Raw genomic sequence first — 72,089 nt, 5'->3', positions numbered from 1 at the left:
CATTCAGCGCCCCTAGTGGACAAAAAGTATTTATTATATCCAAGTAGGTTTTTGAAATAAATAATCATGTGACGATGGTTTCGCTACTGAAGTGTTAGCTTTGGTCTTTCAAAAACAATACAAATGAATTGAAAAACAGAACGGAAAGCATGAATGGGCATAATATTCTACTCAACATTCAAGCTTGTATTGTATTATACATATCTGAGTGACATTTACTTAACATATTATAGGTAAATCATTTGGAAAAGAATACATTTCTCAATCATATCTTTCAGTGTGTTCATACGTAATGTTGATAAATAAAGTTTAATTTTTTAATACTTTTTGTAGTTGAGAAAACCTTTATAAATTAAAAATTAACCTTTTGAAGAAATGAGGGTTTTTTTTTACTTTGTAAGCCACAAAGTATTTTTTTGAGAAAAATGAGTGAATTTTCTACTGAGGTTTCTAAATGATGATTTTTGGAAAAAATCAATAAAAATTTATAAAGGAGTAAGAATAAAAAATTAACTATCTTTTTATAAATTAAATATAACTAAAACTTTCCAAGCATCGAAATCGAATCAAGAACAAACACCTCTGGATCAAAAAAGCATAACTTATATCGATATAAATGATCTCTCAGAACAGTCTATTTCATGGAGGTAAAATTTGATGCAATCTTCTTTGTAATTAATAAAGGGAGATAAATTTATCATTTAACGGCTTCGATAACCCTTTTAATGTTTGTTTTTTTAAGCACACAATTAAATTTAGTTTTTAGCACTTTCAAATAAAGCCTATTCAAAGTCAAAGGTACTAAATATTTCATTTTTTCATCATTTCTTATGTATTTGACAAAGACTTTAAAGTTCCAATGATATTTGTAATGTAATACTTATCCATAATGATCTATGTACAAAGGTTTCTCTTTCAGTATCCCATTGTCCGGACATTTTTAAAATGTTAAGCACATTATATATTTAGCCCATATTTCTTATTGTACACGTAAAAGAAAAAAAAATGAATCATATGGGAATAGGATCAATGTTGTCTTTATTTCAGACATCTAGTGTTCCATGAATGATTAGTTGTACACGTGTTTTAAATTTAGTTTCCAATTTACCAAAATATTTAATTTGTGGGCATGAAATTGATTCTTCAGCATTTGTTAATTAAACAAATTAATCCATTAGATATTTTATTTATTTTGTCAAGAGATAGTCACCACTACCATTGAAGAAGATTTGTGACTCTTCAAGAGTATAAAATACGATATTTCAGCACTTAAATATCAACCTACATTTACTTAACCCTCTCTCTTGAAATACACATATATAGTTAAAAGACTGTGCTTCTATAAACTAATAGGATAAAAAATATATAGAATAGAAAACAAAGGTAACATTAATTAAAAAGGTGTGGCTTTCTTGAAACTCTTCTCTGTTTTTAAAGGCATTTTTTAATTGTCTTTTTTATATTAAAATAAAATAAAAGTAGTAATGTAATCTAACCCGATGTACATGAGTGTATCAGTGAACAACAGCACAATTTCACTCCTCATTGGGTGTAACTCTATTTATATTTTTACACATATGTATGTAGTAATAAAATCACTTTCATTGACAATAAAAATATAAGTTCTTACAAAAAGAAAAAATACCACACATCAGAGACATGTTGACTACTTAAGAGCTTGAGTTATGAGGAACTACTACTATTTTTTTTTTTTTTTAAATATCTACCACCTCGATTTCTTTTAGCTACCACACCTGATGATTATTTGAAGTATTTTTATTACAGACATGTACCTATATCAAGCGACTTTAGGGGGTGAAACATTGATATTTTGATCGGTTAAATAATAAATAATTCTTTTTTTATCTGTTTGAGTTTAGTATATCGTTTTATTTTGAGCTTTTTTGAAGTTGATGTTTTCATCGTTATCGAATTTTATGGTTATTTCAAACCCTATGTAATAACAATAGTCAAAATAACTAGAACCTGTTTGTTTTGCTCTTGGATTAAAATAATGCTTTTTTTTTTTTTTTCAAAATCGGAAGAAAAAGTGGAAAAAAAACACAAAAAATTGACTCTTTCTTTAACAGTCTAATATTTCCTTATTTTCGATCCCAATGACAAAAAATTTATAGTTTGTCATAAATTGAAGAAATACCACTTCATAATCATAAAAAAAGAGGACGATTAGTATTTTTAAAGTTATTTGAGGTTTGGAGCTTGAAAAAACATTTTTTTCTCTATTTATTAGCTATCAAGGCTTATCATATTAAGGGTATCAAAAGTCCCTTTTTGACGTCAGGATGAATTTCTCGGTCGCTTATACAATGTAAAGAGTAATTTTTTTACAGTTTTTCTTCAAAAAATGTTGTAGAATACATGATTAGCTGTCAGTTGCTAAAAAAAAATCATTTTACTAGTCATCACCATGAGTACACACTACGAGAAGAGGATTGAGATAGAAGCTCTCCTCTGCTAGGAGTTGTTTCAGAAGGTCATTGGGGTACAGACTGGGGCCTCAAGAAAGATGATATTCAATGTCTCCCATTCATGGAGCGTCCAGTCCAGCCACACACTACTCCCCAATGGTATTCTGAGACAATTCCGCGCGGAGAAGAGCTGCAATCTCAATCTTCTTTTCGTACTGTGTGGTTATGGTGGCAGCTAGCACAATGTTTTTCTTATAAATCGACAGCTAATTATGTGTTCTACAACATTTCTTATAGAAAAATTGTAAAAATATAACTCTTAACCTTCCCTAATTTGCATAATACAGATGGGTAAATAATAAAGGTTGGTCCTGCAATATATGCAAAAATTGGACTAAAAAAGACTCCAACTATACAGGCTCATCATCACCAATGTGAAATTATGCATCAGAGTTATTAAATGAATGGACTAGTTCTTCAGTTAACAAAATATACTTTTGCTTTCAACGTTATTTTATTATTAATTGTTCTTCAGTTATTTTTTTATTTTGGTTTTTCATATTTGCACCATTGTTTTTAAACTGAAAAGTTTTATATTTCGAGGACCCTTTCTAGTTTGTTAATTAGTATTAAAATCTTTTTTGTGTGGTGTACTAAGTTTTTGCTTTGGATTGATATATGTTTATATTTGTTTGGAATGAAATTACGCCAGCTGACTGACAAAAATCTATCAAGGCTTACTGATATTAAATAAAATGTTTCTCTCTGTACACAACAAAAATATAAACTATATGGGGAAAAAGCTATTTTTCATGTTTGTCGATATAAAATTGCTATTTCATATTTAGAATGAATACAAGTTGGAATGGTCAAATTTGTTTTTGTCTAATAATTGCAATTTATTTTTATATAAATCGTATTTGTATGCAGCTCGTCAAATGTGGCAATTGCCTCTGTATTCTTGAATAAACAATAAGAAGAAAATTGCAAAAGTTATTACAACTGACTTCTTTGTATTGAATGTTACAATATCTCAAATTCATCATAAAATGCCTGAATTTTGATAAAATCATATCAATTTATAATAAAATAATAAATAACATAAGAGTATAAGTAACAGCAAAAAAAAAAAAAAAACTGACGGTATTATTCCAAAATTATTGCTCCTTTTGAAAAATACTTTTACTGTTCAAAATCCGTGTGTATGCAATATCTAATAGAAAAATTGACGAAAATGATTGATTTTTTTCTCTGAATCATATTTTATAATTCTTATGTAAATTTAGTGACTGTTGCATTGTTGATGATAAAAAAAGACATCTTTCAACTGTGCCATGTTAAAACAATACTCAGTTTCTCCAATTCAGTATATGCAATTTAGAGTAAATAACCATATAAATTTTGGTCTTATTATGAAGGGGCTAGACAAGAATCTAAACTTAATTTAAAGTACAATTTTAGTTGCATCATATATTTTTTTATATAAAAAGAAGTAACCCAAACAGTCAATCTCATGGTTTTCGCAAATATCCAACACTGTTTGGAATCTGTATATCATTGCTACGGACAATCATTTTATTATTTTTGCAGAGCCATGTTAATTGAAATTCAAAATATCTTCAAAAAAAAAGTCAGACTGACTGAATCCGAAATTGAAACGGGATATTGCTTTATTTCTAATCTTCATTTCTATTTCATCAAAAATTATAGTCTTGTTAACACGTGTTTGTTAATATTAATAATCAAGCTTTTTTCCCCTTTTTAATAATGAATCTAGACAGGGAAATAAATACGTATGGCACATCTGGTCTAAACACTTCTTTTCTTTTAAATTGGACAATGAATGAATCCATAATTTTTCAAAATAAATAAATTTCCTAATACTTTTATAGCACAAAAACCATGAATTTATAAAAGCAAAATCAACTCAGACTTATAAGAATAAATAATGTTTTATTCCTTGATAAGAAAGTCAAAAGTTCTTTATTTTGAAAAGAATAAAACAAAAAAATCATTATTCTTTATTGTGCATAAAATCATTTTGAAAGGCATTTTTCTAGTCTATCAAAAATATAATTAGAGTGTTTTTCTAAAGTAACTCTATGGAGCAAAAAAAGAAAATAACGTAATGATTTTTTGCAGTGGGAAACACGGTTTTTATAAACACAAATTTGATGACAGTATATAATTTATCTTTGATCGCAGTATGCAAAAATGATCTCAGTTTCAAGGGCCCTTCTGGTTTATGAGAGATCTGGGTGTTAATAGTGTTTCTATATTAACATTGTTCCGTGTCATTTTTCATAACTTCCATGAGAAGTAGTTTCTAAAATTTAAATAATCCTTTATGGAAACTAGGAAAAATACAAATTCGAACAAAACTAAAAGAAAAAACATTTCTTTGAGTTGCTTCTTTTTAAATAAAAAGTGGAATATTTTTATATAATAATTTATTTGCCTTAATAAAGTTATATGTGAATTAAAAAAATCGTTTTTTATCCTTTTTTTGGCTGAAAAAGTAATTTCTTAATTCAGAGCAAAAACCACAAATTAAAAAACATTTTCGAAATCATTCAAAACTTTTACATAAGTTTTATTATACAAAATCTTTATTTTTATTATCGTCTTAGTGGTGAAAAATGACTCAACGATATATGCATCATTTCTTGAGCCCCAGATCTCTAAGTGTCTGAGAAAAACTGAGATAACATATGGATTCCGAGTTTAAAGATGAATTCAATCAGCTAATCAAATTTGTGGAGATAAAATTTTCACCTTGCAACTGTTCCTTCTGTGCAAGACTCGGAGGGGATATGAGTGGTGGTAAAAATTTCATCTAATGACCGGAAATCTCATCTTTGATTATATGTTTTTTTTTCCTTTAGTAGTGCACTTGAAACGGAAATCCAGCATCGCAAAATACAATAAAGTAAATGAAAACTTCTCATTGTAATTCTAATTATTACATATTATAGAGACACAAAAGTTTCTTCATATGTATGTATGTAAGTAACTCAGTCTTTCGATTAAATAGCCCTCTAGGCAATTTCATCAGTTAGAAACACAATAGAGTTTTCATATATTTTTTCATTCTGATTTTTTTCTCTCATTACCAATATCCTGTATATTCTGTACTTAAGTGTATTAGTTCTCCATAATCCACAAAAAAATAAACTAACACGGAGTAGAAAGAAGAGTAAATACTTCCTAACGCAATAAGGATTGAAGAACTGCATGAAACAGACAAACACACCTCTGACATAATCTGACAATATGGATTTGTATATAAAGATAAATATGTATAGTGTGTGTACTTTAGGGCGGTGATGAATTTCGATTATTACTAGTACGGAAAAATTGTCAAGTGACAAAAAAAACAACAACATAATTTTATAGTTAGTTACATGAAAAAATTATATATACTGTCAAGAAAGTTTAAAATAAAGTATTAACCTTATAAAACATATTAATAATGTTTTTATGGAGCAAAAAGAAGCAAAATCTATAATGAATTTTTACGACCCACGTATAGCGCGCATTTTGTTTCTTTTTACGAACGGACAAATCAGAATATATATGCAAAAAAACATTCAGCTACTTTCTTTTTTTTCTCCATAAAGTTACTTAAAGAAGAAACACTATTCTTATATTTTTTATAGACTAGAAAATTGTTTTTCATAATGATTTTATGTACAATAAAGAATGAAGCTTTATTTTAATCATTCTTGACAAATAAAATAACTTTTGTCTTTTTTCAAAATTTACCGAGAAAGTAGAGAAACAAACCACCCTAATTGTGCATACATAATGTTAGACACAGTATTAAAATAAGATGGAGATGAATGGGTATTATTATGACAGGATAATCTTTGGAAATATACTGACGAAGAGAAAAAAAATCATAGGGGTGATTCGTTTAAATAATACATAAATATGTGGTCGTTGAAAGAAATATTTACGATTTTGTTTACATATTCGGTGATGTAAATCCATGAAAAATACCATGTATTGTCCTTGATAGTCTTTAGTTAGTTAAATACGATGATGGGTGTCTATGATATTATTAAAAGGTAAAAGAGACCAAGAACAGTTATGTCATATACCCCATTTTTGTAATATCAACAAAGCTACAGCCACAAAATTGACATTACGTTTGTATCATATTATGCAGATTCATGTGGAAAAAAATATTTATCTGTATCAAATTTTATTTTAATAAATATTGAATAAAAACTGATTCTATCTTTGTAAAATACATTTTTTGAAAAAGCAAATCTTTTCTTTTTATATCATTTAAATTATTGTATTTTTTTATGAGTTGATACAAGAAAATAAAATTCAAAAGTGGCTCATTGAGGATAATTTTAAGATATTGTAACGTTCGTTATAAAAGGGTAAGTTGGCAAAAGTTGCAACTTCTGCTAATATTAGTTATTTTATTCTATATTAACGTTTCACAGAAAATATGTTTTTTAGCAAGAGTAAGGTCCTAAAGAAGGCATTGAGAGCAAATTTTTTCAACCTATAATCTGATTAATGATTAAAATATTCTTATTATTATATGTTATCTTTTCATTCAAAGTTAATAGTTGCACACCTCAAAAGGTAAAGTTATTTATTTATCAAAGAAAATCATTTAGTTTATTCTCCTTAACCTATATATCAAAATCAACTATCGAGCAGTTGCAACCATTCTGACTACTGAGGCACTTCCGAAATTTGTTGATCATATTCGAATGCAAATGTGGAAAAACTTGGAACTGGTATCATCATCTCTAATAGAAATTCAAATTTACAGACACATGTTGCTATGCTCTGTTAATTTTTGATATCTCTGAGTCAAACGAATACGCAACTGTCTCCAGGATAAGGATAGATATTACTTCAAAAAATGCCCGTCTACTTCACATTTTTAATAAATATATAAATATTCTGTTAAAGAAACAAAAGTACTTTTAAATTTTTTTTTCTTCAAAAAACATATAAATTACCCGCCCTTATTCCAAACTGATCCATCAAAACTTCAAATCCACATATACATACATATGATATTTTCAAATGAATTCTTCCATGAAAGGGAATATAATGTACACTCAGTATATTTGACACTACTGTAAAAACATATGGGTCAATACACGTCCGTACATACATCTAGCAGAAGATTCCGTCTGACAACTAACGAAACATGATGATAAAATTGAAACTTGAGTATTTCATGTTTTTTAATGATGATTTTCTTATATATACCCACCTATACTCTTTGTGTCTTGACGGATTATCGAATTAATAACATGAAATGACAAGGATTTTTTTTTCTTCTTTTTTATAAAGTCATTCTAAGAAAGCATTTTTTCATCAAAAGAAACAAAATCTTGGAAGTCGAGAATTAAGAAATTTAATAGAAAAAGGCTTTTAAAAAAGTATACTTCTTTTTTAATGATTTAATTTAGTTGAAAATATGAAACAATTTTTTTTTCTACATATATGATGTAATTTACTATATATATAAGTAACAGAGTATGACATATTTTTAGCTTTGATGTTATTGAGTTACTTTTAATCCCTATTAAAACATAATAGATAAATAAAAACATATGATGTTTTTTTAAAAGTGAGATGTGTCAACATAAAAACTGTATAGAACAAAAATTAAGATAAGTAGAAAATCACATTTTTTTAGTCAATTATAGACTGTTCATTCAAAATTAGGAGTTGAGTTAAGATACTCAAGAATTTTAAATACAGTTTAGAACATTTATTTGTTTTAAGAGACTTATAAGGCCTTTCAATTAAAATATATCAATTTCTCAATATTTTTTGTAACAATCCAGACAACTTTAAATGCAGTTTTGGTCCCTCCAAAGGGTTCATAAGAATAGGTTGTTTTTAGAAATTTAGGATAATGTGTCGAATAATACAAATGTTATTCACACACCCTATTGAGAAGAATCATTCTGGCTTTATTTTTTTGTTGATGCCACATAAGTATTATTTGTAACTCTTAAATGCTGCTTTTGAAACGAATCGTAGTCTTGAATTCTTACAATTTTACACATTTTTTAATGCATTAAAATACCATTTAAGATCATCAACTGTTATAAAAACATTCATAAATGTATAGAGGTCAATACAAAAATAATATTTATGTACGCAAATACTTGAGCATACCATCATTGCGTCTTTTGACATTAAAAACATAGGCACTGTGTGTGGTTTTTGAGTCATCAAACTGTATTCCTCTATTATGTTGGTTTTTTTATGTATTTGCAATACATTTGTTTATTTGAATGGTATCCAATTCCTAGTCAATGGTATTTCAAAATATTATTGAATTGTTGACTATTTTGTAATATGAGAAGCAGATATAGGGGGGTATAAGGAAGTGTCAATGGTCTTTGTATTTCAAAGTTATAGTTCACATTTTTACACCCATTTCATTATTACAAATATATGCAATAAAGTAACTTATTAAATTTTCAATTATAAAAAATGTGGTTTGGGAACAAAAAAACTATCTTCAAAAAAAAAAAAAAAAAAAAAGGAGAAATGTCCTTTTTTATTTTTACGATATATAGCCAGATATTTCATAAATTTATTACAGTCAATTATAGGTTTTGTTTTCAATATAACTTAATACCCTTCATCTGAGTTGTGAGACTTAATTTGGCTCCAATAAGGCCTTTCCAATCAAATATATTTAACTATTATATGTACTGTGAAAATAAATTTTTCCTACTTTAAGTACATTTTGCAGCACATTCATAGTATTATTCAGAATAACTTGTTGAGAAAATATAATGATATTTAATTCGTCGAAGAATACAAATAATATCCAATCTCAATTATGGAAATATATATACTAGCTTGATTTTGTATTTATGGGGACAATATATATTTAGGAAAAATAAGAATTAAAACAAATCATTTAAATCTTACAAAAAAAAGTTCAATGCCATTTCAAAATTATTTGAAAATCCCTAATTTATATTAATTTATTCAATATTGTCTCAAATAGAGTATAAAGCACATTTTGTTTTGCAAATATTGCAATTAACTGTCAAGAGCTGTTAAAAATATTTAGAATACTTTTGCCCAGAGTTACTTTTATTGTAGATTTGTTTCTGCTCGACGAAGTTCACTAGCTTAAAGAAAACCCCTTTGTTCTACAGACAAAGATACGATACAATTCAATATATTTTAATATTCATAGTTTCACCATGGATTTTTATATCATCGGATAATTATTAGTTTTAAAAAGACAACGAATTTGTTAGCATTTTCAAACCTATTAAATTAGTCATCCCTATCTTTTAAGTTCAATACGTTCATTTCTTTAATGTATAAGAACTTCTTAGGATTGATGCCCTTAGATGACTTAAGAGATAAATACAAATAACTAAAAAATACAGTCAAATTGCCAGCGCTCAGTCATTTAAAAAAAGAAAGATGTTTTTATAGTAATTTAGAAGTTATAAAACTTCATTGTGATACCTCGATTTCAATTTGATAATTAATTCTATTTGGGATTGTATATCTAGCGTCATTGTTGGGTTAGCTTTAGAATCCACTACCAAAAAAACATTGTTTTTAAGATTCTAAAATAATTTTTTAATTCAATTTTATAAAAACAAGAGATCCAAAAAGAGAAAGTCAACCCATCATAGTTTGAATTAGGCCTTTACTGCGTAGCGTAGCATATAGAATTTAGGGGTTTAACACTGTTCATAGGACTTTAAACGAGTTTAGAGGCTTATTAATGATTGAGTTGATTAATAATTTTACCAAAACAATCTAACTACTTTGTATTTGATATCCTATTTTTCTTTTAATTCAAGTAACTTTTCTTTTAATTTTTATGTGCTTTTTATTCAGCTTGTTGAGACTAGAAACTTTTATAGTATACTTATCTTCAAGAAGCAAATTCTGCGGCAACTTTGATTAACGAATAAATCTCTGAAACGTATATTGCTCCTAATCTAAGGTGTTGCTGTACTCATCAAAACATGAAGTTTCAACAAATTATATTCGTATTGTATTTCAACCCACACTGAGAGGAACTTCCTTTTCAAAACCTCTGAAACAGAAAATAACACCAAATTATGTTCATGTTCATAAATTGTACAATAAAAACATATTCATGCAATAGATGTTTTTATATGTATATTATCGAATTTGATTTGAACCAAGTAATAATGAATTTACGACAGGGGTTCTATGACAGAATTAGTTCCTTTATTGCTCTATGTAGACTTGGATTAACCTTAATACTCTAAGAAGTATGACTATGTTTGTTTTTTAAATCAAAAGTGATCTTTTAAAAAACTTCATCTCTCTGTCTCGTTTATTTTAAATCTTTTCGTGAGAAATGGATTTTGTTACAGTTTTTTTTACCTATTTATATATATAAGGTGCGATAGTTATATTATTTTTACCATATACCAATTTCATTGAATATAAATATATATATTCATTCTAATGAATAGAAACAATGGGAATAATGTGACAATGGAACTAGTTTCAAATGTGATATTGATATATAGAAACTTTTTATATAAAAAAGTGAAAAATACAATAACTAAATTTGTTTTTATTTTTTATTTTTGAATGGAATCAATTGAAAATTTTCCCAATTATATTTACGATTCAATTAAAATGTTACTAATATTTAACTATTAACAAAACAAATGTACATAATGATATATAAAATTTTGAAAGGATTAGTATTTTACTTCTAGAAAAACAATTTCAATACTATTTTTTGATTGATGTATAACCTACATATATAGCATTGTTGAGATCATTGTTTTCTTATAATTAAGGAATCCTTTGCAATAATCAAGAAAAAAGAAAATATAATATAATATATTTACCTTAAATTTTTTCTGCAGGATCGGGCACCAAAACTTGGAATCGAGAGGCTGCTCTAGAAATACTTAAATACTTCTTTATTTTCAATAATAAAAAAACTTGTATACAAGGTTTTGTAAACTTGATCACTCAATATGGAATCCTTGAGCATCAATTACAGCATTTACACATGCGACAAAATGTGCAACACAGTTATCATGGTGGGCTTCAGTAACTCCAAAATTTTGGTGTGAACCTTATTTAGTTTACCTCTCCAAAGTGCCCCATACAGCAGAAGATTTCAAATTCGGCGAGGAAGGGGGCCATATCTCTTTGCCTATTTAGCTCTCTAGCCTTCATGACCTCTGTCGGAAGGTAACATGGGGCCCTCGTTTATGAGGAAAATCCGAAGTCACCCTTAACGGCCCTTCTGATGGTCCTAACACCAACAGAGACGTCGTTAACGAGGCGATTCATCGATTTGGTGGGGTCCGTCCTTCTTAATTTTCTTCTCCAAACTGGACAGGAACTCGGGATCTCTCAACAAATTGTACCCTCCACTTCCTGCTTTCCTGGAGAAGTATTCTCCATCATTCTTCATTTTGGTCACCCAGAAAAAGCAGGCTCTTGGAACATCACACAATGTCCAAAATCCTCACCACCCCAACTTCAGCATCTAGAATATCTGAGAAGTGCTGCCTGTTGGGGCATTTGATTAACTCATGATGAAGAAATAACGAAATCTGTATAATAGTTTATTTATTTTATTGAACTAAAATGATCTAAATATGTATCATGTCAAAATTGACTTCCGGATTACACTTCTATTTTTTTAAATTAAACTATGGTCAATTACTTTGAAAAAATTAACAAGATTAACCAAGGAGATATTTTGGATATCGGATTTAAACTAGGCTAAATATCAACGTCATGTAGATAGAATTACAAGTTAAAATGTCATATTTAAAAACCCATATGATACGGTAAAGTTAGGTTACACAAATCAAATAAAAATTTCTAATATATATAAAGAAATTTTTAGTAATATCAATTAATCCCAGAAATACAATGCTTTAAAATTGCCCCAAATATGTCGATAAATATATAAATGATTGTATGATATATCAATAAAATCAGCCTATTAAATTTATGATTTATTTTTGGGAAATACTATCCCTAGAGCATACCAAAGTTAACAACTGAAGGTAATGAAATAGTCTTTTGCATACCTTGTCATCTCCACATATATGTTTCTTCCTCATATATATATATTAATATTAATTAAAAAATAATTTGGACATTTCTACAATCCTGATTTTTGTTCAAGATTGTTTTTTTGTTGACTCACTACATATGTATGTAGTACATTGAAAACTCAACTATTTTTAGACTGTTCATTTACTTTTAAAATACTTTAAAAATGGTCTGATTAATGAACTCACCTTGTAAAATAGTAGTAATATATGAGTAATTAACATTACAATTTTAGTAGCAGAGCATTTCCGCTATTTTCTTCTTTGAGCTCATTAGCAATGCTGTTAATAAACATTAGTTGTGTAGATTCTAAATTTAACAACCACACATAAGATTATTATTTTATTACGATCTTAATGAACTCAAAGAAACGAAAAGGGGTTATTTTAAGTACTACATATGATGATACTATTCATAATACATACCACCGCAGAGGGAGGAATGTATGAGTCATTAGAGATGCGAAAACTGTCGAAGTACCTTGTGTATAAATCAAAAAAAGTATATGTTTATGATCTTGGCGGACGACATATTATCTGCTGACAGAGATTACATTCTGAACTATGGTTCTCTTTGCTCTTACTGTTGTTGGAATTTTGAAAATAAGAAGGATAATTATGATTTAGAGCAATAATATTTTTCCAGACATCAACATATATAAATTTTTTAAATGTGTGCTTACTTGAATTTCGACACATTTTACTTCTTTTTGAACTCTGGCTATAAAAAGAATTGTCGAAACGCGTCTATTAGCTTCAGTAGAATTATTTTCTTGCTAATATATATCTTCTTACACAAGTTGTTTCTTTTTATGATACCACAGGTGGCGTCATTTGATCAGTTTTGTCATTTTGCCTCATGATTAACACCGACTATTTGTCTTTTTGTTAAATTTACCAGGTTAATTAAGTCAACAGAGTGAACAAAAACAAAGATAAAGAACAAAGAAATTGTCGCGTAGTCAACTATATTTTGACAATTATTGATCACGTTGTCTCCATTTTGTCACTTGGCTTATAGATATGGGTACTATTTGGTAATTTTCACATCATTATAAACCATAGTCGTTTCTTGCTATGATGGACTTTAACGACTATATAATAAACATTACACATATCTAGGTAACTTCTTAGGTAATCAAAAACAGACATTATCAAAAATACCCTTTTTTAAAAGAAAGTAATTTAAAACAAATTATAATTATTATCAACAACAGAGAGTAATTAGTATATATACCTATGTACATAGGTGTATATTTATATATTCTTCAGCAATTAACCTATGATTATATTTTTTATACATAGGTGTATACAGCCCAAAGTACTGCCACCCCCATTTTTTTTATGGCCACAATTATATTTATATTAATTGTACTTTAAATTACTTAATGTTCCTTTTTCAAAGTACAAAGTGTTTATATTCAACATACAATGGGGATATGCAATATTCTTAATAGATCTAGATTTTATATTTCTTTTAGTGTAGGTATGAATGATCTATGATCCTTAATAAGTATTCATGAAAGTAAAGAAAATAGGTTTTTACATATATGTGGCCTGTCTATATAAAAATAAGCTAGAATGACTTTTTCAAAATTTAGTATCAATTACATTTGTATTCTTCAAGGAATTATTGTCAATTTCTATCTATAAGTCATTCTGATCAATCCTATGCAAGGTCCATTAAATTGCACTTACAGTAGCAAATATTCTTTGTCAGAATTAAAGCATAATAAATTGACTAATTTAATTTGAATGGAACATATCAAGGCCAAATCAAATCAAATGGAAGCTTTTATTTTCTTTCTTTATTTTTTTCAATACTGAGTTTGTTTTAACTCACCCGAGATGTAAGACTTATGTTGTAGCTGTACAATTAATTGTTATACCTTGAGATACGAACACGTTGTAACAAAATATTTTTTATATACAAAGTAGATTCCGAGGAAAAAAAAGGGTTATCGCCATACATGCTGGTCGAGTGTGGCGACAGAACGTGAGACCCACATTAACAAGGCCATTTCTAGAGAAGGCAATGGGAGAAAGTGACTCAGACCAAAGGCCCCGTGTTATATATAATTTTAGAAAAAAAATTATATATATATAGGTTGAGTAGAAGTTGCGATGGTTGTACGAGTTACAACTTTAATAATCAATTGATACAATTTGCAATTTATTAGTCATAAAATAAATTATTTAATTCTAACATCGAATCATAATAATAAACAAACATTAATTGACACTATCATTTCATTTTGATCTATTAAAATTATAGGTTATTATGTGTTTATGAGTAATAATACTGTGGGCATTTAAACTTTATAATTTGCTACAGAACACTTTTATTTTAGTAATTCTTATTAAAATATAAAAATTACATCCCAGGAATATATTGATCATCCATATAATATTAGATTATTGCCTTATCCTAATTCCAAGTACAGTTGTAAATCCTTCATTTACAATTATTTATCTCATTTTTTAGTTGCAACTTGTACAATTGTATCCAACATATATACATGGAATAAACTTGAACGAAAGACCATACAACTAGGGAAATAAATGTTTCTTTCTAAAAATATTAAATAAATATTATTTTTCAACGATACATTCATAAGCTTATAGCTATATCTTGGTTTCTCAGCATAAATGTGCAAAAAGTATTTTTTTGTCCCAAAATTTGCAACTTTTGTACTAAATAATACACAATTAGATATTCTACTTCTTTTTTTTATAACATTTTTGATAAAATGTCCAATATCTTGTGCAAAATCTATGTATCAAAGTTTTACAACGTTACATATGAAAAATATGTTTGTTCATCATATTTAATAATAACGACACTTTGGATCAGTATTTAAATTGGGTTTGTAGTAGAGTTATATAAAACTATTCCGATTGTGCGGTATACCTGTGCTAAAGTGGCACACGGGTACTAACACATTTAAATTTGTAAAATACTTAATTGATATTATAACATGTACATGCAGCACCATGAGGTTAAAAAAAAATCCAATCACGTAAAAGTCAAATTTCTTTTTTTGAAAAAAAAAAAATATAAGAATGTAAATTGACTAAAAAAATAAGTCCTTGCAGTTTTTATCTTACTACCTCAAGCATCAACAAAAGTTCTATGAACGTCTCTGTAAATGCTTGTAAAATGCCCATTTTTCACTTTTATAATAAAAATATATCAAAAAGTTCAAAATACTGATGCATATTTGGAACCGGTACAACACTAGTAATAAAGATTAAACCCGTCGGCCTGCTCTTTCATACTAAATTAGACTAATAATCTTATTGATGAAGATTAACATCTTAATATCATTTAATATAATATGTATTTACGTTTGTACTGTGTGACTTTTAAAAAATGATCTTAAATATTCTAAATATGTTTGATAAGATCAATAATGTGTGAATTAACTCCTAATAGGTAAGTACGTAGAAGCAAATTTTTGATTTAATTAAATAAGCAGTTATTTGAAGAGAAGAAATCGTATAAAATATCTGTAATATTTTTTTCCTTGTATAATAGATAATAAACATATTACATAAATATTAAAATATTTATTCATAATATAATTTAGAATTCCTTAATCCCATGTTCTGCATAGAAAAATAAATTTTATGCACAAAATAGCAGGGAAAAATTAAAATTATTCAAATATTAAGTTTAAATAGGATTCAATCAAAAAAATTGTCAATTCATAATAATTAAAAGATACGAACCCATCATAGTTATTTAAATGCTGATGGTTTTTTTTTCTATCTTCAAAACATGCACATTTGCTTAGCGCACGCCTTGGACGCATTCAAACGCTTCCTCACACGCGTTCTTTTTTCGCTGTTTATTTCAGTCATCAGAAAAAGAATTCAGTTTCTTTTCAGTCGTTGTATTATTGTGAGGGCCGGATCCTATCACTTATTTAAGAAAAAATAAATTAAATCAAAGTGTTAGAAATGCCCAAAGACAAACATTCTTAGATCTTAAGAGAAATAAAAATATTTTTTATTTTCATTGTTAAAATATCTAATTGTCATTGCAAGATTTTAAAAATGTGTAAAAGTGCGTGTCTAAAGTATTTATCCCTGCTGTTGCTACTATTTATTCTTGAAAAGAGCAACGGCTCTATAGTACGAGTGGAAAAAGGAGTTTACTCTCGTATCACAGTTGAAATAGGACATCAAAGTCAACCAACGGATTGTCCACAGTTTTTTGCACGTCTTGAGGTAAGATTTTTTTAAATATATTTTGTTCCCTGGCCACAGAATAGCTATGCTAATATCAATTTGGAGAATGTATTTATTTTAAAGAATAAGAGAAATAGTGAAAAAAAACCATATGGCATTTCCGATATAAGAAGAAAAATGTACATTTAAAATGAAAATCTGTCAATTAATTCATATACTTTTTGAAAGGAAATAAGAACAGCAGATTTTTTTATTCCTTTTTCTCCTTCAATATGTAAACATATTTACTTTGACCATGTTGATTAACAAAACTTACGAGAGTAATTATCAGTCATAATCACTTGACTATCAACCAGTGATTATGTTAATTGCTTCAATATAAGGAGATAAAAAAATATACACTTTTAAAAAGGTGTTCTTAAATCTAATATTCAACGCTGCCTTTGATTAATGAAAGACTAATAGTATATTTTTTTGACGAAATGTAATTTCATTTACATATTTCTATGAGGTTTTTTTATATCTATTAATGGATCTACTACTATTTTTACTTACAAACTTTGTTCTCACACATTAAATTAAATTGAAAAAAAAACTTTAAAAAAAACTTGTTGTGCCTCTCACAACACAACCATAGAGCTAAAATAACATGTACACATAAAATAAAATCTATGAGAGAATTGCTTATAGTAGACAAATGACTTCCTCTTAAAAATACATATGTATTTATATATAAAACCATCTCTATGTTCTTCCATGTTAGCAAAAAAATATATATTTTGACTGTTTGAAGATCAGTTTTACCAAGAATTTAATCATAATTTTGGTAAATAACAATCAGCAAAACAAAAAAAAAAAGATTGAATAAATAATATATTTGTTAATCTTATACATAATTTCTGAATTACTTTGTAATATACAAAGAATGACTAATTCACCGAGCAAAGTGGACACTCTGGCTCTGTGAAGAAGAAAAAAAATGACAAAAAGTTAATTAAAATGAACAGTTGCGAAGGAAGTTGTTAATTGCTGTTGCGTGGAATTACAACTTTGTATTTGAAGCTGAACAAGCCTTTTTTCTATGTATATGTATTTAAAAATGTAGGACCAATGAACTAACTGAGTAAATCAACTAATAACAACAACATTTAGTCTGTATATGTATAAGTTTTTGTTCTTCTGATTGGTTCCATTGACAAAAAAATTATTTCAATTATTTTCTTTTGGGGTTTCACTTTATACTTTGCCCATAAATCAAAAAAAAAAATCTTTCTTTATTTCTCACCACAAGAGTTCGTTTCTTTTTTTTTTTCACTAGATTTATATATTTTTTTCTTAAAAGTGTCACTAAGTCATGCGCCTACTTACTTAATAAGCCTCAAGTGTATATTATATATATATAAAATACCCAAAGCTCAAAGACTGTTATTAAAATTCTTCACACTAAATTAACCCCTTAACGAACTTTTTGTTCCTGTTGAGTTTTTTGGCTATAAAACATTGACTGAGTTAAAAAAAGATATAATAAAATATATAAGATTTGAATTAACCGGGTAAATATTATCAACTAATTGTATTTAAATTTGGACTATTAATATATATGTGAATCAAATACTAGAATTTGGCTAATTTACCAGCCGTAGTCATCAAATTATAAGAATACATCAAATATATTTTCCAAATTTGTAACAATGTCTTGTAAAGTTGTATGCAAAGGTGGGAAAAAGTTCTTATATTCCAATTCGAGTATTAGGTCTCTACTCACATTTTAAAGACCTTTATTTTATCAAGTCCTAGATTATTTTAATTGACTCCCATTCAAGTTCTCAGATTTATTTTGAGCTCATTTCAAGTACGTCATATTAATATAAGGTCCATAGTATTAAGGCTTTTCTAGATCATCATAAAATAAATTTCGAGTCTAAGTCGAGTCACGAGTCTTAATTATCCAGTTGAACTCAAATTGCGAGTGTTTGATTGTGAGATACATTTTAATTCGAGTCTAAGTACCAACCTCTGGTTGTATGCATAATAACAAATTTGAAATTATCAGAATACCCTTTAATATATGTACATTTCACATATAAAACAAATGAATTTTGATTATATATCTATGATTAGATATTTTCCGATATTAGAAAACTTATTTCAGTAGTTTTGTTGTTGTGAAGACAGAAATAAACGCCATTTTGATATCTATAATTTATTTGGTAAAATGTCATTTCGAGAGAAAATGATTCATTTACGTCACATAACACCTGTTGTTTCCTTTCTCCCTTTCTCTATTATATACACATTTAATATATTTTTCGTTCAAGAAGAAGTTGTAAGAAGGGAGGAAAAAGTACACTTAATGAGTGGCAAACAACCCATTATTGCCACCTGGTTTCCTATAAAAAACACGTCTTAATTGCGCAGGTTCCTACATATATAGATATATCCTTACAAGGACCCTTAAAAGTTGTTATATATATATATGTTTTGACAATGTATAAGGTTTTAATAGTACTTTTATAATATATATGAATTAGGGTATACCATCAATAATTAGTCTAAATGTATTTATTATGCATGAAAATACTTTAATGGCCTCAAGGGAAAAAATAACAATCATAAAAAATAATTTCTTTTTTCCCTTCTGATTGTTTCTTTTAACACTGCACTTGTGAAGGAATGTCTATTGAATTAGTTCCACTGATTTAGATGACAATTGACACAGCATGATGTCTACCGATTGACAATGGCCAGTTAATGATGATTATTATTAATAATCAATGATAACGAATATATATAATTAATTCCTTTATTTTACTCTTTTCAGAGCCTATTGAATGAAACATCCTACGGACTTTATAGACTTTCTCAAAGCAAGGGCTACATAGGAGATTTTCAAATCATTCTCCCCCCTACGTGGGATGTAACTCAATGCCAACCCTCGCGATTCAGTCGCATTGTTGCCTCTTCACAACGTTCCTCATCTCCAGACTTTTTCATCTCTCCTACAAATGATTTAGAGGAGCCAAGAGCAGAGCAATTTGGGAGTTGCGGCTCTATGGGATATCGTATACATGTTCCTAAATCCTTTTTTGATTTCGCACTCTTTCAAGATTCATGGGAGCTACGAGATAGAGGTACATAATTTTCTTCTTTTTTCTAACTTCTTTTGATGAAGTAATTTTCTTGTAAGAAAAAGAAAATAAAAGATGGGGTTAATTTTTTTTTAACTCCATTGAATAATTAGAATTTTTATAAATAGCCAAAAAGCAATTAAATGTAACTCATGATTCCTTCTCCCTTGTATGTATCTATATACTAAATACAAACGTATCCATAGTTAGTGATACCCTAACTTTCACCTACTTTTTTTTCAGGTCAAACTCTTCTTAGAGAATGGGCCAAATATCGCTATGGTGTCTTTCCCGAAAATGGATTCAAAGGGGATCCCCTATACCCTCATATGTATGCTGATGGGAATGAAATGAAATTTTCCTCTGGTTGCTCAAATGCTCAACCTTTCTGCTCTCTAAATCAAACATATGACAAATATGCTCCAACAAAACAAAATCTTCTTTGTGAGGGTCAGAGATCATCCCAAATCATTAATCATCACAAGGATTTTATTAAAAGAAGCCCCAACCCTGTTTTATTACTCAATAATGAAACGGAGATCCTTCCTGTCATGATAAATGAAGATATTATAACTCCCAAGGATCCGACTTTTAGCTATGTCGTTGGTAAATCCAGTACTTTCTCCATCCTTTTGGATCGGACAAGCATAATGGGTATCAATAACCGATGGACAAACATCAAAAGAGCTTTTTATAGATTTATTCAGTATATTCCTGTTGGAACACAACTAAATATTATTTCATTTGGATCAGAGTCGGTGATTGACTTACCTGCCACCATTGTGACAGACTCAAACCGAGAGGGTCTTCACGGAAGAATTCCTCGTAAGGTTCTCGAGGAAGAAGAATATGCATGTGCTTCATGTGCTTTAAATGTTAGTTTCAACTCTTTAAGAAATTATTTAGGAGAAACAGAGCCTGGTAATGTAATTTTGGTCACTGGATCTCCTAGTAAGCCCAATGAAGTAGAGGATTTGCTTCAAGTGATTGAAGATGCACCTGTTCGTGTATTTCCAATCATTTATCCAGGAACAGCACATCCAGATGTCCTAGCTTTTTCCGTCTTTGGAAAGCAATATTCCATTCCAGAAGGTTCATCCAACCCAGATCCCCTTTCCATCCTTTCAGAAACCCTAATGGATATATTAAAGGAGGCTGAAGGCATTCAAATACAAAAGGTACATGAGACAAAACATTCTCGGGAGCTTGAGGTCTCCGGTACGTTTACTATGGAGGAGGACATTCTCCACAAAATGTCTGTGACTCTTAGCATAGATGATGAAGAAAGAGTGGAGTTCTTTGAAATCATAAATCCCTCTGGAAAGAAACATTTATTCTCAAAGTTTGAGGATGGGATGGTGGTGTTCAATCATCCTGGTCTTGCAGAGTCTGGAATTTGGACATACCACGCCAAACTTTATCCAGAGACAAATGTTATGAATCACATGAGTGTTGACGTTGTAAGTCAGTCCAATAATGCAGAATCGGAGCCCTTTATTCTCGAAGCCTTTTCTTCCGTGGGGCATATGGAAGTAGATGCCTACAACACTTCAAATCCTGTTATACTGTATGCAAGACTGACCAAAGGTCTTATGAAGCCTGTTATCAAGGCTTTTGTGACTGCCAAGATATACAGACCAGGAGACGCGGAACCCATTCAGTTATTAATGAGAGACAATGGACTTGGATATCCGGATATATCAAAAAATGATGGGATATACTCAGTATATTTCTCAGAATTTGCTAGCATACCTGGATATTATAGTGTTCAAGTATCTGCCAGTCATAACGAAGGACTTGCAAGAACGCCCAAATCCATAAAGATCACTGAAACTGTTCCTGAGGGTCCATTTAACACTTTAGGTAAGGAGACGAAACGCTTAACAATACATTTATTTATTTAAAAACATGTTTTTTTTCATTCTTATAGAAATTAAGTCTCAAGAGTCCGAGTCCTGCTGTGGAAGTATTATAAACTATGAAGAAACCATCCCTGCCAATCCCTTTCACCGACAGACTGTCGGTAATGGATTTTATGTTAAACAAGGTCTTTCAGACAATTCAGATGTGTCACCCCCAAGTCGAGTCCTTGACTTAAAAGTCGAGGAGTACATTGAAGATTCATTATATATGAAATTAAAATGGACTGCACCTGGTGGTGATTATGATAAAGGAAAAGGTAAAGGACCATTTCCATTCCTTCTCTATTCTGAAATTATATCTTCTTCTTCTTTTCTTTTTTTTTTTTTTTTAAATTATCTTTAAATAACTTATTATCAACAAAGGTGGTCTCTTTTTATTTTACGTGTGTACGAGTATATAATTTCACGGAAAAAATTATGACTTTAATTTTTCATTTTCATTTCTAGCATCAAAGTATGAAATCCGCTGTTACACAAGTAGAGAGGCACTTGAAGGTGATTCATTCAGTGATAAAGGAATACTCGTTCACGCATCTTTTACTCCGGACCCCCTTTCTTATGGCCATGAGCAAAGTTGTAAAGTTGGGATTCCATGGCCGAATGAAAAATTTTACTATGCTCTAGTTGCATTTGATGAGAGTGGAAATTCTTCTCCTATATCAAATGTTGCATCTGCATATATCTACGAAGCACCCACTACAACCACGCTCCAAGGTGATTATGAATTATCAGGAGCCTCTGTTGAAGGGAATCTTCCATTCATGGAGTCCACGGGTCGGGATGTCTATGAACGATCCAAACAAGTTCGTGTTTATGTCATTACAGGAACGGTTGTTGGACTCTTAATTCTAATCATTGCAATCATTGGCATCATTCTTCTTCGTACACGGACAAAGAGAGCACAGTATGATGGAGAAGAAAAGGACACTTATAAAACATATGAGCCAGCTGATTCAAAACCTGGACCAATTAATGAAACAACAAAGACACCGAATCTGAATGACTGGTTGGATTCTCTACCTCGTTCAACAGGGAGTCCAGACACAACAGCACATGACCTTAGTGTCGACGGAACTCTTGTTAAGCGAAATCATACTCTATCCAAAACAAATCCATATCGTCACAAAGTACTCACCAATGGGAGCTTCCTGAATCTCAAAGAGAGTTGTGATGACGCCTCCAACTCCTCGTCTCGTCCAACTACGTCAACCACAGATCCTGATTCCACATCAGAGCATTCAGAGTCATCTCCTCACCGGCGAGCTAGCCATTCCCATAGTACTGGAGGAGCCCCCAACTCCATACTAAAGAGGAGTAACACAGTCGTGAATACTCCAATAGACACTGACACTGCTCGTGCTATTATAGACACATATACCACTGGTCATTTGTTTAACAGATCTCCAAACTATTTCAGTTTCCGTGAAAACTCTACTTCCATGGATCATGGTAACCTAGATCCTCCTCCAGGATTCTCCACAGACTACCCTACACGACAAATGAGTCATAAAAAGAAAAGGACAGAGTCTGTTGTGTAAACAAACTTCTAGTTAAAACAACATACAACAACTACGAAAATAAACCGTCATTTGGCTGTGCAAAAAAATTAATAATATTCTTTTATGAATATTATTTGTATGTTTTTTTCCCCATTTTTATGTACGCTCTTAGAATCCTAGAGACAAAATCTCTCATTCTGTGATATTTATTCTTCCTATATAATTATTGAACTACATATATTTTTTTACCTTGTGAATTTTATATCATGTCAAGAAACGAATAATATTAATTATAATTTAATAAAGTCTTATTACGAAAAAAATATATTTCATTTTGTACGATGCCTTTTCAATATAAATGGTCCGTCAACATAAAATCAAAATAGGATAACTTTTTACTAAAATTATTCCGGGATATATTTTTAATATTACACATCAATTTATTCATACAGTATTCGGATTAATCCTTTAAAAACAGTACAAATTATATTTAAAGTTGAGAAAAAAATTTCAAGCATAATTAACAACAAATAATATGGTTGTGTTCATATAGTAAATCAATCATTTCAAAGAATTTGAATATTAAGCGTCCACCATATGTATGTGGCCCATAATTTTCAAATTCAAGTTTTTGAGCTCTGTATCAAGTCGAATTCGTGTTAGAAGAATATATACCAATTTTCGATTTGGGTTGCGTTGGAGTTTTGAGAAATTTCCAATTTTTAATATGTAAATTAGTTTCTCCGTTTTCAATAATCAAGTATTTTACTGTGACCTTTTGAGTGATACTAAAAATTTGACTTATCATTAATTTGTATGTTTCAAGTTTTTATTTTGAATTCAAATAATGTCGAAATTTCCCCAAAAAGATATGAAGAACAGGTTTGAGTAACTTTTATAAAAATTGTGCACTCTATTAATGTCAATTTTTGTTCAAGTTCGAATAATACTCGAATCCAACACTGAAATACATATATGAAACAATGAGCTATTACAGGGGCGTCCGTAGGGGGTGGCCTGGAAGAGATGTAACTCCCTCCAAATTTAGTATTTTTTGGCTTGTTACTTGATTCTTTTTTTGGTCAAGATGAAAAAATTTCCACGAAAATGTTGGTGAAATTTTTTGTATTCGGCCAAATTATACAGCAGAGCCAAAAATTTAATATTTGATTTTTTGTTTTCCAAAAATTTAATATTTAAAATTTATTTACAAAAATTTAATATTTGAATTTTTTTTCTAATAAATTTAATTTTTTGTGAATAGCTATGTATTTTTGAAATTAATATTGGATTTTATTTCTTTAAAATGTAATTCCAAAACGAAGCACCCCCGCCCCCCAACACTTCAAAAAAATATTATATTTCTATATATATAATTTTGCGGATACCCCTACGTTAATGAAGTAAAAAAAAAGGAAAAAATGAATTGTTTTTATCCTTTGCCACAAGTAATTAAGAAAAATGAATTTTACCAAAAAAAAAAAACAACAAATGTGTTTTGTATCAAGAGTCATAAATAACGACAATCAACAGTTTGGTTCTATAAATAGGTATATATGTACACATAGGTACAACAGCTACAACAACAACCAGTCCAGTCTACATAGGTAGGGCGTTACACACGCAAACTAGAAAAACAACACCAACTCCCCTCTGTCTTACTACTATCACATATTTTTAGATAACAAGTCACATCATACATACATACAATATCAAGCAGACATAGTTTATTATCTTGATATAAATTGACTTGCAAATGTATTTATGTATGTATACAGGGGAAAATTGGTCTTGAATTATGTCTTTTCAAATAAAGAGGGTAAAAATATATAAGTTTTATCATTATTCAAAAAATAATTTTCCAATGGAGTAATTGTAAGAATTAAAAAAAATAAGTTGTTAAAAATAAATTTTCCTATTTCACGGTCTATTATTGTATTAAAAAAGACTCTTGCTGTATGAAAAGGCGATGTTTCATCATCAGCTTTGAGGCACTTGCAGAAGGATTTCATAGTATATTTCTTGGCATTTATAAGGGAAGATATTATGAAAATATATTCATATATACTGAATATATGGATGTACATAAATTCGACCATTTGTATAGTAATATATTTAGATATTTATACAAAGGAAATTACCATTATGAAGAAATTAACTTTTCCTTATTGATATCCAATTAATGTTGCCACGATTTCACCCCTATAGACTAGAAATACGCTTTTATATTGGGGTTATGGAAGATAATTTTTTTTTAAAGCGACCATTTTTCTAAGTCAGAAATTTGGGTCACTACGTCATCCGCCGGACATTTTTTTTTAAATGAAGTAATGGCACTGTTTGTACAGATTTCCATATCATTTTAGCATAGCAAAAATTTGCCAGTATACTGAACTCCACTATTGCTAATTTATTGAAACTAAACTTTTGTTGTATTTTGATCTATACTTCAAAATTTGATTAGTAACTCATTAAAATTTCAGTTTTGACCCTGACAGAAAGATACGTTTCTTCTAAATTCTTGCCAATTTTTAAGAGGTATTTTTTTGTAACGCCATGTTTCTGAAGTAGTTTGTAATGCTATATAGGGAGGGATCCTTGTTGAATGCATTTGGAAGAGATAGTCAGGGGTCCAAGTTACTGACTTATTGCTTACGTTTATTTGATTCGATTTCTGATGACAAAGAAAAAAGATAAAAATAATTATCGGAATAGGAGAAGAGCAATGACAGAATTTACTAATATTTCCCAAGGTATCAATATTCCTTCATATCATTACACAAAAATTACCAATTAGCTTAAAAAATATAAACTATATGACGTCAACAAATATCCCCCATAAAAATGAAAATAAATTTACAAAGAAGGAAAATATATCGACTGAATTTATTATGAACGTATTTACCGGTCACTGCTTTGTCGACATACTATTGTCAAATAATCCCCAATTTGCTTCTATACCAAACGAGATGTACCAAAATTACTTTGATATTCACAACGGCAATGCAAAAAAAATAAAATTCATTACATATGCTAATACGTATGTCAGAAAATGCCTTTGTGTTAAAAAATTTAGCCTTGAAATATTTATTTATGGTTTCCTTGAATAAAGCACGCATATACCTACAGCATCACACTAGTAACAGCATAATTTAATTAATAAACTTCAGTTTCAATCCAATGAGAAGCTATATAAATAGTTGTACTGAATCATGGTTTGTTTATCAATTTTAACTTTTAATGCAACAACATCTAGTCTAGTTTTTTATGTATATAGGTGATAAATGAAAGCGTGGGATTAGAGTTTCATGTTATATGTATATTATGTATGGACAAGGGAGGTCTTTCCGTGCAACATACCAATGTTCAATAATAATGAATCATTGTCTTAAAAGATATCATTTTTATAAACTCAATTATTAAAATTCTAAGAGTTTATTTTTGTTTATTTCGTAGATCAAAATAGTTATTTTGTAAGAGTGTAAAACATTCTCACTTTCAAAAATATATATTTCATTAAAACTTTAATTATTCCCAAAAGTCTTAGGTTCCCTTCATTATAGTAGAAAAAGTAGATTTATTAGTACTTACATTTTTTTTTAAACAGTTTGTACGTACAAAAATCTGCATATTTTTCTTTGTTTCAAACTATTAGCCATTACTATAACATAAAAGTTGTGGTGATCCTTAATAAGGGACTTCTATTCTTCGACACATCCCTATTATTGGAATTTTAGAACTGTTTCTGGAAGGCATCATTTTTACTTATATTAAAAGGTAGATCCTCAGTTTACCAATTAAATTAATTTAAAAAACTTTAAATATATTTAATTCACGAGAAAATTTAATCATTATTTTTAATTTAAACTTAATTTAAGCATTTATTATTCATATAAAAAATAGTAAAGATTCATTAATGATGTCGTCACTGAACAGTATCACGATGACGTTTCGATAACAAAAAGGTTTATAGGGGAAATATTTTACTCCCCATTCAAATGTGCGCCTAAAAATTAGGACTACTCGGATTGTAACTATAATTAGTTATTGCTGCTTTAATATTTGAAGTATGGTTTTTTAATTTCCAAGAAAAAAAATTTCAGAAAACATTCAGGACAACAAATTAATAATTGCGTTATCCCGGGAAATAATGGGAAGATATAGTAAGTAGTATATTTTGTAAATGGAAGTAATTTACTTAAAATTTACAGAAGAAACCATAAACTTTTAGCTAGTCTTCATAAGGTGAAATAAGGATTACATGTTCATTTTTAGGCAGTTATAGGTGATTCGTTGAGCATAATTTTTTGTCGATGTACATTGAGCATCAAAATGAGTGCATAAAATTTTAGATTTTTTTTCAAAAAATTTAATTTTTGGTCAATAGCTACGGATTTTTGAAATATTTCTATTTTTCGTTAAAACTTTATCTTAAGTGAACCTTCAATGTGTATGCAACTTTTCATTTAATGAATTACATATAAGAAGCTTATATTATGAAATAATTATATGCAAGATTTCCTGATTAACATTTTTTCTTATTTTTATTACTCCCAGAAATCCTAGGATATAAACTCTTATACAAATGCATATTTTAGTGATGTATAAAATAGTTCAAAATGCCGGTTCAAATATCAACATTTAAAATTTGCAGATACAGATGTGGATCAAATATGGTTTTCTGAAATGCAGATAATTCGTGGATTCTAATGCGAGTATTCAGTACATCAACAGTGTATACTTCACAGATGGATAACAAGCATAGAACTAAAGGTTTTAAACGTTAAGTCTACGTTGATCATAATAGAAGGATAAGAAACAGGGATACAGTGGTTTCAAAGTTCTGTCATCCCTTCAAGTAGGTCCTGAACCTTTAAGGCCGCGTCCGAATCCGACGTAATTTTATTTACAGTCATTTCTTATTACAAACTTCGATAGAGTCCTTTTTATATCACTTCAAGCTCCAAAATTATCACCTTCCTTGATAACTCCTGATCTAATTTGCTACGCTATCGATGCATTAATTCATGTGTACAAATAATTTTTGGAAGACCATCAACATCACTTTGAAAATAGCAGTTTCAATATCTATTATGAATGAAACACAAGCAAATACATATTTTTGATAGAATGTATACATATTTATGAATAAACCAAATGGTTCAGAATAACAGAGTACCAAATTAAAAGTATTGTGTGTCTAAATTTTGTTACTTAAGTCAGAAATATTGGTGCAGGAGAATTGAGGCCTAGCATACAATTCAAATCAAACGCAGTAATGGTCCAATGTCAAGTACTTTTGGTAGATAACCTTTTGTCCTCCCTCTTCAACTGATCCCCTTGATTATGCAATGGTTTGGCTTAGGGAGGGGGCAATGTTGTTTTCATGCTCAGCAAATATTCCGGAAGTAAGTAAAGTTTTGTCTATCTCAATTTTTTTGCGGAAAAATGGGAAGCGCATTGAATGAGATATTGGTCACTTGATCAACCAAATGAAACTGGTAAAAAATTATTATTACATTTTGTAATATAAATCCACAATTTGTGTGTAATTTTTTGTGAGACTCTAATTTTTTTTATCAAAGTTTTTCATGTTTGGGCGTCTACAAAATTGCTTTTAAAATGTCATGGCACTATATAATACTGTTTTGAATACTCTATTAACGAACTACAGATTTTTTCACGTACATAAAACTACCAACAACTGTTTGTTACACAAATTATAAGCTTAATTATTGCAAAGTTTCTAAATACATAAATTCGCATTGGTGTGTACATATATACACAAACTATTTTTATGCAGTATACGTGACCTTGACTCAATATGTCTGTTTGTGTTTTAACATTATCAAATGTTTCATTTTTTCTTAACGAAAAAAAAAAAAATGCAACCCGTAACTTATTTTTAACTTCTGGAAGCTAGGAAATATTACATAAAAGTAAATGTAGAATGCATTAAATGACCATGCGAAACTACGTCATTACAACTTATACTAAACTTCATAGTTTGATAAAAATGAAACTGTTATTAATTAATTCCAAATTCAATTCTCATCCGATTCTCAAATCTATTTTTGTATATTGGTACATATGTCCACAATCAAATGAAAATTAAATTTAAAAATAATATATTTTTTTTTTATTAGAGTAGTAAATTGATTTCCTTGTATAGTAAAGTATTATAACAATAATTTATTGTATTTAATATTTAAACTATGTACAGGGTTTATCTTATCTAATGGTACACATTTTATTATTTTTAATTTTTCAAGTGTAAAATTTAAACGAGAGATTTTATAAGGACATTTATTTAACAAAATTCAATATTTTCAATATTATTCAATATGTGAGCCCTCAGTTTTAATAATTGTCTCAATGCGAGGCCTAAATCCCTTGCTGCCCTTGACTATGTAATCAGACTCGAGCTGGGTACCTTTTACTTGATGGAAGCCTCTAGAGACTGGATACTCCTGTGGGATGTAGTATGCATCCTTTCCTCGAGACGCAAGTAGATAAAGTAGTCTAGGGGATTTGCGTCTGGAGAGAAGGGAGGTCACATGTTGAGATCCCAAATATCCGGAAAGTTGTATCTAAGGAAGGCCTGGGTTCTTTGCAGTGTGATGACATAAAGTTCCGCTCTGAGTGGGAAAAAAATCCCCTTGAATATTGATCTGGCCCAAGGTAGCACTTTCTTAACCAAAAGTTCGATGTAAGCATCTGCATTAGGGTGACAATAAAATTAACTTTTTTGGAAAAGTGAATGGCTTAGGTGGAAAAATGGTTCCTAATTGTACAAAAAGTATCTAAGAAAAGTTTGAACAGTTTTGAAAAATATTTAGTGGTAGCTCAAGGCCCTGAAATTATTGAAAATATAGATTTTCAACGAAAAAACTTTGTATTTTCCTCATAACTATCCATACACTTCAAATTAAAGTTTATTTTATAAAAACTGGCATTTGAGCTTACTAAATTTACAATAAATTATATATTTATAATTATTCCAACAATAATAATATTTATATATTCAAAATAACGTCAATTGAAGTTGATTGAAATTTAAGTAATGACCCTTTTTTATGTCTTCAGTATGTTGTGCATTAGTACAATAGTATTCTTCGACAAATTATCGTCAATTTTTAACAGCAAATTATTCTCATTAGCACTTTTGGTTTGAAAACTACGCTTAGAGTAGTCCAAACAATAAAATAATGAGAAATATATTTATTTTATTTTAAAGGTCATATGAGGGCCAAAATAAGTATTTCAAAACAATTAAAGGTTTTTAAACTATAACTAAAACTCTTGGGTATTTTAAATTATACGACAATTTTGAAAAGAAAGACTATAATTCACTCAAATATTATGTAATGTGTTATACGGTATGTATATGAAGAAAAAAATTAATTTGAGATTTTCTCCATTTGTTGAAGATTGTTTTTATGTTGACAGACCACATATCACCAATTTTTGGTATATTTTTTGCAATCAATGTTAGTTAAACTGATGGTCATTTTTCAGTTTTATTACATATATGTAGGTAAAAATAGAACTAATTTGAAATTAAGGAAGACATATTACGGAAGCATGAATATGCTTTTATAATTAAAATATGTAGCTAGAAATATCAAATGAGTCAGCAATGCCCTATGAAAAATACTGGCATTGGAATAAAATTATATTTTATGTATATATATATGTTGTGTATGAGTTGTAATTTGTACTAGAAGCTTGTACAAGTTCCAATTTGTTCTTCTTAAAGTCCTTATTCAATTATAACACCAGCCGTTTTAGTTACCAACTACTTTTGTTGGATTTGATTCAAAATTTTCGTGTTTAGTCGAGTTTTATATTTTGAGTTTTCTATTGAGTTAACTTCGTGATAAGAAAATATAGCAATTTTCAAAAAGTATCAGGAATTAATAGAAAAACATATAGAAAATATAAATTAAAAAAATATAACAATAACTTGATTGGGTAAGAATTGGAATTATAGATATATGGAAGTCTATCGACGTCATTTTGTTTTCCTTTTTCCCTACTTGAGTCATAGTTCCTTTTCCTTGTGTATTCTTTATACACTTACAGTTCTTACCGAATAATTTATATTTAGATACATTTTTGTTCATAAATCTTTGGAAATAAACATATTAAACGATATCCGTGATAAGTAATGAGTGTTTTATTTTAAATTTAAATTTTTGTCAAAAATAATGTTTAAGATTAAAATTTGTAATTAAAAAAATGTTAAGGAAACACACAATATAAACACAGGGTCGTTCAGGAAAATCCACAACACCTTCAAATGTATTTTGATCAATAAGGTAAGCAAGTAGAGGTTTGAAATTTTGTTAACACGTTCTAATAATACAGAAGAAAAAGTTCATTTAATGTATTTGCCATCCTCCCCAATCATTTCCTCGATACGACGCCTGAAAGATTTTCAGGCATTCCCCACGTCCGTGGGGGAGACTTTGTTCAAGAAATTGATGATGGAGACCTTTAAGGAGTCAATTCTGTTGTGTGAAATGGCAGATATCTTCCTTTCTAACGCTCCCAAAAAGAATATATCCTTGGGATTCATAGCGGGGGAGTTAGATGGCCAGGCTGTGGGTAGCAAAATGACGCATTCTCTTCTTTAAACAAGTTTTGGGTATTGTGGGCCTTGTTAAAGGGCTGAGTCTTGTTGAAACAGATACTCTACACCATTGACCTCAGCTTTCTTCGAGTGTGATCCCTTTGTCGGACAGGAGTTCACTGTACCTGTTGGCATCTGCCCTTTTTTGGTTCAAAGAAGCTGGGGCACGACACTGCCGTTACTCTCAATGACCCCCGAGGATCATGATACTGACCGGAAACTTGGTTTTAAAGACGTGGGGGACATTAACTCTCTCTCTATATGCAACTATCTGTCTGGATGTTGTGGGATAAGTCGACAGTCCATTGTTTCACATCCAAATATAAGATGATTCGTTTACCATGGGACTTCAAATCCTTTAGTAACTTTCTTCCGTGGGTATCCAAGGTGGCCTTCATTTTTTTCAGTAAATATATGTATTTTGTAGAGAGGTATAACTTCATCCTCAGCTCACTATTTATGGCTCTGGAGACTTTTGAAAGTCTAACTCGGTGTTTTTTGGCAAGAGCGTTAATCGTAGTCCCAGAAGATGACTTCAAGGAACGTTTCAGGCCTAAGAGGAATATGGGAGTACGTTTTTTATAATTCCTGGACTTGTGGGCTTTTCTCTTGTATTCCCCCTTTATATACGCTGGGCTGTTCCCCTTAAGCTAATTTGATGATGGTACTCCTCCGAGTCTCTTCCATCGTAAATACTTGTTTTGTTGCACAACTAACTGAAAGCTAACGCTCGGCCTCTCACTTTAAAATTGAAATAACCGAGCTAAATGTTTATTTTTTTATTAGAAGATGTAGTTAAAGATGGTCTGGATTTACCTGAATGACCCTGAATAATAATCTTAGAAAATACTCAATTGGGAAAAGGAAAAATGCCATTCTTATTCCAGGTATCTTTAGTTCCATGAATAAGCCCCTCCTTAAAAGTAAGATGATATTTCGATCTTAAGGCGTAGTTTTTTAAAGTTATATTGAAAAACACTAAAAATTTTAATTTATAAAAATTACCCACTTATTATGAATTTATATGTAATTTGTATAAAATTAGGCAATTGAACTTTATAATTTGAAACGAAATAATTATCAGTTTTAATTTTCAGATTATATTATTTTTTTGTGTATGTTCTTTTTAAAAAAAAAACAATTACAATTTTTTATATACATAATTAAGCAAAAAATATTAAATAATAGTCAAAATATCAATAAATATTCATGACAATTGGTATTTAAAAAATAACAGTTGGTAATTAAAAACTTTTCATTATTTCTTTATTTTATTTTTTCCTATCTGCGTCTCCATAACTGAAATATTTGTAAAAAAATTCTATTTTTGCAAAAAAAAAAAATCTTCCATTATCATCAACCTTATTGCATTCTTACATTTTTTTCTCATCTAAAAAGGACTATCGTGAAGGTATTAGAAAAATTCAATCATATGTATTGCAGAAAATAAGTATTGAACATTTGCAAAATGAGGAAAAAATAGTCAAATGGATGGGTGTATTATGCATTTTTATCAAAAATGCTAATTTTTATCAATGTTTCAAAGTGATTAGTCAATGGCGTAATCATTTTTCTAAAAAAAAAAAGACACTAAGTAAGATAAAATGTACCCTTTTTTGTAGATATGTACAAAATAAAGTAATTATTTAAATAAGCAAAAAATGACAATATAGGAATTTTATAGACTAGCGATTTCTCTCTGAGTATCTTACAAATTTGTTTTCTTTTAGTTGGCATTGGAGAACTGTAGGGAATTATATTATGTGACAATTGTGGTATTGGAATATCAGTATCATAATAGTACGGGTGTACTTAGACAATTTGAAATGGTAGTCTAATAAATTTGTACTGAAAATCATACTTGCAATGCTTTTAAGTCATAAAATTATTATGCCACCGATGGTGTAACAAAAAATAAATTGTATTTCATTAAAAAATATGAATGTGTATTTTTCAAGTACGATTCAAAGTCAATTTGCTATTAAATTTACTCAAATAAAAAGATAATTAGTAAAAATAGAATTTAACCTTTTTTTTTTGTTGTAGAAAGATACATAAATATATTAATTAATTATATGAGCCAAAATGTTTTTATAGGAATATTATGCCTATATATTTTTTTAGCATATTAGGTATTTTATTTGTTTACTTGGGAGGAATATAAATCAAGCAATTGATTTATTTCACAAACAAATATTTATCTGCCCATAATTATGTAAACCTACATCGTAATGTACATAATTTTTAAAGGAAAAAAAAAGAAATAAAAAACCATAAAGAACCACCGATAATAAAAACAAATAAATAATAAAAAAGCCAATCAGTACAAAAATTTTAATATCTTTTCAATAAATCACATTAGCCATAATACAACAAATACATCAGAAAAGAAAGAAAATAAATTGAAATAGAAAGAAACATTTTAAAAAACACACAAAAAAATAAATTAATTTATTAGTCATTAATCAAAAAGTTAATTGAAAGAACTGACCAAAACAATAGGATATAGCAGCTGATGTACATTATTTTTTTATATACCTACAAACATACATGTTAGAATTGTTATTAAAAATTTTATTTCAAAATGTATAGTCCCAAAATTTTATTTTGGTAAAAAAAGGAAAAGAACATTTGGACCATATTGATCAGTGTTTACGTTTGTACACATCCTTTGCAGTTTCAAAATGTGTAGCAAAAATAGCACCTTTATTTAAAAATAGTTAATATATATCAACTTAAAAAAACAATACTTTGAATAAATAACCAATTTTTTACAAGTTTCAAAATAGTTTTCTCTTAACATGATTATTTATTGTAAAAATGGCAAATAAAGTATATCTGTACCTCGTAGAAGCATGCCCTTTTTTTTGTCCTTTTTGTTTAACATAATATCTAAACTTTTTTTTATAAATGGCGTTTCTTAAAGTAAAAAAGTGAATATTTGTGTTACTAGAAAACTATATAATTTTTTTTCAAAGATTGGTTATTCATCTAAAATAGTTTTTTTTAATCAATTGCTCTATTTTGACTTATATTGATTAATTTTAGTAAAAATGTTATTTTTTTCTACAAATTTTGTAATTTTATATATTTCACTTTTTTGACCACAAAAAGAACATTTTTGGACAATGCCCTCCAAACATTTTGTACAAAAAAAAATTAGAACCAGTCTAAAATATAGCTATGATTCAAAACAAGAATCCTTATTTCAAAATACATAATTATAACTATTTTGGACATTGCAATTCATCTTTCCATACTTCAATGTGCTGCTAACGAAGTCAAAGTGAAAATATGTCACTCAATTAAATTGACATGAGACTGACTTTCTGTGGGTTGACTTCTTAATAACATAACATATTATATTCTATACCAATTAAATCAATTGAAAGTGAATGATGGGTTGACTCTATCAAGAATATAGTATTTCAAATTTGTAACTTTCTTCACTCCTACATACCTACATCAAATGCAATTTATATTATCTATTAATACAACAAAATTCAAAGTAACAGTGAAATTATATTGCGCTTTTTCAATGTCCTTTTTTAATTATATTATAAAAACTGAAATAGAATATTGAGATACTTTATATACAGGGTTCCAAAATCCTAAACGCACATTTTATCAAATGAATATTTAAACAAAGATTTGTTCGTGAAAATTAAAAAAAAAAAAGTAATATGAAATCTCAATTTCTATATTTAATTTTGGAAACAAATTCAACTACACGACACTTCCAGTGATAAAACTTGAAACTCTAACGAAAAAACGACCTCTAAATCCTTCATGTTCCGTGCTGCAAATGAAATACAAGGGAAATGGTTAACTAGAGGGTGTTATTAAAATGCCAAGAAAGTATTTAACCAACACTGAAACTGAATAAAAATTTAAGAATGACCTTTTAGTCCTTCTTTTTTGGTTAAAATAGCGAATGGCTTTAATGAAAACCAATTCACAAGGCAATAAAAAACTTTGACTGTCTTCTATAGCTCGTCCTAAGAGACATTATTTAACATCAAAACCCATGGGGAAATCAATCACAAAAGTGGTGAAAGAAAAATTAGCCCATTTTCAGGGGAAAACAGATCTGGCAATCGTCTTCCATTGAGCACAAACCTTACCATTTTTACTTACAGCATGTTATAAAGAACAAAACTTGTGGTACACCTCAAAGTAGTTCGGTCAATATACAAAATACTTGCTATACATTTAAGTCTCGTTTGGAGGCAGGAAATGAATATCTAAAAATTATTCTCCACCATTAAAAAATGTTAAAAAATTGTCATTTTTTGCATTTAGGCTTCTGGACCCTGTATATTACGATTACTTATCAAAAGAATTTGTATTTATTAAACAATATTCAAATCCGGTATTTTTTTCGGAAAGACACTAATGGAGTTCTAAAAAAATAAATGATAATACTTAATACAAAGGGAGTAATCAAATGTGCATATCTTTAGCACCCTTAATGACTTGTAAATTTATGTAGGTATATTAAAAACGATTTTTTTGATTGTTATAGCTTCGAAAAAATCAAAATGTGAAATTGATGGACTCCTTTCAAAATATTTATCACTAATGAATTACAAAATAAATATTTATAACGGTCAAAATTGTATATATATTTGAGTTAACAAATAAAAACATAAATAGAAAAAGATTCGTCAATCATTTATGAATATCTTTGAATTTATGTTGTATATTAAATAGAAATTTCTGTTTGCAATGAAAAATTTGCATAAAAAATTATCATTGACTATAATTTATTGCTTATCCCCCCCCCCTCCTTCCTTCTCCCATCTTTCATCCAGTGATTCAGCGTATTTGCATATTTTATTAAGTTGTCATAACTTAATTATGAATGGCTATATGTATAGTTGCTTCAATGTAAATTTAGATATGGGTAAGTATACTAGGTTGTACTGTTAACATAAAAGTTTAGCATTTGGTACTGCAGTATATTTTAAATTTAGAATTATTATCATCTAAACAAGAAAAAAATCATTAAATGTCCAACCAAAAAGGACTTTTATGGACGTGTTTTGATTTGAAAATCTGTAATATATCGAGAGAGAAAAAATTGGGCTGTTATTTTAAAACTTTTGAATTGAATTGATATACAGTTATTTCATCCAATCAAGTTTCGTAGTTTTAAAGTATAACATTCAACAGTAATTTGAACTATCCTGCTATAACAAAATCATAACTTTTGTCATCACGGTACACCCTAAACCATATACATACTTTTGATCAAATTCTTGAAAACTTTGTACAAACACTTTATCTTACAGAAGCATTCTTAAAGCCTTGAAGGCAACACCACATGCATCACGGAGTGACAAAACTTATTCCTATTTATGCATAAGTAATATGCATTTTTTTTTCAAGGTAGTAGAACAGCATATGTGATTTGCATATTAATGCGAACGTAAAATAAAGACTTTTTCATTAAACGACATTTTCAACAGATTTTTTGTAGGGTTGAATTAAATTATTAATTTATCAAATTTACCAAAACTTGCACAGAAGACATGCAATTCGACTTGGACTTGAGTCCTTATTTTCAAAACTTTCAGTTCAACTTGAACTCACAATCAAAGATTCGCGAATTGACTTTGACTCGATAGCTTGTACTTGAAAGCTATTTCACAATACTGAACTCACAAATCCTTTAAACTAGACTGCTTATATTATAATTATGGACTTGAACTTAGCTCAAAATAAATCTGAAGACTCCAATTGAACTCAATTAAAATATTTTAGTACTTGATTAAACAAATAAAGGTCATGGAAAAGTGAGCAAAGACTTGAGATTCGAATGGAAGTATTAGGACTTTTTCCCAATTCGAAACCTGGTTTATACTGAGCTCAAGAAAAACTTAAAACATTATGGAACTATATTATAATTATAAAGTTGAAAGGAACTCAAAAGAAATTTAAGGACTTGAGTAGGACTCAATGCATACTTTCAAGGATTTTAAGTTGTGAGCAAAGAGGTAAGACTCCACTTGAACTTATAGCACAAGAACTCTGTCCCACATCTGCAAAAAATGATTGCATTGAAGTGGGAACAATGAAAACCAACCTATGCCATTTGACTGGACTAAACGCATCTCTCTTTTATCCCTTTAAGTATAAATAAATCCACATAATGGTTAATCATAAATCATTTATATATTATGAAACTCATAGCCAGTATTAATCATTCAGTTTTACTATAAAATACCATGCTTAATAACTGTTAACAGAAAATATATACATTAGGATGGTTTTGTTTCTACTTTTTTCGGATTTCGATCATGGCTTGTGCAGCAAATTTGTCGTGGGTTAATAAAATTATCAATGAGAAATTTTATAGTTCAACAATGGGATATTTAGGTCGCACATATCGGTCAAAGTTTAAAATACGCATAAATTCATTTATTTAGTCAATTAAGATACAAATAAAGCACTATTCTTTCTTAAATATAAATTTGGTCATTTTAAAAGTGTTATTATCAAGTAGAATATTATTTGAGACAAGTTTCTCTGACAACAAATTATTCATTCAATATTATAAAACCAGAAATAAAGCTTCATAATCATCCATGGTTCGGTTAGTGCCTCTGATAGTTGTTGATTGGTTGTTTTAAATGTATTATTTACAATTTGACATTATAATTGTTTCTTGTATTTATATACAATAAGCTTCATCAATAGCGATACAGTCTTGTACAGATCGTAAAAATCATCTCTACTCTTGGAAATGAATAGTCAAATCTTTGAATAAATACTCCAAGGGCAAAGCTGCCCTTGGAGGAACAGACTCTAAATGGCTAGTTCGGAATATCTATTTATCAAATAAGTTTAAAAACTTATCATGCACTTATGTACTTAGTTAAACTTTAAGTATCTTTCATGTACAAGAATGCCTTGTGAATGTTTTCTAATTTAAGCCTAATTTTAGTATTTATTGTTCTTATAAACATCGGATCTTTGATGGTTGATGATGCCATCATGACGTAATATTTTAAAGTCCATTTCTTTTGTCCCCTATTCGAACATGTCCTTAAGATTAAGGAGAGGACCGAACAGGATGTAAAATTTTTGGGACCGATACATTCCTAGTTGTTTTTTTTTAGCACACGCCACATTTTCTGTACTACTCATAATCGAAATTCGAAACAAAGTATAAACACAAACCAACCTATTTTAAATACATATGTATGTATCTCTATAGAGAGGTAAAAAGCAATTGGATAATAAGACTATGCAAAAAATGAGCTTGCAATTTATCCATATGTATACCTATATACGAAGATTAAAAAATTACATACTCGATAATTACCTACGTAATAATTATAAACCTATATCATTTTATAAATATATTGTTTACAAGTTACATTTAGACTATTTTGAACTACATAATCAATTATTTTAATAACTTACTATTAATTGTGAGATTCTGAGATCATCATTAACAAACTCCCTAACACTGTCTTGTTGCTCACTTCAAGTTCATTTTCATTTAAACTAAGGACCTCGTTGGGGTTTGTTCAAAGATGGTGCAGACCTTTTCGATGAATTCTACGTCCTTGACCTTCCTTGAGTCCTCTTGTGACCTCTGCAAACTCAAAATAGTCCTCAGGGGGTTCTTCGAATCCTCCATTTTTCTTGGTTTCTTGCATGCAACGCATTGGCGTCCCAGTGGTGTTACAGATGTCATGTTTGCTGATTTGGCCTTAGTTATTAATTAAATACATAACCACGGCGCATCTCCATTCCTCCTCAGTGAACTGGATCTCCGACAGCTCCAAAAATCGTTCTTCCATTGTGATGAAACTAGAATGAATGAATGTTTTTTGGTGATATATTTCGCGGAATTTAAAAAAAAATTGATATGACGACAAAATTGATTCCAGGACGACCAAAAGAGGGAACGAATTTTCATGTTGGACTCGGAGTAGAATTGAGGGTTCGACATTGCAATAATTTCTGCCTATATCTATATTAGATAGGGAGAGGGATTTGTGTTTATTTCCTACTTCCTCTGGCAGATAGGTAACATAATAAAATGTAGTGACTTTTTTGCTGTTCCCTCTTAAATATTCTTTAAACTGTCAGAGTGACCATCTTGATTTTCGGTTTCTTTTTAAAAATACCAAAAGTTCTTATAATTTAGATCTACATATTCTCATTTTAAAAGAGATACAAACAAATAATAAATAAAATAATAAATTTATACGAATATATTTATATATATATATTTTTTTTTTTTTGCTTGTTGCTACTTATCATGGAATAGATAGAAGAGACTTCATGGATATCATGATGCCTTAATAATCAGCTACATACATTCTTATGCTTCCTATTACACATATTTTCTTCTAGCCACCTTTAATAAGAACAAGCTACCTTGTAATTAAATACACAGAGAAGGGGGAAATGTTCTAAATATAAATTATTTTTCATGATTTTAAATTACTGGGTTTTTGTTTTTTCTTCAACAATGTATTTTAATATTGGTTCAGATTGGAAAACGTGATGTAAAAAGTGTTTTTTAACATTCTTCTTTCTCTTGTATCAGTTTTTGAAAGTCTCTTGCTCCAAAATAATAATAATTAATTTGAATGCCCATATTGGGTGGTCGATTTTGTTTTTTATTTTTTAATTGTAGGAAGCCATCATTGTTTTCGGTACTTTTTTTCTTTCATTTTATTTTGAGAAAATATTAATATGAATGTCCTAAAAGTAAAATTAAATTTTTACAAGTATAGACTTTATTTGTTTTCATCTATTGACCAGTGGGGAAAAATGTTTTATACGTATATCTAACAAAATAAAAGTCAAGTTGTAATGAGTATATTGACCTTTCCTTATTATTCTAGAAGTGGGACATCTTGAATGAAATATTTAAATTTTATAAAAATAAAAGACTTTACTCCTATAAACCACTATCATTTGCAGCATTATTGATCTCAGTCATTTTGGGGTCTTAAAAAAAACAAGTTTAAAAAGAATGAAATCTTATTTTGAATTAATAGGAAATATTACTTATCTATTGCTGTTATTTGGTTGTCACAATGGGAGTAGTATATAAAAAGAACTTACAACTTAGTGTCTATCCAAAATATTTCCCTTAAATACTTAGATTTATTATATATTAGACCCTGATATATATTAAAAAATATGTTATTACAACGGTGTACAATCTTATTTCCATTCTTTAGACAATAAATTAACTAGTACAGTGGAAATAATAAAATATTTTCATCTAATTATTTTGACTATTCTAGCCCATAATCGATCCAAAAAGCAATTAATTGACAAATTTAGCTATATTTTAGGGATTTTCAGAATATATTATATTGATTAAATTCAAATGAGTGTTTTTATATAGTATTCACTGCAGGCCTTTTTTAATATAACAGCCATTTGTTGAAGTTTCATCAAGATTTATTAGAAATTTTTAAACTTCATTTCAATAAATTATCAACGATAAGACCCAAAGATGATGTCTCATTCAAATGTGATACAATTTATGACGTCAGGGAAATTGTCATTTTTTGTTCTTTATTTTCAATAATTTAACAAGAACTATTTCATCTTTAGAGTATAATACATTTTTCTAACAATTGGTTAAAACACATAGCAGTCAAATTGTCCTGTAATATATATTTTTTTCTAGGTAAATCAAAATAAAACCACCTCAATATAAATTAGATACATTTGTAAAACGTACATGAAACATAATTCAATTGATAGATAAATATTTAAGAATATCACTAATATTGCTAAATACTTAACATACATAATTATTAATTTTTTACTGTTAATTTTCAAAGAACTTTTAGAAATGCATATCGGCCATAAAAGTCAAAGTACCATTGGCTTGGAAGAGAAAAAAATTGATTGATAATTTTAGAGATAATATTTTACTTATGTAAACGTATGATCATCAAATAACCATGAATACCATTTGAAAACTGAATAAATAATGATAACTTTATCATCGATCAAATCCTAGTTATCACTAACAAAAAATTACTTTTACGGATATCGTTTTTATTTTATTTTGTATAAATAAACAAAGAAAATGAAAGACCATATTATTAATTATTGTTTCCTTTTTGCAAATAAAATTAAGATACAACCGTGTAACTTTTGTTCTTAATATCCATTCAATATTTTGTTGCGAAATACAAAAATAAATATGATTTTTTTTTCTTCAGTGGTATTCAAGAGCTCTTCAGAAGCACTATAAGATATTTCTTATTAGGGGCATAACAAAAGCCTATACATAGGTTTATAAAAAAATCTTATATTTTACTAAGACTAGGCTATATAATATGTATATCTTAAGGGTTTTTATTGTGAAACTTATTCCATTTATTTTTCTATTATTACATACCTGTACTGTCCTCCGCTATTCATTGTTTTAACAGAGTTTTTCCATATACATATATACGTATTTCTAAATATTCATTATTTTAATGATACAATATGTTAAATAATTCTTTTTCAAACTTTATACTTTTTATAATAATGCAAGTACGTACGTCATTTTAAAACATTACTTTGCCTCCTTTATGTTTGTTTAAGTCGGTTCGATCAAATATCCACTCAGAATTAATGATTTTTCGACTCGAATCCAATAGATGAGTTGATTTTCAAATTAAAAACAAACAAACAGTCAACGTCATATTTCATTGAGTCAACTTAATTTTAATCACTAAACCTCATAAAATGTTTTGAGTTGTGTGGCTCTGTCCCTAGGGCATTTTCAAATCCATCACAATTTCTAATATGATTATTCTTACTTCTGTGGAAATAAGCTGGATATTAATCTGCTGTTTAGTAACGAATTGTTCAATCTCAGTCACTAAATATATTAACTTACTATTGCTTAGATAGAGAAGGGAGGCACAAATCGTAGAAATATTATCTTTTTATTTTCTTCACTCCTATCTAAGATTGAAGAACATAAAAAGGAAGAAAATATTGAATGATAACTAGAACGTTTACTACTTGTTTCTTTGAAAGACGTTATGATAAAACTTCAACAGCTGAAATGAAATAGTTAGCAAATAAGTCAATTCAGTTGTTATAGTTACCATAAAAGACGGATGAGGACCGATGTTAGAACTAATAAATTTCATTAGGACGAACAGAAAGGACTTTAGTCATTTTAGTTTTTTTACAACGATCGAACACTAACTTGGATACATTTAAAGAAAAGTGCAAAATATATAGGATCAAATTAGCTGTCCTCTTGCCGAATAACTTCATTGAATATTGAATATGAACATGTCTAGCAATTTCATTATTCACCTTTATTTCATTTCTAATTTAACGACTAGGCTCAAGTCGACACACCACTACTTTTTTTAACAATAATACTTTGTATTCATAAGGGTTTACTATTATTTAAGTCCTAATGAGTTACCTTGAATTTGAGTTCTTAAATATATAACTTTGGTGTTTATATATACATCTATTTTTATGAGGCAATAAGGACTCAAATGATTGTTTAACCAGAGGTCTAATTTACATAAACATAAGGAAAGGTTTGAGGATACCTATTGATGCATACCCTTTATAGTTATATATTTGTTTGTAAAGTTAGTCCTTTGTACAAGTGGTCCCTTGTATAAACTAATTGTCCAAGTTGCACTTAGTATGCCTTATATTGTTTTATTCAATTTGTAAAAGGACAAACAACTATATCAGTTTAACCAATTAGTAAAAAGACTTATAATTTTCACATAATAGTACTATTCCAGTTGTTATTTTATAGAAAAGAACGCGTGTCAAATTTTATTTTCCTAAAATCACCCGTTTATGAGATAACGATACTAAAATATTAAGGCCATACAAAATGTATACTTGTCGTAGGTAACTTTCATTGACAGTTCTTTCCTATTTATCAACGTACAATTTCAAAATAATGAAAGACCCTTAAAATTTCATATCCAACAATTTCAAAGACATTTATTCCAATCTTATTGTAAATCATTATTATTTATTTAAATATAAAGAAGACTTATAACAATGAGTTTCTATATTTTTGTAGAATTAGCATCGACATGATTGGTTAAACAAAAAGTGTAATTATATATTACTATAATACTTGTTTATATTTACATATTTGTAAAGATATCACAAAGTTAAGAAGAAAAAAAAATATTGCTATATTTGTTCTAAGATTCGGCTTATCCCCTAAACTGGGAGTATTTTTAATAGGAAATAATATTTACTTTAAGTTACATCTTCCCTCCATAAAAATATTTAAGGATAACTTTTTAACTAGAGAAACAATATTTGTACTATGTATTATAGACAATATTGAAAAAAGGGATGCTATCAACGTCAGTAGATATTTAAACAAGTTTTTAGGAATAATCTAACATACATTATGCATTTTATAAAAAAATTAACAAATAACAGACATCAACTAGTTTTGCATCGAATAATTGATTTTCCAGTTTCACACTTAATTAATAAATCTTAGATTGTATCTACATTTAATTTATTTTAAGATGAAATAATCTCGTTTTTCAAAACACTCAGGTAACATTTCCTACATGTATATGCATTTCAATTAAAGTAAATGCTTCGTCTATATAGACAATGTCTTAGTAATAAACAACTAAATCACTAATGTTTAGTTAAAAGGAAAAAATACCAAGTAAAAATTAGTTTTTATTCCTAACAAAAATAGTCTAAAATAGAGGGACTAAATGAAATATAATGAGATTTGGATTGCTATATACAGTGAATATAATTTTTTTGGTTTTTTTAGAGGTTACGGTACAAAGATCATTTTTTCTCGCAATTCAGTAATAATAAGCATACTCTCATATGATATGATAGGGGCTGCATTGGCATAAAATGGCAAAATCTCTTTTTTGTATTCATCAAGGGGTGAAGATCAATAAAAACATTTACTTGGACTTCCTGAAGACTAAAGCACTGCCATATATCCAGTCAGAGTTTTCAAGAACCCCAATCTGTTTTTAAAAGGTGGCAGTATCGATCCACACCACCAAAATTGTAATAGTGTGGTAAGCATCCAATTTTGATCTTTGTTGGCGTCCTTTTTCTCCTGATTGTAACTTAACATTGCCATGTAGGTATGATGATTGGTTAGGCTAAGGTTGTTTCAAAAGTAAATAAAGATCAGCACATGACACCTGCAAAGGCTGCATGGCAAAGTGACTTAAGTGATAAGGGGTGTCGATAAGAAACCTGCAACGCAGTCTGATTGACGTTAGCCGACAAACCTTTTTGATGACGTCACAACATACCCAAGTTCAGTGTTACCCACTACTGATAAGTGTTAATTATAAATAAATACTAGAAGCCGAAGAAGGATATAAAAGTTATGAACTGCGTGGAAATACATTCAATTTATAGTGATTTGGATGGATCTTTCGTACAAAGGATTCGGATATATTCATCCGCATCCACTCATCCTTTCGGTTCCTTAGGAATTCATATTTTTTCCATTTAGATATCCAATACATCTTCTGATCATCTCTTCAACTTCATGTTAAAGTTATCTTGTCTCTACGTCTTTGTACTTCACTCGGGGGATATCATCTTATTTAATGGAAGAATGCTGCATCAAGATCTATGATAGTGACTTATGTTATCGTGAATCATTACCTGTATGATCAAGAATATATCAATTCTTCCAGATATTTTACGGGATCATTGTATACTTCTACCTATAAAAACTTGGGAGTTCCATAAAACGACATAATAATCGACTGAAAGATGCAGTGAGGAATATGGATAGTTCTCATTCTCCATCTACTACTCCTTTATTGGAGTTCTTGAGTCCTTTTCTCCTTAAGTCAACTCTGCTTCGCCTTCTACTCTAAGAAAACTATTTCATTGATAAGTGTCATTAATGCATATAATGTAGAAATGTATGGTCTATATGAATAATTATAAAACCTGAATACTTTAAACCTCACCACTGATTAGTGATTTATTTATTACTTGTGAGTCCCTTTTGTGATTGTTAAACAAGTGGAAGATTATTTTATATTGTAAAGATAATGTGCCTCTCTTTTTTTGATAGTTTTGTCTGCAAAGTATATTCTATTCTACTATTGCTTATAAATAGTTATTGGGAACTATTAAGTGATTATGTGTTATATAAATATAAGTGACTTTTTAATTTCCTTTTATTGGCATATTTGAATTTCATTGAAATTTCCATATTTAAAATATATCAAAATTATATTACGATTATTTTAATCATTCGCTTTTATTTTGGAATGGCAAATGCTATTTCCTTATTGAGATTCTTGTCAGGTGAGTTGAGACTTCAAAATCATTCCTAGTATTAGTTAATTACTATTATTGGTCTGTATTACAAACTATTCTATACTATATAAAAGTGGGGATGCTTTAAAACTTGATTTCCCCCATATTATTAAAATATATATATCTCTAGAGAGATTAGTCAAAATCACGAGGCATCATATTCAGTTATGTTAGCAAGATAATTACATTGAACTCCATTTTTATTATATTCAAGATAAATGATAAATTAAGATCTTTTTGTTAGTTTATATTTTTCAAATGAGCATTTTATATTTAGTGCATAATATTTACTTATTCTTAATATATTATTGATTTCTTCTCCACACTATATTTATTTGAAAATGTATATTCTAAACTTTTTTTTATTTACTCAAAACAACTTTTAATTAATTTTAGTACCGTTATTGTCGGAGGATAAAAATTTACTCTAATAGAATTGTCTGATAAGAAAATAAAATACTATTATATGATGTATTAATACAATTCGTTCTATAAATTTGAATTTCCTCCTCAATTGACTCATCCGTGACGTCATCAAAATATCTAGTACAATTGTAAACAAAAGCAAAAAAATCTCTTATCGACACAACTTATGAGTTATGCGGTGTATAGCCACTTTATTGCATGGGACAATATTCCACAAAAAATTATGTGTTTCACATGTATTAGTACTTTTAAAGGGATTTAGGCTGTAGTTTGTGACAAATGCAGATATACTGAGTAAATTTAAGTTATGTCGTATTCTTGCGCTGCAACGATATGAATATTTTGCAGCAATTGTAGTAACAAAATAAGTATTTATGTTTCGATACTTTTTGATTAAAATATAACATGCACTCAAAGTAGTGTCTATAGGATTTTTAGCGGGGCAGAGGAGGGGTGGAGCTAAGTCTAAAATTTGATGATGTCAATTTTCCTTTTATGGCTAGCTTCGAAATTTTGGGGCTATGCAGGTCAATATTTGTATGACATAGTGGCGCTGGAAGTTTGACAGAATCGGTGGGCCAATAGTTTAATCACTGATAGATGCAGTAAGCATTCCCGGTGCTAGTGGGTTTTCTTTTGGGAGTTTTAATTTTTTTTTGAAACATTCCGACAGACATCTCATTATTTCGGACTCTGACATTATATGACTTATTTTTTGAAAATGAGATTGGGCCTTTTCGATTTTTCTCAAAAATAATAAGAGTCCCTTTTCAAAAATAATTGGCTCCATTTTCATCAAATTACTTTATTTAAAAAAAAAAGTTTTGTTATGCTTCTAAGGACCTTTTTTATCTTATTGGCTCTCTTTTCCTAGACTGTGTCAATATTTAGTTTAATGACGACGTTTTTCTATAAATTTGTTTTAGTCTTGAAAAGGCCTTCATTTCTTCAAAATGACACGACATTCTATTTTTTCTTAATCTGATTCTTCTAACGGGTAACACTATAATACTATGTTAATATACCGAAAAAAAATTGTATAGATTTATGGACAATAAATCTATACAATTTTTTTTTTTGTAACTTTTACTCCAGAACAGGTAATAAACCTGTTATCATGGTATTGTATTTTATTAAAATTCTTTATCTTGTATATAGAAACTAAATCTAATTTTAAAATGTCCTTTCTTTTAAAGAAGTAGTGTAGTTCCACCTATTTATATACGATCGGGAGCAGCCGACATTGTTCTAAGTTATTTGTTTAACAATAACACAAAGTTTCTCAATATCTTTTGGGCCCATATCGATTGTGTATAAAGTTTCAAATTTCACTTTTTTAAATATTTATTAATAAATATGCCAAAGTTTAAATTTAAGCATATATTTAAAAATTCAAAAGATATTTAATAAAAAAATATTTAAAATGGTAAGTACAGATACAAAAATTTAATATTTTTAGTACTTCCGACTTGCGTAAATATAAAATTGTCATGCAGTTCTAAGATATTCAGCGCAAACTCAAAAATGAGTCTTCGACAGACAGACACACTTTGTTTTATTATAAATATGTATATAGATGTTGTTAATTTAATGTAAAACTTCCTCCGAGTATTATTATTAATTATAATTTTTAAAGATGAAGTACTTTAACTTTTTCTCTATACTAAGAAATATTATTGTTTTATCTCTTAAATATTTTAATTTATGAGCCGTGACGTTTAACTCTACCTATAGATATATGAAGTAGCGAGAGAAAAGGATTAAGATCTTGCATTAGCAAAAAAAATATATACAAAGTTCTTAGTACACATACAGCTTAAAGTTGAAGGGGAAAAACCAAAGAATGAATCTCATTAACGACCCATGCAAACTTTATATTTAGATTTTAAAACTTGGATATATATATTTTTTTAATATAATGACAAAATGCATTAGAGAAGGCATCAAATATTGTTATTGTATTTTTTTATTCGTCTTCAATGGTAAACATAAAAACGAATACATAGATGTGTTGATGGTATTTAATAATAATTTGAGAAAAAAAAACATACTAAATAAATTCATTATTAAGTTAAACTTTAACAATTCTCATTACTTTACACATGCACGTTTTGCAATTTAAAAAAATATTTTGATCTACTTTAGATGCATTTCAAATTTTTAATGAATGTATACATGCTGCATGTACCAGAGTGGGTAAATCCTACACTATGTAATGCTTATTTATATTCAATGACTAACTTCTTAAAATCATTTTTGCATAAGTGAACGAGGTACTCAAGTTACTGAACAATTTATTAGATGCATCCGTCTTTTTCATATATTAGTTAATTTCAATTAATAATATCGTAAAAACGTCTTTTTTTTTAAATTGAATAAAAAATACGCAGAATTGATAAAAATTATAAATACACTTTTTTTATACAACAGAGCTGGTGTACTCCATTTTTTTGTTTTCTTAAGACTACGAACAATGCAGAATCGAACTCGGCTTAGTCACTGTACTTTGAGGGCTCAGACTTTAATCGGACTTGGTGTGAGGATATTGATCTGTTAGGGATTAGGGATTTATTGGTCCCAAACTTTTGACGTCCCGTCTGGTTCAGTGCTAAATTTTAAAGTCACAGAAGTCGTAACCTAGTAGAATATTTCATAAATGACGTTATGATAAATCAATCTTATGCATATAACTTTAATCAGCCTAATTTATACTTTAATTAACCCTAAAGTAATAAATTTGGCAAAATATTAACGTGTTTTAAAGTACACAAAAATGTTTACTAAACTAATTAAAATGTTAAACTGAGATACCTTAATTTAATCTTAGTAAAAATGATGCCTTGTACAGGGTTTTTTTTAAAATTTAGGACGTTTTTCAAGAACCGATAACAGAAACGAGGCCAAATTTGATATTAGGAGTTTTGGTGCACTACAGTGTCTATTCTATTTAGTCATTTTTAGACCTCAAAATTGATGTATTCTTGTAATGTCTGGAACAGCTTTATCAGATTAATATCTTGGGCAACTAAGAAGCAAGAGACATATTAAAAGAACAGAGTCTATATTTTAAATCCAACTTTTAATTACTCAAACGATCAGTAATGTGCTAGATTATTCATAAAAGTTGTATATGGGCAGTAAATCTGGTCAAAAATTAGTTGCATCATATTAATCCCAGACTATGACATAAATTGTATTTAATCACTATAACTAAAAAACGTAAATAGATCCCCACAAAAAAAACAGAAATTTCTGCATTTTTCCCATAAGTGAAATTACTAGACACAAACTAATTACCTAACTGAGCTAACTAATATCTTATGAACCTCAAAACTAATTAAGGCAATTCTTAATAGAGAACCATGTTATGGAATTAGTCAGCAGAATTTAAAACGTCAAACTTATTCATTCAATCCATTTGAAAGGCAATGTTTTATATATGTATGTACTTTGTTACGAATCCTAATTATAAATATATAATTAACAAATATGGTGATTATGAGTAAAGCAGGTGTTATCAGTCTTTCTTTCTTTCTCTCTCCCTCTCTAACGGCAATCAAGTAAACCTTGACTAAATAAAAGCTTCCTCTATTAAGCAAAACATATGCTATTCATTAACCAAAAATAAAAATATCATTTTGAGTGTGTTCATTTTTAAAGAATACATATTATATAAAGGAAAAAAAGTTCCTTTGGTTGGATTATATTCAAAATGGATAAATTCTGATTATATCATTTTCATTTAATTAGAGTTCTATTTAAACAAAATAAAACATATTTATATAGTCATTTAATTAATTCAAATTCGTAAAAGCTATATGTACATACCTCCCTACGTATACATACTTCCATACAGGATAGCGTTAAATCAATAAATCACCATTATAGCGCATACGAAAATGTCTTGTGCATATTTGAAATGCTTTATATCAACTGCTCTCAAATTATTGTACTCTAGTTCCCTCTAGTGCTGTGTGCAAAATAACGGAAGATCCGGAGAAAATATCTACAGAAACATACAGATTTCATTCCAAATTATATAATTGTTTGGTCTGCATCAAATAGACCATGCGACTTCTGTTTGAATTGGAGGATATTGAAAGATCCAACAAAATGGAAATCTCTATTGTTTAAAAATTGGGAGCCTGGAAGAATTTAAAAAAATGATCAAAATTTTCTGGACCGTGATATATTTTAAGATATAGACTCACTTATCCCTGAAAAAGGAATTATAAAGTTCAACCAAGGTTATGACAAAAAAATTAAATATCCAGGACCGTCAGGGTTGCCTTTTGATTTTTTCAAAAAGTTTTTAAAACTTCCTTTCTCCAGTCCTTGAAGAAGTGTCGAAGGAAATAGTTATGAAGAGCTTTATTCCTGACTTCATGAGCACTTGATCCCTAACTTTAGTCCTAAAGAAGAATAAATCAAAGTTCGGCATTAAAAATTACGGACTACTTTCCCTTCTGAATACCTCATATAAAATACTCAGCGGTATGTTGAATCGCAGACTTTCCCGGATTCTCCCATACATTATATCAACGGATCAGAAAGGATTTATGGGATCACATCTGCTAGAGGATATACAACTTTCTATACAAGATGGTATATACTTATGAGGATCTTCCAAGTACTCTACAATTTTTGTCCACTTCGAAAAGGCATTCCATACTGTCTCACAAGTTCATTGTCGAACAGCTATAAAACTATATGGGTTTGTTGACATGATCTTGGTCATTCTTAGGAACTCATCATCAAGCATTGACATACCCGGTGCTTAATCAAAGTTTTGAATTCAGCATGGAGCCCGGTAAGGAGTTTTGCTGTCGCCATCCCACTTTTAAATTGCAATGAATGGGTTTAACGAGATTATCAACTCCAAGTCCAGCTTTGAAGGTCTGAAAATAAATGAAAAGTCACTGAATTGCTTTTATACGCAGATAATCTTACCTTATTTCTAACAGGAATAGAAGAAAAACTGGTATTTCCATCTCACTCGCCATCAAAGTCATTCAGGATTTCAAAAAAAGCTCGGGTCTCACCATCAACATGACATTGGATAGTTGAGTGGTTAATCTCCAAAATGCAAGGTATAATATACGTTGTGAAGCACAAGAACCAAGAACTCTCTTCAAAGCTCTGTGATAACGTGTCTGAAGCGATTATAATCCTCGGTTGCCTCTCCATCGGAGAGAAATACTAATAAGTAATAATCAATAAACAATATGAATTGAATATAGATCGGTGTTTACTAACGTTAGCTTGTCAAAGCTCGCTCCAGAACCTCACTTCTTGATCTGATTACATATCTACCGGTTTTTCTTTTTTCTTTTCCTCTTTCTGTGGATTTACCCTAATTTAATTCAATGTATAATATTTCAAATCCTTACATTTACTTATTTAGGTTTGTATTTGAATAGTTATTATTTGGACGTAATATGTTTTTTGTTTTGGATTTTATGTAGTATGTATTAAAAAAAAGGAATGCCATAAATAGGTTAAGCCTCCATTATTACTTGGAAATGTTGATTTTTCTCCAAGTTTGTTTGCGAATTGCTGAATTGAGAAAAGCGGGTTATCCTTGAAACATTTTTCAAAATACGTAAAATAGCTTCTTTGAGAACCGTGAATTTGTACATACCTACAAAAAAGAATGAAGCTTTACCATTAATCTAGTGTGTACTCTTCTCTGTCCATACTTAAGGATATCAAGCATTTAAGATAAAATATGGTGGGAAAGTGATATATAATTCTATTCAAAAATGGCGTATTTATTGCCTATTTGAAATGAAGGCATGAAGGAAATCAGAGTCCAGTTATCACTGTGTCGCTTAGTAAAAACATGGGACACCTTATTGTTAGTGATGGGGATGTGACATAATTATGACTGGACTCTGATGTCACCATGATGCATTTCTTTATTTATTTAATGAGTAAGTCATTTTCACAGACCTATTCATTAGGTATTATGCCGAGAACACGAAAAATAATTTAAGTGCAATGTAATATTATTTATGAAAAACAAATTTCCACCCTAATTGGAGAACCAGATCAGAACTGCTAAAATTTAGATGATCCTTTAAGAACTGGGAATTGTTAAAGCAAAGAACTTCACATAACCAGATACTGCAGTTAAAGGATTTGTTTCATTACTAGTAAGAACTGTAAAACCACTGTTACATATAAGATATGTTTTCTTCAATAATGAATAGCTATCTTATATGAGATGAAGCTAAGGTTTCGTTAATTGATAACAACGAAATATAGCACTCTATATAACCTTCAGCAAATGTATTTTCTCCATGTTCACAATAACAAAGAAATATATTTATATCTAAGTTAGTATAAGGTTCGTTAAAATTGGATTAAACATTTGTTACATTGGCTGTGTCATGTTTTTGTAGTGTTAATATATATAAGAGAAATTATTACTTATTAGCTTGTCTATTAACAAAGTTATTATAGTGGTTATATACCACATTTGTATAAGCAATTTTAAATTGTGAAAGATAATAAATGTTTCATCATTTATTTTCATGTCAAATTTAACAGATTTTCTTATTTTCTTCAGAACAAGACAAACTTAAGCATTAGTATTTAAATATATAAGAAGAAGTGATTTTACACTCACATAAGAAAAAAAACTAAGAAAATTAATGAGAATGAATAATTTAAGTATCATATGTTACATAATCAAAGTTCCATCACTAACATACAATAAGAGACAACGCCCAATGTATTCTTTGTTGAAAATTCCAAGGACGAAATAGGCTTAAGTTAAAGTCTTATAATTAATGAAAAAGTGTCCTGTATCAACTTTTCAGTCAAAGGATTTTTTTCTAGTGATGTTATACAATGATTATCATTCGTGACCATTTATTTATGTAAGTAAAATGATGCAATAGGCGCTTGCATTATGAGTATTATACCCGTAACCCTAAATGCTCAAATATCAAAATTAAATAAGAGTTTGCTTTTCAACTATGAATAAATCAATACTATTTGATAGTTATTATCAACGTGTCTATTCACCAAAAGCAATGTGGTTGGTGCATTTGAAATGATATTGACAAGTATCAATGTTCCTTGTCACATATTGTATAGTTTTTTGTTTAAAGGAATAAATATTACCACGAATCCAAAGTATTACTAAAAATACTCGCAACAAAGTATCTTGTATTACGAGAGATTACTATGTGTAAATAAACGTTGTTCGGTATACCTGTACTGGTTGAGTTGCAGAGTACAAAAGAAATATAAAGGGTACTCTTACTAAATTGGTATTCCAACTATTGTGAGCAACAACCTTATGGCATAAAAATATTATTTTAAAAAAACCAAAAAACATATGAGTCAGTCTACTCCAAAGAATCACAAAGTCTATCAGCTGATATTATTTTTATAAACTTTTTATTAATTAGTAACGATCGGTAGTACGAGTCTTCGCACGGAGTTAGTAGGTGTCAACGAAGGGAAAACTTTGCTTTAATCATGATGTAAATTTGCAATATTAAAATGTATGAAAAATCCCCAAAAACTGTCAGTGGTACTCTCAGTTGTTCATGAGCACACTCACACGTAGTTTCTCAATACTTAGATATGTTCTCTCCTCAAGAATGAAATAATAATAATAAAAGCTTTCGAAAATCAAAAAAAGGTTATACAAGTTACCTTCAACAAAAAATTAGTAGGCTGATAGATGCTTAGGTTTTATAACTCTATTTATAAGTACTCCTTTTCTTCTTCTTTTTTATATGACGCGCTGGCCTTTAGCTACATATGTTCATAGTTAAGCCTCATTTAAAATCGCATTCATTATTTTATAAATGTACATTTTTTCCCCAACAAATTTTGTGTTTGCTGTTCGGATTTTGATTTGGTTTAAGTTGGTTTCATAGCACACACTCTAATGTACAACCTTTTTCTTTTCTATTTTAATATTCCTATAGCTAAACACGCTCGTTGCAACTTTGTTATTTATTAGATCAAGTATGAGAGGTCACGAAGTTCTAAAAGGGGGTACACTGATGTGTAGTGAAGTAAATAGTGTGTATTTTTAGATGTCCCCGTTCCCTTACTACATTCAAATATACTCAAATCTCATTCATGTGTGCTCATAAAAGACAGAGAGTAACCTGGGGCATTCCTTGAGGAGTTAAAATTGTAAGTCTTTGTTAGGCTCAGGGTAGAATTGAGATAGACATCGGAGTCATTCTTGCTAACGTCCTTATTTATTTCCTTCTTCCCCTTCTTCCTTGTCACAGCTGATTATAGCTGATCTAACGAAATGTCATTACAGCTAAGCTGCACTCCTTCAAAATATTTTCATGTTGTCAGGATTACCATGTTAATTTTCTTTTTTTTTTTGCATACCAAAATACACACGATTTTAATCACAACTGATGTGCTTGTGTGGGCATTCCAACTGCATATAGTCTTCTCCTTTGTTATCATTATCATCCTTTGAGTAGTAGCTCTCAAAATAAAATAAAAAATCTATTGAATATATAATTAGTCTTTTTGTGTTATCTTTTTAATCCCAAGAGTATCGAAATTCTCATACCAATTTTATTACAGGATCTGGAAAAAACATATTGGTGTCGTAACAACACTAGTGTTTATAAAATGCCATTAAAAAATCATTTTGATAAACAAATTGTATCATAGTTGAAGACGGCAGCATTTTGGCGGCTTATGGTTCATAATTATTTGAGGAAAACTGATAAATTTACAAAACATCTGGAAATAACTTCATTAAATTGCTCTAAACTGAAAAAAAAAACTTAACTTGGAATTTTACTTCACGCCCTAGAAGACTAATGATATTTGAATTAGATCGATTTGGGACATTAAATAATTGAAAGAACTATTGTTAAAATTATAATACTTGATTTATCACCTACACTATGTAAACAAGATTGTACAACGATGTAATAACATACTTTAAATTTATATCATGGTCCCATATATCATTTTTCGCTAGATATTCGAGAAAAATATATTTGATCAACAGTTGCGTTCTATTTTTATTTAATTATACGGTAGTAATTAATCCTTTTCCTTAATATTGGATATAAAAAAAGTTTTTAATCTGGCAAAGTATGGTTTTTTATTCCCCCAAGATGACTTACATCATCCATGATGACGTCACATAAAATCACTTTATGTATAACAAATACATATTTTAAAAACTATAAATGGTTTGAAAAGAGTTTTTACTCGTTATAATTTGAGCACTACTCATTTGAATAGTTTTTTATGGTTTATAATATCAAGTTCGTTTGCCACATCATGGAATTGTCCTTCCAACTATTTTTATATTATATTATAAACCTTACATAATATTTCTAGTTAGATACATAAAGCATATATACATTTTTTCTTATTTATTTATACTGTCATATTCTTGGATAAATACTAACTCTCTTATTTATTTTCTACATTTCATGGCCAAATTAACTATCTACACATACGAGTATATACAGGGTGCGGGAGTAAGTTTTTCCGAAATGTAATCATTCTAAAACTGTGTGCAATATATTAATTAAGCATATTTCATTGAAAAACTCTTTTGATAAATTTTTTTATTAACGTAATGTCTAGCAGTACTCAATGTGACAATCCTTAAAAAACAATGACATTCTCCACACGAGAACAAAACCCGGTGAAGGTCTTCTGGATGCATGCCTTTGATATTTGGATCTAATGATTCATAATACTGACCTTCTATTTGTCAACATTGCGATGAGAGGTCTTAATCACTAAAAAGTCCACACATTGTAGTCCAAAGGATTAAGATCAGATGAGGATGACACCAAAAAGACTTATCCAAGAAAGAGGGCAAAGTTGTTCCAGGCAAAATAATTGGGTTTTGTGGGATATATGAAGTTGAGCTACATCCTGATACCATGAAAAATTTTACTCAGGGTAATTGCAATCCAACCTCAAAAAGACAGTTCATGTAATTGTAATACCATAATGTATTTTTATCCTTAATCAGTATAACTCCGTTTGACCGATTAAAAGAACATTAAAGGAAAAGTTCACGTGAATATTGGTGGAAGCTTTGGCTTCAACTTTATAATTGTTCTTAATGAGAACCATTAATCCATATCAAATACCAGTTTATTTTTTGCTTGTTTTGCGCTATTTTTTTTACGATTCCAAATATCTAAATTCAATGGTGAAAAGAAAAGCTGATTGTGTTGGATTTTTATTTCAACTCTCAGTTAATACGAGAATGAAATAAAACTGTACGTAAAAACTACATCCTCCACTCTGTATAGATAAAGTACTGAGTCATAGAAGAAGAAGAAACTATTCACATTTTACATAGATATGTATTTCTGATTACATAAATTCCTTGTGCATTACAGGTTGGGATAAAAAAGGAAATGCCTGTTCATTGAATTAGTAAAACTCCATAACATAATATAAAATCACTGAAATTATAAATTTTATTGAAAACAACATCTCTGGGGCCTCTAATGTTTGTGTATGCCTATGTCTTATATAAATATAAATTTAGTGTTATGCTTTTTACAGAGAAGAAGAAGGAAGAAGAAGTAAAAAAACCAATATAAAACGTGAGAGACTTATTATTATTATCTCTCTTGTCCATTTAATGTAAACTATTATCATTGTGTAACCTTGTAGATACATACATAGAGGGGGAATGACTAAATGGACATCATTTCTCATTGAGTTAATCAACCATAAATACATATCCTTACAAAAAAAAAAAAAAAAAAAAACTTGCAAGCACTTTAAGTATATAATCATCATCAAATTAATAGTTATTTATAGAAAAACTCTGAGGAAAATGATGGGTTTTCTTTCTTTTGAGTCAATTGAAATGTTGCTGGTAGAATAAGTACTCAATTATTATGTAATTACGACTCTAATAATACATCTGTAAATATATGAAATATTCAATGTAAAAACCATAATGCAATTTTTACGCAATTTAATCACATTAATTTTCCTTTTGATTATTGCTCAATTATTACTAAGGATATATTCGTTCCAAAATGTTAACGTTCCGACTATTTCGGTCCTAAATTTTAAGAGTGAGTCTAAAATGGACACAAAGCTGTCCCATTAGCTCAAGAACGTCATCCTATATATCAATGAGTGACGTCATCATCAATCCATCTGCATCAAATTTTATAAGAATAATAAATAATTTCATTAGACCTTAATTTTAAAGAATAATGGCAAGTCATTAGCGTGCTTGAAAAATAATTAAAGCCCCATAAAGGTAATTGCAATGATACATTGAGTTATATTGATTTAATATTTGTAAAACTTATACTTTGTAAAGGGTGATTTTACGCTGAGGACGTCTTTAAGTCTGAGTATAGAATCAAGACATATTTTAAGTGCAATATTAAGGACCTATAAAACCCCATTTTTAGGATAAATGACAATGCCTATATTTTGTTAGGTTATTATAAAATGTAAAGTATATTCATTAAAATGCAGTTTACAAAAAATGATTACATTAAGATTTGTATATGTGCAGACATATATATTTACTAACTTATTGTTAGTTTATTAGACAAAATTGATTAATATATAATTTTCCAAATATTTAAAAATGAGATTTTTATTGCCCTTGTAAAAAAACATATTGAAAAGTTCGGATAATTAGTTTAGCAAAAAGACCGCATTCTTCGAGAATGTCGGTGTTGCAAAATAAAAATTTGATATTTATATATAAATATATAAAAATGCTGTAACTATTCAAGGCTTATAAAATGAATAACTTTAGAATAGCAAAATCCAAACGGATAAAATTACAGTATTATTATTCATATCCTCTGTAAAGCATAAAAAATGGCATTAATCTAGAACAGGTTAACTATTTTAGTGAATCCTTGCTTTATCTAATGTTTAATTATACCAATTACTTAAGTACTTTGAAGAGAATTGATTTTTAGAAAAATCTAAATAAAACTTTGTCACATACAAAAAAAAACAAAAAAAAAAATTACCATTTGAGTTATTCTTATTTCTCATAATGAATATGAATAATCACTTAGTAATTTTTATAGATAAGTTAAAATATTTTTTTTAACATATATTTATGTCTAAATAATATTTTCAAAAACATTTTTTATTAGATGGTGTAAAGGGCTTAATATATTAATCGATAAAAATTGTCAAAATTTAACTTTTAGAATTAAAAAATAATTTTAAGATACCATGTAAACATAAGAGATTTTTAAAGTCCAAAGTTTGATCGTTTCTTAATTGTATAATGGATGTATAAGAAGTGAAAAAATATGATTTCTTTTTACTGTAATATTTAGGAATTACATTTTGATTTAAAGGAAAATTTATATTTCAACGGGGTATTTCAGATTCACAAATGTACAGGGTTCGCAAACAAAACGTGAACTGAATGACTGATTTTAGAAAAATGTCAATAATTTTGGAATTTTTTTACAAAATATTGAGACACGACCTTTGTGAACGTGTTCACTCAATATGGCCGCCTCAGCAGTAATTACAGGCTTCACAAGGCGGCGGAAATCCTTGTAGGAGTTGATGATGCACTTCTCGGACAAGTTGTTCGACTCCTTCCCAATGGCAGCCTTCAGGGAGTCCATGTTCGGGTGAAATATCCTGGTTCACTGTTAAAAAGTCTTTCTAAAATGATGGCACATTTAAAAAAATTACTTGTCGGTTTCATTTTTGCCGATTGAGGGTGCACCATCTTGGGTCCACGATCTTTCTAGCACCTCTGCAGTCTCCTTTCCGTCAAAAGGTGGCGTGGAGTCCTTGTGTCAATAGGACAACCCCAAGTCCTCCTTCACAGCCCTCCTGGTTGTCCCCTCGTCCACGTAAAACTCGTTAGATAGGTGATTCATGGATTATGTGGGGTCTTCTTTGATCTTCTTCTTCAGGTCCCCCAGAAACTTAGAGCCCCTTTTCAAGTTGTGCCACCCACTTCTTTCTTTCATTGAGAGGTCTTTTCCGTCCTTTTCATCTTGGCCACCTTGAAAATGAGGCTCCTGGAGCACTTCACAATGTCCATAATCTCTACCACCTCAATTTTGGCATACAAAAGGTCTGAATCCTCTGCCTTTTTGCTTTTTGCTCACTCATGATGAAATTTTTTTGTTTACTTATGCAGAAAGAACAGGAGATTCGGAATATGCATAAAAAATCAAAAACCTCTCAATTTTAATCACTTAATTAACATTTATTAACAGTCCAGGTTTTGCTTCCATACCCTGTATACCAGATTTTTTTGTAGGCATATAGCCCACTATATGCAAGTAGGAGTAGATACAATATCAGCTATGGGCTATCATATTTGCTCAGGGTTTTTACAGATATATGTCAGCGTTATTTAACCATAAGTTGATTCTTATTTGTACTATTTTCTTTTTTCATATGTTCATCATTCAATTGTTAACGCATAATTTGTTGATTTTTGCTCATCATTTGAATGCTTTGAAATGAACTAGCTCTTGACAGCTCCATAAACTTTGTTTAGCTATATGCTACCGTTGATTATTCGAATGTTTGTAAGGTGTATTATGAATAAATATTTTTTAAACTCATAAGATATCTAGGTATATACTAAATGCTAATTAATTTTGTACTATTTAGAAATACAACAAAAAATTATTTACAATTTTGATACAGCGATTTATTATGTTTTTATAAGAGTTCATATAAAATCAAATTTGTCTGTATTATTGTTGCCGCTATATTAATACATTCGTACCAGTTTCGTACCTACAAGTATAAAAGTATCGTATTTCTTTATTTTTCGATACTTTTTTGATGAAAAATGCTTACATTGGCGTACATAGGATTTTATGTAATTGCAAAACGTGATTTTTATGAATCAAGAAAAGACAAATAAAATCTAAAATTTGTGATAAGTTGAAATACTGGACTAAGCTATTTTTTATTCAGTATGTCCTCTTTTACAAGCAATAACAGTCTTGACACGTCAGTAAACAGATTGGCAGCTCTTGGCGATGAAAGTCGTATCTCTATAATGATAATATTTCGAAGTAAATTCAAATTTGGATGAGGGGTGATGCATATATTTTTCTCTAAGACAAGAATTCAAAGTCCAGCCGAGATGAAGTAAGGGCTAGAGGAGGCCCCCATAGAGGTAGGTGAGAAGTCTTTTTTTTTTTTTTTTTGCTCCTACGAGTCTGACCATTTTCTTTTTTTTAAATTTTTCTATCAGAGTTTTTGGTTAGCATAATCAAACCTTTTAATTAAAAAAATTACAGTTATTAATTAAAAGTTATAGCCCACTGCAAGTTTTGATTTCCCACTCTTTATAATAACTTTTTGTTCGGGGGTGGTGGTTAAAAATGTAAGAAGCTTTCTTAATGGAGGCCAATTTTTTAATGATCATTTTAGTACTAGTATACCGAACAAGGCTAGTATGTACTAGCTTAATTAAATTTAGAAGTAATACTTATTTTAGGGTATACAAAGTTAATACATTGGATAATGATCCTATTATTACTTGAAAAATATAAAGTAAATTTTTGGCATAACGGTTAAGTTTTGGTTGAGTTGGAGTAACTGTAGAATAAATGTCCATGTATTGATATTTATATATTCATTTATTTATTGGTACAACAAAGAAATGTAAAAAAAAAAATATTTATTTTATTAGACTGTTCCTTGTCTAAAGCGGTCGTAGACCTCTTTTTTCAATGCTTTACACATATGAATGACCATTTAATTAATTAATTTTATTTGGTTAGTTACATTCAAATTAAGGTTTACGTGCCTAAAAAAATAATAAACTTTATAACAATGTGCATTGGATCAGGATTTGTTGTTGACAACTCTGTGAACGGTGGTTATAAAACAGTATGACCAATAAATATATTAAATAATACATTCCTATAGGTATGTGCGGTTTTTATTTTATTTTTTAGTCTTAAGGTTTTCTTATCTTGGAATAGACCAACACGGTCCAACCTAACCTGTAACATTTTATGATATTTGACTACCCTTAAAAATTTTCCTAAAACGCATAATACCTTACTGTGTGAGATACAAGAGGTATGAAATGAAGACACTTCTTTAATAAGGAATATGATTCTTAAAGAGTTAAAAATATAACTACAGCAATAAGTGATTTTGTTGCAACTGTATTTTTTTAAATTATTCATATCATATGTGTAGATATATTTGAGTCATTCAATGGTAAATTTATACTAATTTCAATCAAATTTAGTACATTAAATGACCAATTATTAGAAAATAAAATAAAGAATTTTTGATTTTTGTAACTCAATCCAGTTCTGAGCTCATTTTAATAGTAAATTGAATTGAAAATCGTCTTGATGATCTATACAGTTATTAAACCACGTAATGGAAGGATGCAGATAATAAAACAACATTTGATACCTATAGAACTATCCCTCTATACTTTTTTTAGTTATACTATAAAAAAATATAGTTGACTTCAACCATATTTTTTTACCTTAAATATCTCAAATATCATATTCTCTTATTTTGATGAAAGTTTTAACAGAACAAGATCTCACAGTAAAAAAAAAGGATGTGAGTGACAAGTTAATGGTCTTGAGAGGCTTAATGTGTTGTTATATATAAAATCACATAATAAAACTTTAAATTAAGTTGTTTGGAGAGGTGTTATGTTTATCTAGTTAAGCAAATTTTGTTACTATTAACCAATTTACATTCTTTCTCATAAATGATTTTTCTTTGAATTAATTGCTTACTTAAAACAAATGGTTTAACTACAACATTGGTTGCATAAACTATGCTACCATCTTTATAACTAATCCATTTATAAAGAATAGTTAATGGTTTTTAGAGGTCACAATGCATGTAAAGTATATTTTATCTTTAAAAATTTGTATATAAATTCGTTAGTTATTGAGTGGTGTTATAATTTTATGATATATTTTGTTTTTGTTGCATTAATAGCACCAATGGTCTAATTGGACGATTGGGTTTGTGTAAGAATTACACTATAGCAAAAAATATTTATTAGACGTTTTATAGACGTAGATTTGTTTATAATAACAAGATTTGTTTAACATTTTAAGCAATATATTTCTAGAAATCATTTAATTTAAGATTTTACTATATGGTTTGATATATATGAACAAATTAGATGTCTTAAGCCTCCCAAGGCCCTAAGTCTTCAACTCAAATCTTTTTTATACTGTGAGATATTAATTTTATCTTGTTTAAATAAAATGATTTATTAAAATCAGAGAATATGGTGTTTGAGACATCAAATGTTAAGGTCAATCATATTTTTATAACATAACTTTAAAAAAAATTAGTGGCATTAGCTATCAACTGATGTATTATCTGCATCCATAAGTTAATTGGTTTACGAGGTATAATTTAAAATGTTAGGACTTTTAAAACTATTTTTGATACAATTTATTTTACATAGGTCTCAAAAATAAAGCTAGATTAAGTTTTTGAGTTTCGCAATAACGGATAATTTGAAATACTAAACTTTACTCAAACGCATGAAAAAAATTAATTCAATTGTAAATTTTCAATAGAATGATTTATATATATACAAAACATATAATTAATATTATATGACCTGCTAAAAGTAATTGCGTTATAAATAAGCATTAAGAATTTTAACTTAAAATTTGACCTCCTGAAAAAGTAATCAAACATATCCGTAAGACAAAAAAATTATACAAAATATAAACATACTAAATACTTCAACACATGGTAATCAACCCGTTGGTCTCACTCGATGATTGAGTTTATACCTCCAAAAAATTCTTTCTACACCCAAGATATGACTATCCATCTTTGTTTTTTTAAAGGCAGATCAGCATGTCTAGCTGCAGATGATCAAACTATTGCTTTTGAGTTTTTTTTTATGGATCGGCTCTGCACATATTGGCGATAAGAGCTTTCGTGCTTAAAAGAGAAAAATACCCCGACTAATTTTTAGAAGTTTTTTCTGTTGATTGATCAGCAACATGGTGTTCTTAGACATATTAACATTTGCTCCTTCACATTAAAAGAAAATGTAAGCCCTTCAATACCTAATGACTATATATACTAACGTAGGGAACTTTTTAGATGGAGTGATAAAAAATGGATGTTATGATACCTTACCAAAACTAATTATGGGTTGTATTCACAAAAGCAACACAAACAAACAAGATGAAAAAAAGATTATTAATTGAAAAATTATAAAAACACTTTTCATATGCCTATTCAAACACTTACAAAATATATATATTTATACTTTATGAGCGTTTCCTTGTATATATATATATAATCCTTCTTAATCATTATTTGTTAAAGCTTTGACGAGGTGTGTGCACATATTTGTAAAAGAATCTATTTGCATTGAAGCGCTATGAAATATTTATAAATAAATAAAACACTTTAACGGATTTTATAATTAAATTATCTAAGTTATTTTAGCATAACAAAAAGTCAATTTTGTGTAGACTAAGTTTTCAAATATTTTATTCAAACGAAGATGAAAAAAGTTCAAAATTAACTATTAGTCACCCAATGACGTCTTCTTCTTCAATTTTTGGACTATTTTTCATTTAATGGCAGATATTTTTGATTCTAAACATAAATTATATAAGTCCAATTAATCAACGTTCAGTGGTTTCTAACTTTAGCCCTTCATAGCTGTTGTCTTGATCGTAGCATCGTCATGCACTCTTGGAGAGATTACATAAATAATAAAAATAAAGCGTTTGTATACTGCAAGATATTAAAAAATGCTATATGGGTCTGCAGTGATGAAAAGATAGGAAATTACTAAGTTTACATATTTTTATAAAACATAACGATTTTTATTGCATCTTTGAAAATTTTTGTCAAAAAGAAAAAGAGAGGCCCAAAATTAACTGGTTGTTACTCAATGACGTCAATCTTTCCAACTGTAGATTTTTTTAAATTTTAAACTAGGTATATTCACAGTTATAAAATATGTTATATGATCTTAATAAATCAAGGTTCAAAACACCAATAAGGGAAAAGTATTTAAAAATCTTGTGGAAGAGGTCAACTGCTCTTAGTGGTCAGTTTTTCACTTTCCCATGTATGGTAGCTTAATACAAGTTCGAAGTACACATTTATATATGCATAAAACAACATTCATAACAAAATGGTTTACATTTAGAACATACATTATTTAGATATCGAAATAAGTGAGGTTGTTTGGTATACTGTTACTATAATGATACCTAAGTTCGTACGCAATTAAGACAGTATTATATTTTATTGGAATGGGTTCTTGCAACGCCATTCCATTGTAAAAATATTAGGTCACCGATGACGTTCCTCCCAATATAAACCTTCCGCATGTCTTATATATATAATGTTTTTTTTTAAACCGCCATCAAATATATGAAGAGCAATTTTGTTTTATATTTTAAAACAAAAAATGTTATGATAATACTGATATTTGTTTTGATATCGGAACTCAAAAAAAAATATTGCCATCATACTAACACTATTTGCCACATGTACACTTATTTGCAATTAAAAATGTTTTTTTTTTTGTAAATATATCAATTAAGAGAACCCATTTAAAAAAAAAAAACATTAATTATTTAAGCACATAACTCCTACAAACACTCGAAGAGAACCCCAACAATAAATTAAATAATATCCAAAAATGGCTAAAAGTACTTAATTATAATCATCTGACAATTTCTTTAAAGAAAAAGAAAATAACTTTTTTCTAAATATTGATAGTAATGAAGTACATATATTTACTCATTATAGTATTGCAAAATATGTCAATTTTGAGAATAATGACAGGGAGTAATTAATTTAACACCTTCATAAGTCCAATTATAAATAAAAGTTGATATCACCTAAGTTACTTTCTATACTCATTATATTGTACAATTTTGCCAAAATCACGACACTAAAAACGGCAAAATATCATGTTGCAATTAAATAACATTAGCCTTTGCTTTTTTAATACAAAATTTCAGTTAGTAACTTCATTATAAGTTAATAATCGTTTTTGAGAAACGAAATTATGTTTTTGGGAATCAACAAATGAAACTCTTCTAATTCAAAAAATAATGGTTTAAACGGAGCAAACAAAGTACTCTTACAATTTATAGAAGTTCAAAGAAATGTGTCCTTGCTCTATCCTTTAAGTTACATATTTTTAACTAATTAAATTAACTTACACTTTTAATAATGATATATTAGAACAATTGTAACATTGATCTGTAATTATGCATAATATGGTATTTAGATCGTTTGATAATTTTAAGAAAAAAATACACTCAATGATTCATCAAAAAAGTTCATTTTTTTTAAATTGCTCATTGAAAAATCGCAAATTAGTTTTAATTTCATAACTTGTTTATAATATTTTTTCAAATTGATTTTATAATTAGCAAGTACGGAAAAGTTACAATATCATTAGTTAAAAAAATACATACATAATAATTTGTTATTTTATTTGAATCAATATCCTTTTTCTGTTAAAGGAGTTGCGTTCATGTTATAAGAAGGGGATTGGACTCAAAACTTGCAACTGAACATGGGCTTGAGTTAATATATATAAGACTTTCATAATGACTATATCCCACTTGTGACTTGATTTGGAGTCGATAGCTAAAACTTGCAACTCGGCTTGGAATCGACGGCTAGATTACACTGAACTCAATGAAACCCCTGACACTAGTATTGTGTAGATCCTTATTTAGGACCAAGAAAAACTGTCCAGTAGAGTTAAGTCTAATCTCATTTTTTTATTACTTAAGAAGAAGAAAAACGCTATCCCTCGTGACGTCAATGAGGTGTTTCTTCTAAATGAATTTTTATGATTCAGTTGTTTTTAAGGATCCAGTTTAAAGTGGACCGTAAATAATAATTTAGAAATTTACCCAACACCAATTAACACTATGGACCATGTATTATAATTATGGACATGAAAATAACGCAAAAGAAATCACGATAAAAAACTTAAATCGGTTCGATGAAAATATTAAAAAACTAGCGACTTGAGATTTGACAAGACCTTGAAACATTTTTCTACCTCTTGTTCAAGTTACAATTTGTACATCTCATAACGTATTATTAAACTACAACACTAATCAATATAAGTAGCAAATATATGAAGTACTACATTGAACACATTATTTTTTGATATATTAATTTTTTTATTAAGTTTTGTATTTAGGAGTAACATAATAGTGGACAATTAAACTTTATAATTTGTCATAGTAGGTTTATCAGTTAGTAATATTAGTAACTAGAATAGGTTACACTCTTTGAAGGGCTGAATAGAGGAGAATAGAATCAAAGAATGAAGATGGAAGAAAAGAGACAGAGAGAGAGGGAAGTAGAAAAAGACAGAAAGAAAAGGGGAGAGACGGAGAGAAGGGAAATGAGATTTTATTTCGGTCAAATAATACCTCTTAATGACCTTAGAGGCCCCAAAAAAATTAATTAGGAGCATACTTAATTATTTTATACGTCTACTTACTAAATTTCAGCCTGACTTTTTCCGTCGTTTTGGATCCTATGTATGATAACACCAAAAACAGACTTATCTTGTAAATATAACTTAAGTCTAGAATATACAATTATTACATTGTAGTTGTACTCTAAATTCTTCATTAGAATTAATTAGTTCATTTTTCGATTATAACTTGTACACATCAAATACATACATTTGAAAATAATTTAATTTGTATGGTACATGGATTAGTGGTTTTAAATACATGAAATAGTTTTTTTTTGAATTTGTAGAGGATTCTTTGGATCTATAAATTTAAAAATATATTATTTATTTTATATTTTTCAAAAATCTTTCTGAATATCATTTCCTATATGTACCACATGCGATGATGCTCTTATAACTTCATACAAAAAAAAATTATAATTGAACAAAAATTTAATCACTGCTTCATAAAGAGTTGATAGAATGTAGCAGGATTATCTATCCTATGATGCAAGTTTACTGCGCTAATACCCGTAACAAACAATGAGTATACAAAGAATTCACCTTGACTTCTCATTATCTCCCTATTTCTAAAAAGGAAAAAACAAAAACCAAATGCACTTAAGAAATACGGAGCATTTAAAAAAATGTCATGTTGTTTGTTAGAGTCTGTTGTTTATTTTAGTAATTAATTTACAAGTATACACAAACATACGTAAATATTTATGTAAATATGGAACTCATGTGCGGGTTTTTATCTTTGAGGCTCTATTTATCTAAGTGTTGTTTTATGTCTGAAGTGGTAAATAAAAGAAGTGATCAAGGTTATAACGCCCACTCCATTAATGGGTGGTCAGAATTTTCTGATTACAAAAAAATTAGACTTCTTAAACATTTCAAATAACTTTTTTTTTGTTTATTTGAAAATAGTAAAAATTGAAGAATTTTGATTTTTAACCCTTCCATCGCCTCCCTTCTAATCCTGACTCAAGTACTTCCCTGAGAAGTTTAGCCATCCTAAAATTAAAACATAATCCCTGTTCTATCATCTCTGTATGTTATATTCATATCTAGCGTAGATAATGAATTAGAATGCAAATATATATATATATATACTTGGAAATTATTCAATTAATTTGAAAATCTCCTAAAAACTCAGAAACTCATTATGTACCATCCCCCCCAAAAAAGATACAGGAAAAATACTATAAATGAACTTATACAGAAGATGGATCAAAAATATGATTCACATAAGATAACATACGGGCTGAAAAGTCCCGGGCTTCACGCATAGATGATACTAATTTTTATTCATCTCATTAACAGATAGTACCAGTTGTCCAAATTCTATGACAATGTGTACTTTATTTTGTGAGTTATTGAGCTAAAAGAAAACCTGCTTTTGTTATTTACAAAACAATGTATCAAAAAAAAATTTCCTTTTTAATTTTACACTGTTTTTTGACGAGAAAAAAATACTGTTGAAGCTAAACAATGGCTAGAAAAGTATTAAGGGGACTTTGCTCAATAAAGCGAATAAAAAGTAATAATAATATCTTAAAAAACCAATTTTGAACAAAAAAAACAAGAGGACTTTTCAGCCCATGTGTTGCTACTAAGTTATTTCCGTCTATGGGGTGGATAAATTCATCAAGGAAGTAACAGAGGCTTCAATTTATATTTTTGAGTTTTTAGTTAGAAATTAAGATATAACAAAAAAAAATCAAATTAATTGTTCCTGCTAGTTTTATAAAAATAAATGCATGATATTCCCCATATCACATTTAAAAATATGTTTGTAATTTTATAAAAACGCTTCTTCATTATATTTTTAACTGTGCCCATGAAGTTTTTGAGGTAAAACATTGTCAAATTGATCAAACCAAGGATTGAAAGACTCATGATATTTCAAATATGATACCTATAGCATTATGGGGTAAATGACGTGTCCTCGGATTGAAATTCGATCAAATGTCAAAGATATTACATCATAGACACTACTTATAAGGAAAATCTATAAAAATCCTAATTTGTCATTAGCCTTGACATATTGGAGAGGGAGAGTGGAAAAAAAAGTATATTTATGGGCTCTTATTTAATGGGTAAAACATACTTTCTACTTATGTATCTAAGTATTTATGTAATGCTCAATACCCAATAAGTATTCGTTTCAATAGTGATCCAAAATATCTATTATTTTGTAATAACGACGTATGTAGGGAGTTGAACAAATGGAATCTCTATTTTTAAACCTACATATAAATCAATATTTTTACCCTACTTTTATTAGTAATAAATTTAATTAAACTTAGAGAAAAAGTACTTAGTATTTTTTTTTCTTTCATTTATTGAGCATTTGTGAGTAGATATACGGACAATTTATGGAGCTTATGGAACAAAAAAAAGCAATTCCCTATATTTATTTTTATGTCTTGAAGCCCATGACTGACCTTTTCCTCAATTATTGTACTCACCAAAAAAAAAAAAAAAAGACAGTTTACAAACTCAACCAAAAAATACAAAACCCTCCTTTTTTCATTAAGGTTTTAAATTATTTCAAAAAAAAAAAAAAATCAGCATGGTTTATAGACCAATTACTAGGGTTTCAAATGTGTAATTGACTTCACGCTAAGTTCCATCTTTTTCTTTCAACAGAGTGTTTTTTTGTTGTTTTTTTTGTACTAAAGAATGCATAAATCTTTAAAGTTTTTGGTACATATAGAAACAGTAAAAAACGGATTCTCAATAACTATAAAACCCATGCTGGCCACGTTTTTGTTGGAAACATTTTGTTACTTATTACTGTTGTGGTTAGCTACATACATCCTTATATCCTTTTATGAAGTGTGGTTGATAAGGTTTTAGATTTGTTTCACTAATTATTTAGTAGTTGAAATATGTTAGTTAAATATGTACTGTCTGTATTTATCAAAAACAATTTCGAATGTCTAACATTTTACTTCATTTAATTTTATAATAGTACTTTTATATAAGTTATATCATGATATATGTGGAAAATTAACACAAAAAAATAAGCAAAAAATAAGAATAGGAGAAATGCTCAATACATGATTTAATATAAGATAATCGATAAAGCCCAATATTCTATAAACATTTCAAATTAAAATGTCTGGAAAAAGATGAGATACCCAAAATTGTTTACTATAGTTTAATATCTTCTTTTTAAACTTATCAATTTATAATTATTTTGTCGTGACATTGAATTTTTGTTACTTTTAGCGCATTTAAAGGCGATAATTGGTACAAAAGTACAAATGTTTTACAAGCTTAATTTTGAATGAAAAAAACAACTCAAACTAGATTGTGTTTTTGAGTTTTTTTGTTTTTAGATTGCTAGATTGTGACTCTTTGAGTCCCAGTTTTGAGTAAACATTTCATAGCACATCTTGTTCAAAGTTAGAAAGGAGACAAAATTTCCATATTTCAGCAAAAAAGATTAAAATACAGCTATAATCATTATTTTGGATAAATTAATGATGATAGATATTATTCTAACTTATAAAATATGTTATTAAATTAATTTTTTTAAAGCTACCCTATGCAACAAAAAGAGAGAATAAAGCTAGAAAATTTGGATCTTCCCTTTTTGCGCATGTGTTAAAAAAAAAGGATGTACACTTTACGCAAATCATACAATTTTAGGAAAAAACAAACAAATTTTAGTACCTTATATAGTTTAAAAAAAGTTTATCAAAACTGTTTTATACAAAATAACTAAATATGTATTCTTAATATCTATATTCACTAAGTAAAGAGCTTTTGCCTTTTTTCATAATTTGATCAATATGTGCTACACAAAAAAGACTTCGTAAAACAATACAATTTTGCAAAGGTAATTTTCATATCCCAAAGCAATATTTCCGCTCTCCCCGTAATCGAAATTTAGGAAAAATTGAAAATCAAACCGTTCTACTGGGCCTCTTCCATCAGTTTACTCTTTTAACGAAGTTAATAAATTCTACTAAGGGTATAAAAATGTGATATGTCATGAGGAAAATGATTAATTAACGTCATCTGTGGTATCATTAAAAGTGAGACCTTGTGGATAAAGAATCATCTCAAGCTAACAAGCGCATTTTGCTAGTTAGCTTATAGTTTTTTCTGAAGGTGCCCTTAAATCCCTTGGCTAACGCAACTGTTAGCTTCAGAAGATTTATAGTCTATATCAAATCTTTTTTATTCACGCAAGATGTCACTTTTAATGATATTAAAGATGATACTTCTTTATCATTTGAGCTCATGAAGTATGCAACTTATTCTGCATTTGTAGAGCTCACCTTACTAATTCAATCAAAATAGTGAATAAATGGAGATTTCTTAATTAGTTATAAAGTAATATTCAAATATATTCCGACCTAGCAAAAAAAGTTGTAAAGTAGTCAACTATATTTGGACAAATATTCACCATAGGATCTTCGTTTCCCCCTTGGTTTATAGCTTTGTAATGAAAAAAAAAATGGACTATCAAAGTAGCTAATACAAAATTGGATATTTATCACGTGAATAAAGATCATGAAATAATTTAATATCATTGGTTATTTACAAGAAGACTTTAAAATCTCTTATCCCCAGAACTTTACTCTGCATTCATTTATATAAAAAAAACGTACACATTAAAAAAACACTTCTATAAAAAATCTCTTTGTCTGTTTTTTTTAATGGCCTCTTACCACATAGAACATAATATAATGTATTGAAAGTAGATATATGAAATTTTGTAATTAAGAAAAAAATTCTTGACCGAACAACAAAGCGTCATATGCGTAAGAAATTCCTAACAAAAGGTAATTTAACCCTCGGAGACAATGATAAATAAGGAATAAGTGAGATTTTATGAAACTCTTACTCAAAGATATTTAGTTGCTTTGAGAACAATACGTTTATAAAGCTATGCAAATCAATTTGGTATATTTTATACTTTTTTATTTTCATGTGTAGATTTTTTTTTTTTTTTGCAAATTTCTTTGTTTCGG

The 72,089-nt window shown here is 28.7% G+C and overlaps 1 protein-coding gene and 1 long non-coding RNA gene across 2 annotated transcripts; one reads left to right on the top strand and one right to left on the bottom strand.

Moving 5' to 3' along the window:
- Positions 1-16,407: 16,407 nt before the first annotated feature.
- Positions 16,408-23,595, top strand: LOC121122766 (calcium-activated chloride channel regulator 1). The gene is made up of 5 exons (XM_040717805.2): positions 16,408-16,762; positions 19,545-19,854; positions 20,095-21,714; positions 21,782-22,030; positions 22,221-23,595. Exons 1-5 carry the CDS (start codon positions 16,589-16,591, stop codon positions 23,309-23,311), a joined length of 3,444 nt encoding a protein of 1,147 aa, XP_040573739.1. The 5' UTR covers positions 16,408-16,588; the 3' UTR covers positions 23,312-23,595.
- Positions 23,596-49,093: 25,498 nt separating this feature from the next.
- On the bottom strand, positions 49,094-51,912 carry LOC121123342 (uncharacterized). The gene is made up of 5 exons (XR_005865979.2): positions 51,603-51,912; positions 51,127-51,550; positions 50,864-51,064; positions 50,481-50,797; positions 49,094-49,289 (listed from the first exon to the last, which is right to left on the bottom strand). It is a non-coding gene; the product is annotated as an uncharacterized lncRNA (long non-coding RNA).
- Positions 51,913-72,089: the final 20,177 nt, after the last annotated feature.

The sequence above is a fragment of the Lepeophtheirus salmonis genome, chromosome 8, assembly GCF_016086655.4.
Source record: "Lepeophtheirus salmonis chromosome 8, UVic_Lsal_1.4, whole genome shotgun sequence".
Lineage (NCBI taxonomy): Eukaryota > Metazoa > Arthropoda > Copepoda > Siphonostomatoida > Caligidae > Lepeophtheirus > Lepeophtheirus salmonis.
The sequence above is the reverse complement of the archived record's forward strand: the minus strand, read 5'-3'. Positions and strand labels throughout refer to the sequence as shown.

Excerpts from the sequence above, each read along its gene's own strand:
- LOC121122766 (XM_040717805.2), top strand. The coding sequence starts at position 16,589 with ATGTGTAAAAGTGCGTGTCTAAAGTATTTATCCCTGCTGTTGCTACTA. Across the intron at positions 19,855-20,094 it reads ATGGGAGCTACGAGATAGAG|GTCAAACTCTTCTTAGAGAA; the intron begins GTACATAATTTT and ends CTTTTTTTTCAG. Across the intron at positions 22,031-22,220 it reads TGATTATGATAAAGGAAAAG|CATCAAAGTATGAAATCCGC; the intron begins GTAAAGGACCAT and ends TTTCATTTCTAG.